The 72,089-nt window shown below is 37.5% G+C and overlaps 3 protein-coding genes across 3 annotated transcripts; 2 read left to right on the top strand and 1 right to left on the bottom strand.

Annotated features, from left to right (window-relative positions):
* The first annotated feature begins 16,931 nt into the window (after positions 1-16,931).
* Positions 16,932-26,859, top strand: eef1e1 (eukaryotic translation elongation factor 1 epsilon 1). Its single transcript, XM_038286770.1, has 4 exons — positions 16,932-17,077; positions 17,739-17,936; positions 22,614-22,709; positions 25,373-26,859. Exons 1-4 carry the CDS (start codon positions 16,994-16,996, stop codon positions 25,514-25,516), a joined length of 522 nt encoding a protein of 173 aa, XP_038142698.1. The 5' UTR covers positions 16,932-16,993; the 3' UTR covers positions 25,517-26,859.
* A 31,560-nt stretch (positions 26,860-58,419) lies between these two features.
* bloc1s5 (biogenesis of lysosomal organelles complex-1, subunit 5, muted) lies at positions 58,420-61,668 on the top strand. The gene is made up of 5 exons (XM_038286723.1): positions 58,420-58,525; positions 58,613-58,695; positions 59,662-59,791; positions 59,978-60,036; positions 60,148-61,668. Exons 1-5 carry the CDS (start codon positions 58,507-58,509, stop codon positions 60,316-60,318), a joined length of 462 nt encoding a protein of 153 aa, XP_038142651.1. The 5' UTR covers positions 58,420-58,506; the 3' UTR covers positions 60,319-61,668.
* Positions 61,669-62,081: 413 nt separating this feature from the next.
* LOC119784596 (B-cell receptor CD22-like) lies at positions 62,082-68,885 on the bottom strand. The gene is made up of 8 exons (XM_038286722.1): positions 68,812-68,885; positions 67,997-68,084; positions 67,411-67,794; positions 66,394-66,696; positions 66,060-66,317; positions 65,814-65,898; positions 63,194-63,233; positions 62,082-63,095 (listed from the first exon to the last, which is right to left on the bottom strand). Exons 2-8 carry the CDS (start codon positions 68,058-68,060, stop codon positions 62,997-62,999), a joined length of 1,233 nt encoding a protein of 410 aa, XP_038142650.1. The 5' UTR covers positions 68,061-68,084; positions 68,812-68,885; the 3' UTR covers positions 62,082-62,996.
* Positions 68,886-72,089: the final 3,204 nt, after the last annotated feature.

Genomic DNA, 72,089 nt, shown 5'->3' with positions numbered 1-72,089 from the left:
TCTTTCCGACTAAAATTAGTGTGTAATTGCAGGTGTCATCAGTGCGACAGAAATAAGCAAAGTAAACAATGGAAAGCAACATGTAAGGAAGCCAGGGCGTAGTAAGTGTGCTTTATTGTTTCACTCTTCTACCTGTCTGAATCCCACTTAGCAAAAAATAACATGTAAATAAATGTGTTCCTTGTAGTAAGCTAGTTTTGATCTTATAATTTTTAAGCTGAACTTATATTTTAAGACATTTGACTTAATCATCCATAATTTGTACAGGTGTTCCCCATAAGTGTGTTTCTTCTAGCCACTCTAAACAGAAAATATAATGTGCCATTTAACAGTGTATGAAACTAAAGCTCACTGCTAACTAATGACTTGAAACAATAGATTGTGTTTTTCTTCTCGAGATATTTGCCTGTTACCCGGTAAAATCTTCTGTCACCTTGAACCCCAGTAGGCCTCAGCAGATGGCCGCTCACGCAGAGCCTGGTTCTGCTGGAGGTTTTTTCCTGTTAAAAGGGAGTTTTTCCTCTCCACTGTCGCTACAAGCATGCTTAGTGTGAGGGATTGCCTTTGAGTCAATGAGTCGATGCAATTAACTGGTTTTCCTTTGGTAGAAAACTTTGAATCAATCTGACTGTATGATCTGGTGAACTGTAAAGTGCCTTGAGATGATATGTGTTGTGAATTGGTGCTATATAGATAAACTGAACTGAAATAAACAAAAACTTTTAAGCTAAGTGGTGATTGTGTTATTCTGTTGCTGGTTTACCATTTGTGTGTTGAGCACCTGTACGTGTTTTTGGTCACTGGTTCAAAACACAATGGCTGACACTGACCTTGATAGAGCCAAATGAATGCTGTTAGTACCGGGTCATTACACTGCTAAACTGGGATGTCTCACAGATGTCTATGGGAGGAATCAGATTGGTGGACATATTCTTCCCTATAACTACATCTATCAATATGTGTTGCCAATCTACTAAGACAAATTATAAGAATGCTTCAAATTCTTTCTACAGTCTAATTTCTTCATGATAAGCCTTATTTGTATTTAATGAAGCGGCAGCCTTAGGGCTCCTCTTTCGCCCTTTGTCTAAGTTCACAATGGGTTCTGTCCATTTAGAAAGTAATGTATACAAAAGACAGAACACAAAGGGCCTTGCGGTTGAGATGTTTTTATTATGGAAATTCCAGATGACCTGGTGAACATTCAAATTTGACCCTATTTGCATTGAAAAACGTCAAAGAAAATTTTGTTTACGGTAGTTGTTAGGTTAGCTCGTTGGGATTCAAGTAAACTAGAGAGATGTCCATAATAAATTCTAAATCATTTGTGACTACATCAGCTTGTAATGATATTATGGTAGTGCTGTCATTAATTTTCAATTTCAGAGAATGTAATCCTCAGTCATCTATGTTTCTGTCCTGAGCAACACCATTGTTAGAGGTATTTCAACGATTAACTTTGAGCAGTATATTCTCTTAATTTTTCTTCCTGATAAAATTTACTTTAGGCAATGTGCTTCTGTGTTTAGCTACTGTACGTCCTCAGGCTGAGTTATTTGCAGAGGTATTGCGGCATAATGTATTATATAATGTGTTAAGCTGTGTTCAATAAAGTTATGCAGAAAACTTTTGCCTTAATCCACTGATTATTTTTTCTTTAAATTATTCCCCTTTCAGTGCATTTGTATAAAGCAGTGTCCCTTTCCTGGAAATTGACGATAACAAAGCTACTATCTCTATCACTCTACCTGGGTGGTAAAAAGATGTAAGTAAATCATTAAGAAAGGGATGCACCAAAGGATGTGTTATGTAGCCTTCATTGCAGTTTTCTGATGTTATGAAAGAAAATGCAAACAACCAAAACAAAAATGTAAAAATGCATGGCTTTACCAAAATTGAAGTTTCATATATTTTTTTTTATATTGTTGTCACTGAGCAACCCATACGTATGTGCTTATAGAACTAATGTGCAATACTTTTGTCTCTATGAAAAAGCGTAATTTGACTGATTCCCTTTGGTAATTGACACCCTTAGTTCAGTTAAAAGGTTTCTATCTTTGACACAGTTTGGCAGTCCTTTTACCAAACCTATTCGGACTTCAAAATGGTCTGTTATCACTGTAAAAAGCCATACCTGGAATTAGCCGTCATGACTTATTTCTATGATTTACTTGCACTTAACATTTTCAGTTCTGAAATTTCAACATAAAGGTATAGAGGATGACCTTTTATTTCCAGGTGGATCATCTAAATAAGTGGTCCTCCTAATTGTCAATCATTCTGGTGGTAAGGTTACGTAAGGCCGTCCAACGTGCTTGTTTGCTATCTTTTTCTGTGCATGTGCACTTTCATTTTTATATGTGTGGTGAGTTACAGTTTCAGAAAGTCATTGAAGCTCACCTTTCTCACCGTAGTTCTATGAAAATGGCTGAGGGTTGAACAGAACAAGTGTCTGCGAAGTGCATGAGAAAAAAAAGAAAGGCCTCAGAGGAGGCAGATATATACGGGAATGCTTCACACAGAGAGCTCTCCTTGCAAAGCATTATGGGATTTGCTGTCATAGCAGCCCACTGTCACCATAGGCTGTCGCTACCCGACAGTGGTGACTAATAACAAAGATGGCGCAGGCACCGTGCGGTGGAGGAGGAGTGACGTGACCAAAGGGTAGCAAAAAACAGTGATCTGTCCAAATGTTAAGTTAACTGAGTTCGCTATAAAGTCCACTATAAAGTCCCCACTCTATATAGTGATTGAGGGATTTAACGGTTTGGGTGGACGTTCAGACACAGTAAGCTTGTATGAGCTATGAGAACAGCAACATTTCTCCTTGTGCATGGAGGGATGGGCTCGTGCAAGTTCTCACACACGTTTTATAGGCGTTCCCTATGTTGAGGGTTTTGCTTTTTTTTTGAAAAAGGAGAGGGCGGGTCTTTTAAAAAAAAAAATTGAAAATCCTCCACAACTTTGAGTTTGTGGCATTTCAACTCAAACTTGTAGGCTCTTTCAATGAAATGTAAAGGCATATCATCATAACCTAATATTTTGAGTTTTAAAGTAGAAAGCTGTTCTCTTAATCTAATAAGGGATTCAAATTAAGATAAGTTTTAGCCACACCTATGTAGGTGCTTCCCTCCCTTACAGCTGCTTATCAGCTCAAGAGGTTGACCACCTTAGCTTACTATGGATATGAAAAGTGAAGTGGCGGATGGATGGTTGCTTTTTTTCAGCAATATAAGGACCTTATGAATAGCCCCACAGTGTAGCATCTGGAGGAGGACTAAGAAGGACCTAAGGGGCAGGTTCACTACTTAGTGACTCCCAAAATTGTTTACATTGCAGGAGGGACAAACCAAAAACTAACTCCATAAAATTAGGTTTAAGTACCTTTACACATAGGTACTTAACCTTAACCTAAAAAAGTTAAAAGACTACGAAAAAGCTTCCTGGATGGGAAACGATACGTCTTTATACTTGGAAACAAAGTCCAGTAGATTGTCATTTCAACTCAATGAACTGATTTAAACAGTTGGTCAATAATTAAACAACCGTTGTAACATGTTTTTCTGGTGTAAAATGTGAATTTTCGCGAATGGATCATGTAGTACAGTTTGTCACTTCAACTCTCAACAACTCAGAAACTTTTTAAACGTACCTTGAATGAAGCCTCTCCTAACTTTGAGTTAACTCATGTTTTTAAGTTGAACCGACATGTCAATTATTACAGTGTAATACAAACTAATAAATTATATATACGGTATTTAAAAAAAAAAGTTAAATTCACATAGTTTTAGTGTTTGAAATGGCAACATTTCTAATGAATTACCTTTTGCAAGGAGCATGTTAGACCTTTAAAGCAGACAGATTCTAATGAGAACAGATTTTCTTCACTCCATCTAGTTATTTCTCTCCTCCTTTCAGTTCCCTTTATTGCTACGCTTAGTCTCCTCTGTGCGGTGGTTGTCCCTGTGAAGCCCTTAGCATGTTGGTGCATCAAAGGCATCCCAGAATAAATCAAGACCAGTCAAGATTAACGTTGGCACATTATTCATGAAGACAAGGTCTTCTGGCCAGGAATAGTGTAGTGTCCTGGGCATCATGTCACAAAGCATTGGTGTAAAAAAAAAAAAAAGAAAGAAAGAAGGAAAGAAAGAAAGAAAGAAAGAAAGAAAGAAAGAAAGAAAGAAAGAAAGAAAGAAAGAAAGAAAGAAAGAAAGAAAGAAAGAAAGAAAGAAAGAAAGAAAGAAAGAAAGAAAGAAAGAAAGAAAGAAAGAAAGAAAGAAAGAAAGAAATCAAAAACAAACACATCATTTGGAGGCTGCTGCTGTCACTCCGCAATGATCCCCCTTAAATTAAATAATTTGAATTTTCACTTGGTAGTTATTTTCAATAGCCAGAAGAAGAACTCAGAAAGAAAAAGAGCGATTCTCAACACATCTTGATTTAAAACATGTATTTCAACACGTTTCCTATAAATCATGAGCCTACCATACTTGTAACGTTGCTCTCCTGCTTATTAAGCTCATTGCTTTACTTTTAAGGTCATAAATTTTTATCACAGGTGTTACGGCTGCATTCTTCACTGCCCTCCCACTGCTCTCTGTGTTATACAAGCTCAGTTTACAGGGATGTCATATCATACAAATAGTCAGATAGTTAAAGCACCTAAACTATTTTTTTCTGTGGACGTTAATGGTGAACACCTAAATTGTTAAAGAAAATCCTGAACAATTAGATCAAGAAGACAGGGGGAAAGCGTTTATAATGTAAGTTGCAAGCGATGCACATACTGTAGGTGGTAATTTTATAACGCAGCTGCAAAATATGCAGAAAATCAGCAAAAGAAAAGGACAAAGGTAATACACTAATACATCTTTAACAGTATTGCATTTCTGCCTCCAATAATGTTAGAATGAAGTATTAATAATGTAAGAAGAAATGCCAACTTTGGTTAATAACGGCTCAGCAACACCAACCTATTCCTTTTGATTCAAACATGCTGCCACAGATTTCTTTTGGACATGTTGAAACATTGTGCTGTAGGAGTGAAGCAGCCTGTATATGCAAAGTACGGCGCACATGTGAGCCACCATTGTAGGATTTACAGAAAGTGCTGGTGCATAATGCATCAATTACACAAATCTTTTTTTTTTTTTACATAATCTTATCCAGCTCTGTGAAGACATGGTGTCTGCACTGGAAATCACCTAATTTAAAGGTATGGAGGACGATCCTTTATTTCCATCTGGATCATATAAATAGTTGGTCTCCCTAATTGACAATCACTTTGGTGATATGTTTACGTAACACCGTCCTACATGCTCTACCCATTAGCTATCTTTTTCTGTGCATTTCCACTTTCAGCCTTATATATGTAGTGACCTACGGTTTCAGACAGTCATTGAAGCTCACCTTTCTCATAGTGGTTCTTTGAAAATTGCCGAGGGTCATAAGAGCAAAAGTGTCAACGAAGTGTATGAGATGAAAAGAAAGGCCTCAGAAGAGGCAGATATATCTCGAAATGCTTTGAGTGGAGAGTTTCTTCCTGCTGGAGGTTTCTTCCTGTTAAAAGGGAGTCTTTCCTCTCCACTGTCGCTTCAAGCATGCTTTGTGTGAGGGATTGCATTTGAGTCAATAAGTCGATGCAGTCAACTGGTTTTCCTTAGATAGAAAACGTTGAATTAATTTGACTGGATGATCTGGTTGAACTGTAAAGTGCCTTAAGATGACATGTGTTGTGAATTGGCGCTATATAAATAAACTGAATTGAATTGAGAGCTCTCCTCGTAAGGCATCATGGGATTTGCTATCACAGCGGCCCGCTGTCACCATAGGCTGTCGCTACCCGACAACAGCAACTAATAACAAAAATGGCGCAGGCAATGCACGGTGGAGGAGGAGTTACGTGACCAACAGGGAGCAAAAAGTGATCATCTGTCCAAACGGTCAGTTTCCTGAGTTCGCTATGAAGTCACTATATATAGTTATATAGTGATTGAGGGATTTAGGGGTGAGGGCAGATGTTCGGGCACAGTAAGCGTGTATGAGCTATGAGAACAGAAACTTTTAAACAGAGCATGCATGAGGAGAAATGGGGTGGTGCATGCTCTCACACGTTTAGTTAATAGGAGTTCCCTCTCAGGAGCAGGTACAGGGTTGTGCATGTGCAAGTGGAGAGTGGGTGAGTCTTTTAAATAATTCGCGAAATTCCTCCACAATAACTTTAAAATACCAAATATTAACTGACAGTGAAACTTACTGCAGCCAGTGGCTAATAAATACTATATTTGACAACTTTGAGACACCTATATAGCATCAAAATGTTGTTCCCAGACATTTACATAGGTCTAAATATGGATATATTACACAAGAACTACTGAAATGGGACAACATATATCTTTGATGTTTCACAAACGCGCTTCGTTTTCCTACATTTAGACTGCATTTAATATGTTTTACACAAAACAATGAATTGCATGAAAAAGAGAAAACAACATCATAATAAAAGGTTCATATACTGTATGTTTTCATTACCTTTATAAAGTTTTTCATTCAAAGCCAAGTTTTTTCGGTGTGATAGATAAACAAGATCAACATTGAATACTGTGGTTCCTCAGCGGCCTAATTGTTGGTCGTCTGACTGACTGACTTCAGCTGAACAGCAGCTCCAATAATGCAGTCAAGTCAGCGGGAGCTCGGAGGGAGTATCCGTTTAGCAGTGACCAGCCTGTGCTGATTCCTCTGTAATAAGCTTTGGGCCCTGCTCCCGCCGGAGAGTTTGGTTGACAATCTGACAAAGTTATCTCAAGATAAATGGGTTACGGGTCGGAGGCGGCAGGAAAGGCGAGAGAGAGAGAGCAACTTGACTTGTCAGTGATGTTTTGATGGAAGATGCGAATAGCTGCAAGCGGTGGTGCTAGCAGGTCCCCTTAGGTAGATGGAAAGATTGTCTTTGGCTGCATAGGCAAAAAGAACACTGCTGGGTCTGCGCCTCATCTTTTGGCCTTTTGGTGAATCTGATATCTTCATTAAGAGGGCAATTTGCACGGACAGACTACCGCACACGTGAATTGCCACCAGCAACCTTTACAAAACCTGAGGAAAAGGTCACTAGTGTTGTCCATTCTAAGATGGACAACACTGATAAGCTTAAACAAGTGGAGCGCCTGTATAAACCATTAGCTCCGACCATTTAAGCAATAACCGGACTTGTCTTTCACTGAGAATCCTCACACTTGTAGAAACCCAAGTTCACACAACAACAAAAAAAAGGCAAAAGTTCTCCCTTTATACACTAACAAACACACACCAACACACACATGCATAAATGCAGGAGAGCACCTTTTACTAAGCCAGGCCTGTTTTTACCCTTTAATTCCCAAGATAAACAGACATTTCTCTGATCCTGTCAGTCTGCGTTATCTGCAGCGCCGCTCAGCCGGTCCGCTACTGTGGAGACAATTAGAGGCCTAAATGTCAAAATTGCTACACTTTATTAAATTAATTAGAGACTGAGTGTACATGGAGGCAGGGGGGGGGGGGGGGGGGGGGAGGGGGGGGGGGCAAGCACAGAGAGAAAGAACAGCAAACAAGGAGAACCTGCAAGAGAATATGCAACTCTTTGGACTGGATCTATCAAATCCGTCTATCTGTCTCTCAGTCTCTCTTTCTATTTTCTGATTTTACCATCAAATCGAGGACCTTTATTACCAAAGATATGCCATATTCCCTGTCAGAATGTCTGTGTGCGTGTGTACTTTGTGTGTATATATGTACTGTACATTTTATTTCCTCTTTTCCTCTGTATGTGTATTCATTTACATTGATCAACATGAAAATGGCGCTTGCATCAATGAAGCAAAGATGTTGAACGGGCATATACCAATGAAGTATCTGTTTTTGTATTCATATTTTTTTAATGGTCTCTTAAAAAAAGCACATTTCTCATCGATCAATAGAAAATCTTTTGTGCCATTACAGCTTTCAGGCCCTTTTTTGCAGTTGATGATAATCGTTTTATGTGTCCTCACTGGAACAAGTCTTGAATTACAAGGCAACATTCCAGAGCTTTTAACATTTTTAGATATAGCCTACCTGGAAAGTTATAAATATTATAATTGGGCTGTAACAATCGGATTAATTGCATTAATCGATTATTAAAATAATCGTCAACTAATTAAAAAACATGACTTTAGCTGGCAGATCAGCCCACTTAGAGCAGAAATTATATCAAAATTGTAGAAAAAAAATTGCATTTAAGTTTAAAAAAATTTTTTTTGTCTCTTAATATGCTGTATCCAGAACTCCTCAAGTAGGAAAGTTTTAGTTTCACCTGGTTTAATTTCATATCCGATTTTTGATTGATTATTCGAAAAAATTATCCACAGATTAATCGATTTGCAAAATAATTGTTAATGCATGCCTAACGTATATTTTATTTAACAAAGCAAACATTCACATAGACATGGATATACATAAACTTTACGTCAACTTTGTATACATAAAAAAAAACAGAAAGCTGGATATCTTTATGTGATCATCTGTGCAGTTACTGGATTTATTAAAGTCAATAGTAATATGAAAAGCCCACAAAGGGCAAGCTTTCACAAACAGTCTTCTATTAGTGAATAGGGTGTAAAAGAATATTTAATGTGTAAATCTTGAAACTCTGTTATAAAAAAATCTGTCCTTGTAGAAGAGTGAGAGTGCCTTGAAAAGTTTTTTTCATGTAAGCTTTACAAATTTTTATTTTTTCCATAAACCATATGTGGGCATGGCAACTTGTGGAGAAATGTACTTGTTTCAAATGTGACCAAATTACATTTTTCTGACCAAAAAGAACACATTCAATGTGTGAAAACATTAAGACTAAGATGGTTTTGGCAGCATAATTCTGTGGGGACACTTTTCTGAAGGAGTATCAAAAAGGCCCAGATATATACGGTATTGAATTAAGAATCTAAATTTCACATTTATGATTACTGTCTCTTCACACAAGTAGGACCTACTTTGTTATGCCTATACTGTAGAGACAAAATCTAAATGAAATACTGTTTGAGCTGGAAAAACTGTGTAAAGGTTCGAGAACTGAAATACTTTTCCATGCTTCCAGAGTTTGTAAAATATATGGAAAATAGGAAACCATTTTTTCCCCTAAATGGGGAGTCTTTCTTCCAAGACGTAATCACAGATCTTAGTTCTCTTCTCACAATGCTCCCGTTCAGCCCCCTTGAATCAAATTTCCTTCAAACCTTTCCACACTTTCAACACTTGAAAGCGAACCGCTGATCAATGCTTTACAGACTGTACCAATCGATTAGGAATTAACAGAGGGAGACGGCTCTAATGGCTGTTACTCACAGAATGGGCCCTCTCATATGAGAGCAATTGTTCATTACAGGGCTATTTCATGGTGTTCGTCACTTTCTCAGACTCTGTCTTTCATTCAGCAGCTCGTTGGATGGAGGAATTGGCCTCGGGACATATTGTCTGCTCAGCGCTTGAATGTTGTCATGCTAGTTCCCACTGATTTGCCTCGTGTGATTCAGGAACTTTGAAAAATGGGAAACGCGTCTCGAAGACTTGTGGAGAAAGGGCCACGTGTGATACCAGTATTACCCCGCCTGAGATGTTAAGAAGTGTCTGTTGCAGAATGGAGCTGTGTGTCAGTTCAAGCAGAATCTAAAAGCAATGTGTTAGTACTTATGGTGCCTTTAATGTTTTATTACAATCAGCTCAACATTCAGGTTTAAGAATGCTTTTTAATGTCACCCAGAAGTCAGGAAGAACAATGTTCTATTCATAGGGCTCAGACATTGCTTTATAGGATGCACTATCGATGCATAGTTATAAACTAAGCATGTTCACAGCAGTGTTATTCCAAGTAAGCCGAAAGCAATAAGTCATGGGCAGGCTCTTGACTGTTGCGCCTGGTTGAATTATTTACCCTACATTCCAACAATATGTAAAGTATCCAAAGCGTCTCAATCGAAACCTTCCTCCAACACAGCTCAGTGATTCTCCTCATATTAAACAGAGACCTCTGGGCATGACAGCAGCCATACATTATTTCCAACTCGCCCTGGTACATCTACACAGCTCACATAGCTCCACGTATAACCTCTGATGCATTATTTCTCCAGCTATCAGTGCGAGAGTCACAGGTGAGTCCTGGCTGCTTTCATCATAGTCTGCCTGTCCGGCTGGCTGCCTGGCTGGCTGGAGCCTCATCTGTCCCTGAGTTGAAATTGCCAATAAAGAGGACCTCATATAGATCGCCCCCAACGGGCGCTGGCGACCTGTCATGAAGACCATGATTCCTAGCTCTGGAAGAGAGGAAGAGGGACAAATAACCTTCTGAATCTCCCCATATCTATCTTTCAACCCCCTCCACCTCCACCCACGATGCTATGTCTTCTTTTTTTAACACACGCACACACCTTCTGCTCTTTCTACCTCTTTTCAGGGTGCCATAAAGTGCCACACAGAAGGGATATAGTGGACACAGTCATAGGAGAGACAAATGCTGGCCTGAGCTTTCACTTTCCTGCTCCAGAGGCAGTGAATCAAACTAATGGGTTAAAGACATGAAGACGGATGAGTGGAGCAGATTAGGAGCAGGGCTGAGGTTTCCCAAACGCGTCCTCAAGAGCCGGTGATTCTTTAATGTTTCCAACTTTGCAATGAAAAAGATTGAGTTTCTTTTTAGCCTTTTTCAAGTGGCAAGCAACAAACATGAATGCGCCTCTGCAAGCAGGTTGATTGCTTTGATGACGTTATTATGTAACAATAAAACCTAGATCTTGTCTGATGACAGCAAGTATCTTTACTAAGTTATTATGCAATTAGGTAAAGGGAAAAAATGTTTTTATTCAGTAATACACAGTCTTTTGATTGCCTGCATTATAATAAACAACAGGTTCATTTTTGGTTTCAGTGTTTTGTTCCACCTTTAGCAAACCATCAGGTTGCAGTCTCTTATAAAGGAAAATATTTATTTATTTCATTTTATTTATTTATTTGTCCTGGAGCTTGAATCTGAACACAAGCTGACTTTGGGATTTTTTGAAAGACCCACAGTGCTCCCTGCTGGTGAAGACCAGAAAAGCCGCTCTTCGGGCCAGTGTTCACCAAGTGTGTATGAGCTGCCTGATTTCCAACCTCTAACAACATGGGATACTACCCCATCAACCTCCCGGCCACAGCAGGAGCACCGGCACAACAGTTTCCTCCAAGATCTTGTCTGAATCATGGCTGAGAGACACAGGAAGAGAGAATGAGACATAGAGAGATGGAGAGAAACCTGCATGGCCAGTGGGCAACTTCAATAAAAGACATCTGATGTTTCAGAAGCTATAAAAATCAAGATCCTCCCACCGTGGCTGTTTGTCTGAGGGGGACACGGGATGGCTATGGAGGAAGAAATTTAGAGCAGTAATTAATACTCCTAAGTGACTGCTGCTGGATGCGAGGCAGGGATGGGGTTGGTGAGCCGGTGCCGTGTCCCCCAGCATGCTTCACCGTCTTGTGGGTTGGCATGTAAGCAGAGGAGCAGGAAATAGAGAAAGTGCTCCTATTACTTCTTGGTTTGTCTTCGGGGGCCCTGTTCCAGATGCCCTACATCAACTTACACTCACACAAACATTCATGGGTGTATTCTAATGTTAATCAAACACTAAAGAAAGACATGAAATGCCACCAAAATGTCATCTCTCCATCGGTGTCACCAGCTCATTCACTCCCTCCCTCTTTAGCACACAACATACACTCATTTGCATGTGTGTGCATGTGATGGCAGAGTGTGGGACAAGCTTGTTGTTTTTAGCCTTTGGGTGCCCGCTTCTGCAGGGAGCAGCAGGGTGGTTCCTATAATCCTATCACTGTTGTCGTCATGAAAGGCCCATAGGGTCCTGCCTGGAGGTGAGACATTTCTGGCATCCTCCAACTCTCCTTCAGTTTGGAGCCAGCAGCTCTGGAGCCAAAAGCCAGACTGCCATTAGTCATGTACTACACTGACTGAAAGTGACTTACTGTATAGTATCTGGCTGGAGAAAGAAGAGGAAATATGTCTTGGAGATGAAATTGAATCTTCCAAGATTAGGTTTCAAAATTGGGCTTCCAAAATCTATTCTCAGAGATATAAGACTTGAAACAAAAAGGGTTACTGTTTTTGATCATTTTCTTTTTCTAGAGTTGTTAGGAGTTATGAATTCCTTTCTTATTTAAAACACCGTAATAACAGGTTACTAAAATAAAAAATCTATGTAACAAATTGATTATACTTCGTTGGTTTAATTCCAAGCTCTGAGTGAACACTAAAACACTAGAATCTATTAGATGAATTTTGAAAACATCTTTTTAAATATAATTATTCAATTTGATAAGCTATCTTTAACAATATTTTTGACATATTGCAAAGCTGGATAGATTTTCAGTGTCAAGTGTGGGGAAAAGGGAACTGGTTTCTGATTAAAGTATAAAAGAAGGGTAATGGTAATATGTTTTCTGAATCTATTTAAAGAAGGTTTTTGTAAACCTTTTTACCAAAAACTGAACAAATATGTGCTTTAAATGCTGTTTGCCTCATCAAGCTTAGCTTGCGAGCTAGTTTGACATTAGCATTAGTGTTGCTAAATTAGTTTAAGCTGAATAAGTTTGTAAAACTGCAAAATCTTTCCCAACCAAATCTTATCAAATTTATAGCTTGATTTATTCATTCATACTGAAATTAATGCTGGTCACTGCACACCACAAAAATGAAAGTAAAAGTTAAATAATAGTACTTCTTCAGTTAAATTCTAATCAAAGTGATTAAATATGATACTTTACCAAAATAAAATCACTATAATTTAGTTTTTTTTTTTTATGGAGCTTTATATTTCCCAATAGGTTTATTGAAAATCTTAAATTTTTTTTGCTTATATTCAGTTCTGTACAAAGTTCCTTTTTATTGCTTCAGTCCATGTCACTCAAACTGCGATACAGAATCAGTGAGGGCACTTGCGTTTTTAGGTAAAATGTTGTGGTAAATAATTTCTGAGAAAAATACAGATAAATCCAACTTGATGGAAATGGATTACAGTTAGTATTTAGCTGTGATGCTGCTGTTGGTACAGCTCTTGTGGAGGATTTTGATTTAGAGAGAGGCACAAAAAACAAAATTAAGTATTTTAAATGTTTTTGCTCAAGTGCACATTAGCAAAACAATGTAATAGGCATGTATTGGATTTTGAAGTTGGACATTTTTTTGAGAAACTTCCAACTTTCCCAGCTAAAATGCACATTTTCTGGGAACCCGATCTCTATTAATGAATGCTAACTTCACATTCATAAACATATGTTTAGAGCTAAAATGGGGCACTCAATTATACTTTGAGGAGGTATTTTTTGTTTCCGTTTTACATTAAATAACACAAAAAAAATGAAAAAAATATTTAGCTGTTTTAGTGTTTTAAAATATGCCCTGATAATGGAAAATAATAGTATTTACACAGGTGTTTGAGAACCTTTTGCTCAACATTTAAGAAGACAAACATACTTAACAATATGCCTGTTTAGCTTTTAACAGTTAATAATCTAACAGTAGAAAAAAAATCGTACACATACATTTTTGTTTTGATATTAAAGAAAAATGTTATTTAACATTTACTTTGCTCACTTACACACATTTTTGCAATTTTTCCCATAGCAAAACCCTTTTTTTTACAATAATTTTTCCAACTTTTCCCAAATATCAGTACAGGTATCAGAGAAAGCTGGGTAAAATTTCTTGTTGTTCTAATACAACATTTTTCTACATTAGTTCTGTCATTCATTAAATGAAGTAAACTTAAAAAAAAAAACTGACATCAAATGAAGGTTCAGGCATAGAGCTGCTGACCCCCATACATCTGTCTGTCTTCATCTCCCAGCTCTCAGCCTTTTCCTGAACTGTCACACAGCCGCCTGCCGCCTGTCCCCATGTTCACCCTCTGTTGAGGATCTGATCCAGCACCAATATGCAATTTTACCAATCTGTACTGACAGCACTCATGTCGACTGCTCACAACCGTTCCCCGGCATCTTTTCCCCTTCAGCTTCCCTGTGCGGTTAGAACTGCATATTCCGTCAAAGAGCTTTCACAGGTTATAAAAGGTAAGAGAGGAGACAGGCGGAACTACAGGCCTTGCATCCCGGCTAGACAAATCAACGTAACAGCATATTGTAATCTACCATGTTTCAACCAGGGCTGAGGCTGTGTTTATGGCTATGCCTGCATTGGGAAGCCCCACGGGGCTATCATTGACCCCCTCCCACTGAAGATTTCCTTACTAATTTGACCCCAGATTCAGTATCACAATCGGCATAAGAGAACTCCCAAAGGCTACAGTTAGTCCCAGGCAGTAGGGATCGTTGTCCTCAGCCCGCCTGAGCACAGACAGGATGTGGCAGCTCGGAGGCATTCAGTTAAAGAAGATGCACTTTAATGCTGCAGGCATGCATTTAAGGAAGCCTTACAAGAGTAAAAGTGTGACGTGCTACAGTCTATAAACAGACATGAAAAAAGACTTGGATGAGAGAGAAAAAAAAGAGAATTAGCCTCACCTTTTTTTTTTTCGCAGCATCTAATCTTTTATGATGGTATGTGTACTTATTTCTATAATTACTTTGTTTTCTGGGGCAGCATTTTCTCAACAAATTGGGTTTAAAAATATCATCTGTTGTGCTGCATTAAAAAGATGAGACAAAAAAAAACCAACATGGATGAAATGTTAAACCTCAGTTCATATCTCTGAGATGTAAATTTTAGTTGATGTAGTTTGCATGAGCATCTGCTATCAAAGGGTTTTTGTGCTAAAGAATCCAAAAATTATTTTTTATACTCTACCCAAGGTGTTTAATATCATAAACGTCTGTAGTGAGTATTAGTTTTACAGGTGGAATTCAAAGTGAAAACAAATAACTACCGACTCACTGCAAAGAAGTGGCAAGCAGATTTGCTGTCAAATATGATACTAAACAATTGTCACAAACAAACACAACAGGATTTCCATTATTTTCTAAATTCCCTTAAGCCTTTTTCTTTTTTTTTTTTTTTTCTTTTTTTTTTTACATTTGTTGTGTTACAACTTCAAACTGAAATGTAAATGGGTTTAGTAGGCACTTAATTTCAGATACATACATTCTGTCAACTAGTCTGAAATCTGCAAAGAATCCATCATTGTAATAGATTAGGAACATTATTAGTTGGCATGCAAATAAAATTGACTGCCTAAGCTGTGAGTCTGCTCCATTTTCCCAGGATTAACAAAGACCCAATAAATGCATCTCTGATTTATACCCTTATTGCCCAGGCTATACATTTATTGGGGTTGCATATCTCTCATACTATACTGTCATGGGAAAAAAATGTGACTACACTTTTTTCTTCTTTGTTTATTATATTATATGGGTAATTTACCTTTAATTGCAGAAAACAAATGGTATGCTACTTTTTTCATTACTGCAAATGATTAAACAATACTTAATAACACATACATGGGTTGTTTTTTCAAAACCTAACCCAGCTTTTAACCTTTCCGGAACATTATCTCTCATTAGTAAATTGCTCTCTTTGGTATTCATGCAGCTGTTTATTTTCTTAATTAAGCTATATATTTGTATTGATATTAATTTAGAAGCAAATTTACTTTATTCTCATATTTAGCTATTATATGAGATATTACCTACTATTTAGTAATTGTTTAATTACTGAAAGCCAACGGTTTGGATTGTAATTAATTTACCAATCACATTAAAGATGATATACCAATATACCAATATACAAATACGAATGCACACTGCACTCTTATTTGGGTAAAAGTGAAATAAAAAAAACATAACCTTTCATCTCACAGTAATGCATCACTTTGTGTTTGTCTGTCATATAAAGCCTAATAAATGCACATGAATATCTGGTAGAACAATATAAGTATAAAAACGTTTAAGAGGAATTGATACTTTTACAGAGTACTCAATAGATTATTCTCAAGACTTTTGTATATGAAGTTATTTTAATAATAATTGTCTTTTTTCTTATTGTATGTGTTATTACAAAAGCACAAAAGAGCATAAATAACCTATCTGCCAGTCTGATTACATGATCTAAAGTATTGTTATTTAAGTAAGCTCTACAGAAAATATTTGTTCAGAGTTAAAGACAAAAAGTCTGCTATGAAAGTTGAGCTCAACCATCACTCAAAAAGACATAGGTGCATGTGCACATGTCCACCTGGATGTTCCAGTTAGAAAACTGGGTTTTGACTGACAGGTGACATTTCATTATGGGGAAATCACACAAATATTGCAAAGATCCAAACAGACATGGCACACATAGCGTCAAAAGATCCAAAACAGAACCAGACAGCCCTCAGAACAGGGAAAATGTGCAGCAGCAAAGGGTAATGAAACTTCCCTTCAAACCCTCAACTGTCAATCTGTGCACATCAGCTGCTGTTTACAATGATGCCATGACCTGGAAGCACAGTTTTGAGTGTTAAAAGGTTACATGCATTGCAGATGATGCATAGAGAATAATATATAAACTTCAGAATAAGCCCATGCAATCCAATAACTGCAGCTGCAGATACACTATAAAACTGTTTAAAAAATGTTTTCCAAGGGTGTTTTATATCTTCTAGTGTTACAGGTGTGCAATAAAGTCTTAAGTTTGCAATGTTTAAGGTTTTTCTATGTATTTGTTATCAAATTATTAATATATTTTCTCTAGATTAGTAAGCAAAAATCCAAACAGAAGGTTTTTTTTTAAAAACGAGCACATATTTGTAGACGGAAAATAATGTTTATTCTATCTTAATTACCATGTCCACTGATGCAATAAAGTGAAAGAGAAGCGCAAGGATTTAGGACGTTTTGATTGGCTCAATGTCTAGTCAGACAAACGTTAGGGAGGCGGGACTTGCGATTTTTATCCAATCACATCGCTCGCTCTCTCTGCGGCTTCCCCACATTGAGAAACATGGCGCTACGGGAGTTAGCATCGCTGGAGAAATATTTAGGCTTAAAAAAGCCGAACAAATATAGCACACAGGGAGATAAAAAGGTAATATCTGGGTCATTCGTTTTCTTATCCGTTCATGTTGGCGAGTTGACATTAATTTGAATGAGCGCTTGTAAACCGCTGTAAAAGCTACATGTTGCCTATAAAGAAATGCTAACTAGCTAACCATGTGAACTGAATTGAATATCGCTTTGGTTGTGTGTTTTCTCCCTGATAAAAATGGTTTGTATCTCTTTTCTTTTAATACCGAGTACTATTCTAAGGTTAGCATGTATAGACCGTTGTCTTTTTGTACAACATTGAGGCTCCATGAAAGCAGCAGCGTGCTCTTTATGTTAGGGGTGGAGTCAGCTGCACCACTGTTGAATGGATGGATTTTTACCACTGTAAAGTGGGTGTGCACTGCGGCCAGTAGTGTCAGAAACGTGTGATTATACGTTTAAAAATACAAGCATGAATAGTACTTTTATTTTTACAATTTATTCCCTCTTTCATCAAAGGGATCTTTGATTCCATCCACAGATCCAGTCACTTTCTTTTAATCTCTAGATACAGCAGAATCTATAACGCATTATTTTGTATTTATTTATCTAAAACGGCCTAAATAGGACTGGAAACATGCCCAAAATTATTATTTTTTTAATAATGTGGGTTATTTTTACATAAAACTTGTCTCCTTCCCTTTTCATTGATTCCCATTTAGGTGCCTGTGCTACAGAATAATAATGCTCCCCCACTGGTAGGACTGGTGACCATCGCTTGCCACCTGGTGAAAGAGGCCAAGCGCTCAGAGCTGCTGGGTTGTGGTGCAGAGGCGCGCGCAGTGGTCCAGCAGTGGCTCGAATACAGGGTTACTAAACTCGACGGCCATGCAAAGGAAGACATCAAGACCATCCTAAAGGTAACGAGTGAAGACCAGTTTATGCTTCTGATGCATAGCCTCTGCAACCATCAAATCTGTCTCAAAAAAAATCCTGACAACGCGTTGGACGGTCAGAACTCACGCAGCAGTGCGCAGACAAAAAGCAGCTTGGATTGGTCCTTGGTATGCCTTTCTGGCTGTCTGTGTGGTCGTCCTTAATTCTGTGCCGGGGCGCGCCATTTTTAAAAACCGAGGAACAACTACAATGGACAACCGACACGTCCTCCTTTTTGCCAACTCTGTTAACAGAACCTGTTCCTCTTTGATGTCTAGCAACTCTAGATCCATCTCTGTGACAGTGATATGTTTTGGAAGATAAACAATCCCGCCGTGGAAGTTCTCGTGACCATCCGCCCAAGTTCTTGCGAGTTCTCGAATAGGCTCTCCCTTGAACTTTGGCAGGAAACTGCTGTGCATCCTTAGAAATTCCAGACAGACGTTGCTAAAGTATACCAGCAAAACTGGTTCGCGACCAGGCCCGAGCGACATTTGATGTGTGCGGTTTCAGAAGTATAATCTGCCCTTGAGAATGGAGATAAACTTAAAATATTTCTACTCTGTACTAGGGGTGTGGGAAATAATCATTTTGGCGATATATCGTGATATTCGGCTGCCCAATTTAATATCGATCTATCACTTATTAGTATCGATTTAAAAAAAAAAATGGTTACATAAAACATTGATGGGAAAATGGGCTACCTCTGCACCCCCACTCTGGCAGAAAGCGCTGTGGAGCCTTTTAACTGTGCGTGCAGCACCAAATCTGTATTTGAGGCAGTCACAGTGGAAGAAAACCCCAAACAACATGGATAATAATACCTAATCAATATTTTCTGATGAAAATATACAGCACTTGCTGTTTTATCTCATCATTTGATTTTGATAGCTGGGGAAAATATGGCAATATATTGTGATACTGCAATATCGTGATAATATCGTATCGTGACCCAAGTATCGCGACATGTATCGAATCGCAACACTCATGCCAATACTCACCTCTACTCTGTACGATCTGGGTGTTTTTGTTCTCTAGATCAGGCATCCCCAACCTCGTTCCTCGAGGCCCCCTGTCCTGCAGGTTTTAGAGGTTTCCTTGTTCCAGCACAGCTAATTTTAATAGAAAGATGATTAACAGGCTTTTGGTCTACTGCAATCATTAATATCAGCTGTGCTAAAGCAGGGAAATCTCTCAAACCTGCAGGACAGCGGGCCTCGAGGACCGAGGTTGGGGATGCCTGCTCTAGATAATAATTAATTTAATTGTGAATTGATTTTTTCCATTCCAGCATCTGTTAAAATTGCTGGCATCACATTTATCTAAAGCTAACAAATATTCAACCCTTCTGCCTTCCTTTTTATTGTGCAATATTTTTGCTCAATGCACCGTTATTTGTGTTTTTACCTTGTTAAAGTCATAGGAGTGAGGGCTGATGTATGGACCTGCGGTGACACGACAGAGAAAGCGGCTTTAATGTGTCTGATGCCAGTCAGCATGAAACAGATCGTCGGCCACTCTTGCTCTGGACGCTAGGCGCCTCTTGGCATCGTCCTGTCAGTGTGACGTCTCTGTGTTTGTGCGTGTGCGCTCTTCACAGCGTGACACACTGTTGTGGCATGGCTGAGGAGTCATGCTGTGTTGCAGCATGTTATCTGGACAGGCCTTTAAATATTTTAATGGCACCACTTACAGGAGGAAGTCGCCCTGAGCAGCTCGGCGCTGGTGCCTGTTGACCCCCCCCCTTCCCTGTCCTGCTGCTTCAGCTGCATCCTTAACTCTTTTCTTTCAAGCGCCTCAGTCGTCTCCCATTAAATTATTCAGAGACACAAAAGTGTCAGCAGCAGGATCTCTTATACTTCCACTCCCGGGGATGTAAATAAGAAATTCATACTTTCAGAGAACCTTGGCTAGTTTTTCTAAGCTGATATGTAACATCTGTTAGACCTTTTTAAAAACTCTGTTTTTGAAGATGGCTAAACATGAGCTAATCTAGGAACTTTAACTTAAACTATTTAGGTTTAACTGGTGATTTGCTTCTGCTGCAGACATACAGACTCCAGTTACGTTGCTCCGTAACCCAGGTGAGACTCTTGCAGCCCTTGTACAGAGTAGCTTGATGCCGTTAACCAACTCCAGCCTCCATAAATGCCTTTTGAAGCTCCTCCCAAATTCTTGAATGAATTATACATAATATTTCTCGCAAGGTATCTTTAAGTTGTGCACTTTTTCCTGTAATACTTTGTTTCCTTTGTTATGAATGTGCTTGTATACATCACTTGGTGAACAACCAGCTTCTTTTACAGTGTTGGCTTTTAGGTTAACCTCCTTGTGATGCTGCCAGTTACTGTTTCCAGGAAATCTGTTTAGTTAGCAGTCTATCCACAGGATTGTGTAACTACTGACCCAGATTGAGACCTTTTTGGCACCGGGAGTTTCTAATGCTCAGTGTTTCTTTTACAATTTTCTTATTGTCTGAGGCACTGAATTGTATGATTTTCTTCTGACCTTACAATTCCTGATGGGGAGGTGGTCGTGAGAGGCTAATCGCCCTTCCTTACCCACTGTATACTACACGATGAAACTAAGCCCGAATCAAAAAAATTCTCGCACAACTGGAGAATCGACCCGAAAAGGGCAAAGTATTCCCTCAATCTATACATGAGTTATAATTTCTGAAATGAATGACCAAAAAAAACTGTGTTGATTATATAGCGCACTATTCCATGATCGGGTTTTTTTTGTTTTACCTTTATAAAAACAATTTTGTCAGATATATTATATCGCGAAATATATTTACGCATAACTGCCTCCCGTTGTTGGTAAAGCCGTATGTTTGAAAAAGAAGTTTTGAGACGGAGGAAAAGCTAGAGAATGTGGTTTAAAAAATAAATCTGCATAGTTCACTACTAAAGATCCAGAGCAAAGGGTGACAAACATTTTAGGAGAAGCGGTCTCGTCATTAGAGCTGTTTATGTCGCGTCACATTTATAACAAAACCTCAGAGCAAAATAAACATCTCGCAAGTATATTAAACTACTTTCTTGCATGAGTTCATCAACCATTGCGCAAAAAAAATCCCACAGGAGCTGCAGCTTTGGAAGGAAGAAAGGTTCCTTTAAGGTTGTTTGTGGTGTTATTTTTATGTACAAAATACTCAAAAAATTTAAAACAAACAATAGTAAATCATATGCAAACAACCCTTGTATTTATTATCGATACCATGCCAAATTATTGTATCAGGATACAGCATTTGACTATCGATACTTTTCGGAGTAATGATACTCCTGACAACCGTATATAGAAAACAATGTGTGGTCTCATGAAGAAAGGGGCATTATAAAAAGGTTTATTTCTCTGTCCAAATTAAAGACTGGATTTTAATAAAGTTGCAGATGTATAAGAGTATTCTACTTTAAATAAAAAATAATATTTCTATGTTTTGAGGTCTGCATAAGGTACATGTTTGCATGAAAGTTGTGGCACCTGGAAAAACTTGCAGTAACCCCAAAGGTTCCTGTCAAAAATTATTATTTGAGAGAGCATTATTTGAGAAGTATTTTGGCAACAGATGTTTCTCCCTCAGGAATACATTTATTGAAACTTGTGGATTAAATTGCATATTAGGTTTGCTGATAAGATTCAACTCTTGTTAGGTATAATACCACATATCTGAACCTAGAAAACTAAACCTATACAAAAACATTTTGTTTTATGAAATCCTGATTGTTTAGGATGAGGATTTTCTATACCTGTGCTGTAGAACTATGGTCTAAATGGGGTGGTTGATTCGGTAAAATTAAAGGCCAGGTAGAAGAGGACTCAGGTTGGAGCTCCATGTGTTGTGGGGGTGACTACTGTAGAAGATCCTCCCCTCCTCTGATGCACGACTGGGCTTTAGCTCCATGGCTGTAGGCAAAGAAAAGCAAGGATCTGATTTTGAAAGGGGAGTCTGCAGTCTTCATGCCTTGTTTGGCATCACCCACTCTTCCCGCACAATAACTCCATTTGCCCCCAAGATGCTTCTGTAAGTGTGTGTGGAAAGTCTTCCCTATGTGCCATGTACAAGCGCTAAAGATGGCCCACTTCCCCTGGGACCCGCACTCCCATGCGTGACTTTGCACGAACAGGTGACGGTCGCCCAGTCCTGAAACGGCTTCATTAGATTTAGTCATTTTGTTGCTGTGGAGCAAAGAAAAAGTCTTTGGTTTGGGCATCTGTGTTAAGTCTCCAGCCATGATGAGAGATGACTTACCCCCTCAGGTTAAAAAATGATTTCTATTCATCACAGACACGCAGATGGGAGTAAGCTACAGTCCTGTATACTTTATGTACCCACAGATATGTAGCTTAATGAACCTGCTGTTCGGCACCTTTTACATGTTTAAAGGAGTTCAATTTAATACAAAGTATGTTGACAGCTCTGCATGTCGTAAACAATATCAGATTACATGTAATGATTATTTGGAACAGAATTTTGGAAGAAGATGAAACTAAAAGTGGAATAAGGGCAGCTTCATTAGAGATTCATAGAATGTTTTCATCTGTCATGCGAAGACAAGTGTGTTTACACAGAAATATTTACCATAATGCATAAATTAACATATTTTGAGACTCATTTGCATATCTTATGTTGTATTTAAAAACCTTGCCTCTTTCAGGACCTCAACCTCTACCTGCAAGATAAAGTCTACCTGGCAGGGAACCAGTTAACCTTAGCCGATGTTCTCATGTACTACGGAATACACTCAATCATCGTAAGTTATTTCTTTCCTCCCACTTTTTCACATTTATAGCATTAAATGTACCCCTTAAACCTTTTTATGTTCTGATAATTTCCAACCACAAAATGTCTGGGGTAATAGCTTTGCTGCAAGGTGAACTTCCATATTATTTTTGCTCCCAAGAGCTTTTTTTTTTCCCAGGATATGTCTCCCTTTTTGGCAAAATCAGATTGCTTGTATTCGGTATCTGGCTGGATATAATATTTTAGGTGTTAGGCTTTAAAACTCTTTATATCAGTAATAATTGTAGGCCGGATGGATGGACTCTTAACTGCTTTTATCGCCCAGAAAATGAGGCTGTTATTGCCTGAAATTAATAAACCTATAGAGTAGTCGGGCTGCTATTAACCGATTACAGTGGAAAGTGTCGCTTTGCCTATTTTCAAACACAACACCACAATAGTTGTCCTGATATTGTATGACCCTGATCCCCATAGCATCATTGTGTCTTCACCATTAGACTACTTGCTAATGATTTATTTATACGCATGGGTTTTGCAAAATTGCACCTAATTCTATTTAAAGCAATGGGAACTGAATTATAATTCAAAAATTTTTTTTTTTTCTTTTTGAAAAAAAATATATTTCTCCTTCTACTTTACAGTTTCTCTTTTCTTGGTCTAGTAGACAAAATTATTTCAAAATAATTTTAAATTTGTGTGGTAATGTGACGGAATGTAAAGAAGTTGTAGATGTATAAATAAATAAATACTCATGCAAGGGTACTTTGATTTGGTTCTTAGCTGTAATTGTCCAGCTGAATCTGTCCTTCTGCAGATGTGGGTGTATTTTAGATACATCTATTTGCAGTACCACTAAACTTCTATTCCAAAACTTCTATACTCTTTAGTTTTTTATATATATATACATTATGAGATTTGAATAGGTCGTCTTGAGAAGTTATGGATATATACTGAGAATTAAGGAGTCTAAACCTTTTCGCTTCCATTTTAGTTTATATCATCCCTCATTTTTGTCAAACCATAACTCTAATTATCAATTTGTCATCGTATATAACATACAATTAAACCAGTCATTTGGCCAAAGGGCATCGAGGACAAGCTGGCAATGAACACACGGATTCTAAACACATTTTCAGTTCTCTTCAAACAGATAAAGCGATGTGGCATAAAGTGACGGCTTTAGCCTCAGACCAGAGACAAGTAAGTTTGTTCCGCCTCGCAGCAGGATAAAAGGAAAGGGAGTTTAGAAACGAGGAACGGCGGAATGAGACTCGGGGAGGGGATGGATCACATGTTGAGGGATGTCAGCGGTTGTGGCGGAGATGGAAGTTTGGCCCTCGCCACCAGGCAGATGAGCGTCACTTTGATTCGCTGTCAGTGGTTTTTAAAATTGGGGACAGCGGGTCAGCTGGATCAACCCCTGACCTCAGCTTGTGCCGATGTTCAATTCAGGAAAAACAAGTTTCCACAAGGGTCCAGTCTGACTAGTGCTGAAAAGGTTGCAGGCTTGATCTTGGTGTATGTGTGCATTTTGCTTGTTTTATCTACTAACTTAATGAAAAACAAACATTGGCCTGATAAGATTTGTGCAGCAATAAAGTATGATGTCAGTGGTTCTCTCAGGTGAAAGTAAGATGCTTGTGTAGAAACTGACACATTTTTATTTGATTCACTAAAAGCTGATCTTTATTAGTAACTTATCTTTATGCACTTTCCTTTCTTTCCCTACAATCCTTTAGTTGAAGTTTCAGGCATAACAGTAAAACTTCACATGAGAGGAAATTGGGTTAGTATGGATTACCAGCTAGAAGGTCCCAAATATTCGTAAATAATTATAAAAAAAAAAATAATAATTATAAATACTGTTTCAACTGAGTAAGACCAAAAGTTTTCTCACATTAATTCTTTTTATTGATTCTGGAAAATCCCTCCCAAATTAGGTTAATCCAACCCATGAAGACGGGGGGAAAACATTTTCCATTTCATTTAATAAAAAAATAAATAAATAAAAATCTAAGAGGAGAAATTTTAATGGTTTTGGTTTTTGTAGTTTAATGTCTTTGCAGTGACAGGGATGGAAATAAATCTAAATGATCTTTTTCTAATAAATTAGTCTTATTGATATGGAATGCTAAATTTTATTTTTTACTTTTTTTGTGTTTGTATTTGCTGTTTCATTTTTTTAATAAACATTAGCAGAAATTGATTGATGCTGACGTATAAAAATATTTTACATGCAGCTTTGCTTAACGATTACATCACTGCTTTGGCCGTTTTAAATTAGAATCCAAGTGCCCCAAATATTGGAAACTTTTCTTTTCTTTTTCTTTTTTCTTTCGTTGCAGCATATTTTGTTTATGAAACTTGCCTTTAATGTTGATTTTCAGACAGTAACTTGCTTACATAAATGGTAAAAAAAAAATGTAGGTTTATTCTAGTGCATTAGTAACTGTTTTTGGAAAGAAAAAGTAAGAAGCACATTTTATTCTGGCTCTCTTTCAGACTAAAACAAAAAAGTATTACATTTCCAAAGCAACGAAATATGTCAAAAATGAAATAATAATCAAAAGCATCTACAGTTAATAAATATTTACTAGCCTTCCCATGATGTCTCAAACTGTTTTTAGAAGGTTTTCCTATAAAAAGTAAATCCTTCCTCCTATTTTTTCCCAGCTGGACTTGGCTGTCCAGGAGAAGGAGCAGTACATGAATGTGACGCGGTGGTTCGACCACATCCAGCACCACCCTGGGGTCCGACACCACCTCCCTCCAGTAGCTGTGCTCAGGAACAGACTGTACACCAGCAGACACCACTGAGACCAGACATCGTCATCGTCCAGCCTTCCTCACTACAACGGACGCCACATCCCCTAAAATACAACATTTAACAATTTCAGGATCTTTCCACAGAGCCATATCAATATTTAAGTCATCTTTCTGTGTTGATAATATTTCTGAACTGATTTGTTGAGCTTTAAAAAAAACACTAGCTCAAAAATGTTTAATAACCAATTGATAACTGTCTTACAAACACTTAAAAAATCCTTGTGTCTTTACTGACAGAGTAGTGATGTCATTCAGTCCCATCCATGTCATTTTGTTGCTGAGCAGCATTTTTTTGTTGTTTTTAAAGGGAAACTGTTTGCCATGTAATGCAGAGCTGCTAGCGCTGCTGTTTCTAAATGTTGCTGCTTTGTTTTAATCTGAGCCTTAGATATGCTACTGCTGGTACTCTGGGTAAAAGGACTTAACTGGCCGCACATTATGTCCCAAGCTATTGCTTGATGTGGCTTCAACCCATGCTGTTCTAACTCCGGTATTTTATCATTAAATTTCTTAGCATATTAGTGTTTTGTTCTTGTAGTTTCCTTGTGCATGCGTTTTGTATGTGTGTCTGTTTTCAATCTCCGCTCTCCGTTCCACTTCCTCGCCACCAGTTGTGTGGGCAGTAGCGAGCAGTTAAACGTCAGCCCTAGAGTCGGAGATCAGAGTGAGCGTCCAATCAGTCCCACTACCACCACTGTTGATGCTGCGGGCCACTGAGAGAGCAGTGGGCTCACCAGCTGCCACACAGACACAGCCAGCCAAGGCCAGAACCCCAGCCCCCCTTGGGCGACAGTCAGCCACTGTGTGTCATTTCACCCTCACGCTCCCACAGGGGCTACTGGAGAGAGGAGGACGAAGAGAGGCGGTGAGCGAGCGAGCGAGCAGAGTGTGCGACGAAAAGGATGGAGGCCACACAACAAAAGAGCACCCAGAGGCCGAGGGATCTATTTCGTGACAAGTGAACAATGATCTTTGCCTCCTAAAGCCTGACTGCTGATGGCTGGATGCTGCTATTAGCACCATTAACAGGTTCGACCATGCTAGCGGTGGAGAACTGGCTTACATTATGAAGGTAATGAGAGATAGAAAAGCAGAATATAGAAAAAAAGGTACTTCTACAGGTTGGTCTTTGTGACCTTTTTAAGATTGAAAACTTTTATTTTTCTTTTTTTCATTCATTGTTTAGGATGTTTTTCTTTTTTCAGGCTCTGCATATGAAATGTATTGCTTTAAGCATGTTTTTTTTCTTTTTCTGATGTCAGCAGAATTTTCATCCTGTGCCAATAAATCAGAAATACATGGAGCCCCTGACCTTTGACTTCTCCACCCCTCTTCTCGGTGTGCACTTGTGGTTTTCTTTAAAAATATATATATTTTTAAAAACCAGCCAGAAGCCAGAGCCCTTGTTCATTGAAGTTGTGTTGGAGGCCTTGCTGTGTGTTTGTTGCAAAGTAGATATGAAGGATAAAAACAGCTTGAAGTTGTTTGGGTGAGCCTTGTGACTTTTTGGGGCCGTTAGTGTCATGGTCCAAAGAATTAAAGAAAGCCTTGTCCTCCCGGTTATTTAAACATATTTTTTGGTTTTAATCTTTCCAGTGAGCACATTAGGCAGCACTGATTACTACCAGGGTGTCTATGATATTTTACCTATGACACTAAAATGATGGCAGTCAGTTTAAGGTTATTTTACATGTGATGCATAGCTACAAGCTCTGCAGGGTAAATGTAAACACAATGCTTAGATTCAGCAGATATGAGCATCATAGATATGTAATTCTGACACCAAATATTGTGTAAAAAGTCTAAATTTCTCAAAAATGCATATAAATATATATATATATATATATATTTTTTTTTTTTTTTAATGTTCACAGTTTATTAGGAACACAATAGGTGCAGAAAAATGTCTTCACTTTTTATAAACAAAATTAACTGAAACATTCGTATTGGCCCCAACTTTTCATGTTTGTTTTAAACAAAATTCTGTACAACCCCACAATTTAACCCTTTGACACCCATTTTTGCAATTATGCAACAATCCCTTTGTATTGCGTCCACAGCCCACATAGCATTTCCTCAGTACCCAGTATTACACATCTAGTGTGAACCTAAGAACCATTGTAGTTTCTTTGTGGTAATAGATTCAACCTTAAACCTCTATTCAATAGTTAAAGTGTGAGGAGAATCAAGACTCCCCTGTTTTGTCTTGGTTTGTTTTTACATAGGAAATAATCAAAATATGTCCTTTTTTGCATTTTTATGCTGTTAAGTTTTTTTTCACAGGTGTAGAATCTATAGCAGGTGTTTCTACGGGGGGGCGGTCATTAAGTGGGCCAGATATTCTGGTCCACTGTATGGGGATGATAGCGGAAAGGAATCAACTCTATTGATAGAGTGAGTCCTTCGTTTTTGGTCCACTCTATAAAGCCTTGAACTCAACGCTATTTTTGATTTTTTTAATAAAAAAAAGCTTCCTGGATGGGAAGCGAAACGTCCAATGTTTTTTTTTTTTTTTTTTTTACTTCTTTAGAATACATCAGGTCTTCTTTAAAAATTACATCTTCAAAATTACTCTGAAAGTTAGGCATAAATAGACTGATATTAGAAAAAATTAAATGTTCCTTTGAATACTTTGAAAGTGAGTATTTCAGTACTTTAACCTGAGTAGATGTTTGACCATGTAACTTTTACTTGTTGAGTAAGATTTGACTAAAAGTATTAAGACTTAATACTTGTACTACTGTTGAGTACTTTGTCCATCCCTGACATTTATAAATGTTACAAATTGGAAATATACCTACATTTCTATTTTTGTATTAAAACATTTACAGATTTCAACTATTATTTTCAATAAATTACATATTTATATATGTATATAAACCTGGGCTTTAAGGGGTTAAGAGTTGCCTGTGTTATTAGAGAAAACATCTGTAAAATGTATAAATCAAGCTGTTTTCAAACACTGAGAAATAATTACACACAGACTTTTAGGCATTTAATAAATGATTATATAATAATTATGTGTTTGTCTTTTTATCTATTTAATAGCATCTCTACAAGAAGCATATTCTTTACAATGTAGTGGATTACTTTTGTCAATTCTGATTTCAGTGTCTTAGAATCTAAGACCATAACCATCTATTCGACTTAAACAGCTTAAAACTTTCCACATTTCTTTTTGGCTCTTCCTGTTCATCCTGTTGGCACAGTCCCAGAGCCTTTGTGGTACAATCGCACAGTCGGGTTCCTCGCTGATGAAACCTGACTGAAGTCAAAGCCAGACAAAGTCATGAGGCCACAGCAGGAAACCAGCACAGAAGCACGAATAAAAGGCGACCTTCGCACCAACATCTGAAGGCAAAAAGGGAAAAGCGCTCTGCAGGGGCGGCTTCTCTGCAGAAGCTCTGGGTCAGCAACCACTATGGCAACTGGTTCTTAGTCAAGCCAACAGCAGAATAAAGGGCAGTTTAGCTTGTTGCATGGTGAGTGGTCATCAAAATACCTGATGTTTAACAATAGAGCTGTTGCAATAAATATTGTAACAAGTTGAACTTGGGCTAAAGGTTTTTTTTATGCTTGAAATAAAAATGAGAAAAAAAGATTAAAAAAAGAATCTTAGAGAAGCAGGATGTATTTTGCCAGAGTAAAAAAAATAGTTGGCTGTTTGAGCTAAGAACAAAAAGTATTCAACTGCTGTTGCAAGACCGCTGTTAGGTTCACTCTTTGCAAAAATTATCCTGTGCAAAAGAATATAGTCAGTATTTTACTTTTGTTCCCTTCACCAATAACATGAGCTAAGTATTAAAATAAATTAACCTTTCTGTGCATATAACTGCTTTTTTACATGCGTTTTTAAAATCTATTTTATATTATCTAAAGCACATATGTAATTTTGATTTAAATACAATGTAGAATCTGTACTTTTTAAATTTTTCTTAAAACGAGACTTCAATATTTTACCTTTTTGTCAGCTATCTTTATTTACATAAGTAAAGCATGTGATTACTCTTTACACCTGTTTCTGATACGGTACATCTAAGGAAAAATCTAGGAATTTTTAATAGTAGAAGGAGATTGAACAATTTGTCATGATTTTTATTTTGGGTTGTTTAAGATGAGATTATCTATCATTGCTAGTTCATAATGGACTCCGTGTGCCTGTGCACCATTTATAATTTTTCTGCTCTGTTTTTCAGTGTTCTTCAGATAGGTGGCGCTGGTATTCTCAATTACTAATCTTAAAGGTATAGTGGAGGATGTTCTTTTTCCAGGTGGATCATCAAAATAAGTGGTCCTCCTAATTGTCAGTCATTCTGGTGATATGTTTACATTAGGCCGTCCTACGTGCTCGTTCCCATTTTCACTTACCGGTGGTGAGTCTGACATAGTGGAAAAATTGCAAATGAGCTTGTGCATGCTCTAGCATGATTTTAATAAGCGTTCCTCTCGGGAGCCGGTACAGGGTTGTGCATGTTCTTTTTTTTTTTTTTTTTAAGTGGAGGGGGCAGGTCTTTTTTTTTTTAAATGCAAAAATCCCCCATTATAGCTTTAAGATAAACACAAAATGGCAAAAGAACCAAATATTCAGCTAAACCATGCTGCTGATATAACCATCAAATTAAATTTTTGGATTCAAAAGACACAGAAGACACCAAATGTAATGAATTGCAATTTGAAGTGATTTATATTACTCAAGGGCAAATTAAATGCAATTAGTGGGTGATTTTAAATAACTTCGGTTGTCATGATGTCATAGATTTAAATCAATACACTATTATCTTGCCAACAAAACTTTTCAATTGGAACTTCCTCCAGTTTCATCTCTCATCACTTCCAGCTGTATCATTTGCCAGCTGACAGGTAAAGGAATGAACCAAGTGCTAAACTTTCCTTCCTGAAGCTCACAGCTGTCATCAGTAGTAAAAACAAAATACCAAATAATCAGGAGAATGCAATGCTTTCTTTCTCCTCTGCAAACAACTTTCATTTCCGTGTTCTGCCTCTTCGTCCTTATCAAGAATGTGATTTAAACTAATAAAATTGACTGAGGTGAATTTGATAATTTTTTATAGCCATGTACTTACAGTAGATTTGGCAAATTAGTTCCAATTATTATATTTTAAATTTTATTCATATTTTAAATATGAGAACAATCATAGACAAGAGGGTTCCAGAAGAAGTGAGGCTACAACTTTGCACCCATGCTTGTCTCCTCTGCAGCCCTTGGGACAGCAGAGATTATTAGGGACCAAAGAATTAAGTTCATTTTGGTAGGTTTAAAGTGAAAATAGTTATAGTCAACCTAAAAGTAATGGTGGAGGTTTCCTTTATCTAAACAAACAATATGGATATGTTCACAGCAGTCTCATCTGCACACAGCCACACAAGCATGGATATACAGCAGTCATCAAGCTCTTATTTTAAGGTAAATATTGAATATGTTGTGCATAGGTTAGTGTTATTAAATAACAGTATCACATTCAAAATTAACCACACTCACAAACATGTTTGTGCATAATAAGAAAAACTGATCAAGGCTTGTATTCAGTGACGTGCGGTGAGGTTCATAGCTGGTGAGGCACTGACGTCATCAGAATCAGATTTGCAAATAGATGCATAGATTGACAGCAGTTTACAGGTTATGTTTCACTTCTGCATCCTTACACATACAAACTGTAGCTCACAAAACACACATTTCCTTAAAAAACAAAACAAAATAAATGTTATTACTGTCTTACCTTTACTTATAAATGAATAGAAGTCCTCCTTATCTTCCTTCAGTTTTAAAAGTCTCTCTGTCTCAATGGAGATCACTGCCAGGGAAGAAAGCCTTCCTTGATCCGTCCTGTTCCTGCCTTATGTTTTCAGTCTCTTGAGCACCCCCTGCCATGAGGCAAGAGAACTGCCTGCCTCACCTCGAACTTGTTCTCTGCCGTTTATAATCGCTCATTACACGAAACACGTTACACAAACACAGTTGGTGACAAAAAGCTCTGTACATTATATACATAAGCCAAATTATTAGAAATAAGTTCACATATTACATTTGTTTAAACCATTTTATTGACGCCGTACAGCAACATGCTCTCTCCGCTTTGCAGCCAGCGCAGAGCCAGGGGTTGCGCAATCCAAGGTGAGGCAGAGCTCGCTGCTGCCTCACCAGCATCGCTTCCAAGCATTTGAATGGGAAAATAAGAAAATTCAGCGATTTTGAACAAATAAAAATCGAAATTGGTGAAGCTACATGAAAAATGAATATTTTTTAGTACAAACCACCGGATGAATATAACAATTTAAATTACTTTATGATTATATATTTTCTTTCTTTCCATGATGGCTGGTGAGGCACTGCCTCACCTGCCTCCCCTGACCGCACGTCACTGCTTGTATTGTAGATAAAGCAGTTTTTTACTTTTCTGTACTCATGTCCTTTACTGGACGACAAGAACACCAGCTAAAGCATCATGAAAACCATCTTTAGCTATGATGATCTGCCACCTTAAAACACACTATTGTTGCTCTTAGCATTTAACTAAATGGAAATGATTTCATCCACTTCAATTTATAAAAAAGAGTTGGAATGCGCAATGTGCTGCTGACAGGGGGCTAAAGAAATATGGATTCTTCCTGGTGTCATTTAGCCTTCACCTCTTCATCAGCTCACAACACCTTTGTCTGAATAAGTTTACTAACAATATTAGATGAACCACCCCCACCCATCCTCCGCAGCAACAAACACTCAGCCGCCACCATCCTTCCTAATTCTTATTAACAACTTAAGGCCGGGGGAAAAGCATCAGCCACGACATCTGCTAGGAACAGAGCCTGCCGTTTCTCACTGACTGATTCAGAGGAACAATCAACACCGCTTGGTGGTGAGGGGAGCGTTAACATGTCATAAGCTTTTTTGACAGTATTTATCGACCATGCTTCATCGTGCTTTTACACGTTGTGACAGTTGTACCATGTGCCCATAAAGATGGCATCTGATTGTCTACTGCAATTATAATGGTGCTTGAGCAATGGTGCTGCAGTGAAGGGCACAAAGGGACAGGAAGGCATAATGCTTTCAAACTACAACTATTTTTATAATCTAAACCAAACAGATTTTGAATATTTCAGGACAGATTCAACTATTGCAGAAAAAATTATAGTTGGCTTAAGCTTGAGCCATGTTTGCCTTGTCAAAGATGTAATTTATAGCACATTTTGGTAAGATGTCTTTCATTTTAGCTGTGGAGCAGTTGACCAGTGGACTAATTTTTAAATTTCAATAATTGCTAAAGAGAATTATGGCTCTTTGGTTTTTTATCCTGCTTTTTGTATCTGGAAAATGCTTAAGATGGAGTGTTTCAAGGTGTTTTAGGTAAAGGGGTTGGATGGATGGATGGATGGATGGATGGATGGATGGATGGATGGATGGATGGATGGATGGATGGATGGATGGATGGATGGATGGATGGATGGATGGAGATGAACAGACGGAAGAACTGACGGATGGAAAAATATCCTATATAAGAAATTAAGTGAAACTCTTTTTTAAAGAAAAACTAAAAGATGAAAGATTTGAAAAATCAATAAACAAATCTGTTCAGCTATAGACATTATCAAAACAATCTTTAAAGTTATCACATAACAATTGTAACATATATCCCTGTGTCAGACACCTTCTCATCTCAGCCAGTAAATCTAAAACTTTTTAGGATTTAATCCAAGCTTTGCCCCTTTTTACGGAAATTTAAATAAAAAATAGAATAAAATAAAATATGGCATCTCAGACAAAATATAAAAGGTTTTACAAGTCCTAATTGAAAAGATGATTTTCCAGACATTTCTCGACTATAAATTATAATGATGCCTTTCTTTCCTGTCCCTAACAATAAAGTCGGTAAACAAAAAGTGTTATATTATTTTGTAGAGAGTGAATGGGCCTGACCTGATTATATGTTGCTTAGCACAGAGTCTATATGCTAGAGTTTAAATAAAGTAGTTCTCAGAGGGAATATTAATATCTGTGTATATACAGGCCTGAGTTTTACGACAGAAAGTTTAGGCCAAGTTGAATCTTTATTGCTCCTTAGATATATACAGCATCCAAAATAAGATTAGTCTCCATACATAAACTATACCCTTCTTGGAAAAAGCTGTAATTTTTATTTTAAAAATTGAATTAAACCAAATTGACCCTGTGCATTACCTTCTGTTTGTGGGAGCGAGTTAGTGTGGTGACGTCCATGAGGAAAAAATGTCCTGGAATCATTTAGACTTAGGTATAAATCTACAATAAAAAGCTACTATAGGAAAGTAGTTATACAGTAGCAGAGAAGAATCAGAAAATAAATGATCCATTTTTCATTCGTTGTCTTCTAGTTATACCAAACAGTATGAGAGTATAACAGCAGGATCAACCCAAGATATCTCACACACACACATATATACCAATAGGCAGATCAGTTGGCCACTTTGGGTTAAGTGTGTCACCCATGACACAGCTTAAGCTCAAGATAAACCAATCATGTTCATATTAATAGACGGCTGCTCTATCCACCTAATGTTTACCCCATTCTTCTAAGATTTGGTCCAAGAATAAAATAATAATGATAAGCAAACAATACATATATATTGTAAAATCAAGAACAATTTTAAGTCTCCATGTCTGAAAAAAATTCCAATTTCCAGAATGCATTTAGAATTGCTAAAGCTGCACAACACTGGAGAGGTTTTGAAAAACATTGCTCTTTATTCAAAGCAATAAAAACGACTAGAATATGAATGACCCTGTGAATTTGGTCTCAGTTGTGGATACATGTTCAGTCTCTATTTTATTGTCAGCTTTTTTGCTGTAGTAATTACTGGAAAAGGCGTATTCTGTGTCGTTGAATCTAATTCCCATTTCCAAAGCTTTTCTTCATATGATTTTTGTGCAGGTTTCTAATTTCATGACTTTTGACATAGTCTATCATGCAGGAATAACTGAATAATGTAGTAGTGAGACATTTGTTAAAATGAGAGAAACTTCTTTGTTAAAACATTATGAAGACAAGTAGGAAACCACCAACTAACAGCTAAAACCTCTCTGCCTTTCAGCCAGGAAAGCCAAAACTTGTAACAATAGATACGCTGGAATCAAACTCACTCCTTCCCATTGACCAAGCAAGCAAAAATAACCATAACAAGTTAAATTGCTTTTCATGTCACAATGGGAATGAAGCAGCGTTAACACTGTATTTGACTGAATTAATGCTTAAGACAGCCAAAATAAACCTATGTTGGTCCAAAGCAAACATCTAACGTCAGAAATGACATACTGAAATAAGATTTATCTTCTCTATCTCACAGCTCTCACATTCTTTATCCTTGGTCCCATTTTAATTGTTGTCAGTGAATCATATTGTTCTTGGATATCTATTCTCTTATATTTATAATGTTCTGGCTCCTTGGTTCTTTGCAATGTCTGATGTTTATGCAACAAAAGGTATAATCTCTGCTTCATGCATTAGGATTTACTGTACCTAAACTATAATTTTAATAGCTTAATTAGCCCCAGCTGAGATAAAACTGAGTTACAGACTTCCATTCATTCCTATCTGATGGATCATAATGAAATAACTGATTTGACATCTGTCTATTGCTTGTCTTTTCTGCATGCTTTATCACTTTTGGTTAATTCTTTGCAAAAACAAATTTTTGCGCATTAGATCATGCAAAAAAGCTACTGTAAATTCTTTCATTCTCCTCTAATGTTTATCTCTACTGAGGAAAAAATAACAAACTTAGTCTGGATTGCATAAGGATCCCAGGTGTACCGAGTTTTAAAAGATGCAACCACTCTCCTCATCAATCAGAGAGATGGGTGGCTGACTTGGCACATAGGTGCAAAACTACATATGTGTGACTCGAGGCCAAGAGATTGCATAAGACTGCACCTAAGGACCCTCTCCGTGTTTCTTTTTTCTCACACACACACCCAGATGATTCTTTGTGAATTAGCCGCCTGAATCACTCCTTGCTTTTTTCTGCAGCCCTACCTCAGCTGCAGCTTATTCTACTTTTCTCTGTCAGTCTGTGTGGTCATGCAGCCATTCATGGGGTTATGGATTTGGCCCCGGAGGGGTAAGAGGTGAATGAAGGGTGAAAAACGAAGGACGGGATCAACCTGCTCAGCTGAATGAATTCAGCAAAGCAGCCTGTAGCGGCAATGGGAAATATTCACACACAAACACACGGTCATAGCGGTCTGAGGTGTTTCAGCCAGCGAAGTGAAACATTTATGTTATTATGATAACATAGAAAGCCCTCACTGCCAAAGAAAGACAAAAAAATCCAGTCCTCATCCTCTTATTGAAATGTTCTACAAATTAGCCCTATATTTACACCCCCCTGCTCACTCCATCCACCCCACAGGTCACGCCACTTAACTTTAACCAGCACCCCTGCTGTAATAGGTTCTGATAGGAAGGCTCCAGGGAAGTTGACTTCTCACTGGGAAGTGATACTAAAAGTAATTGCAGCTGAAACCCAGTGACAGGGGAGTGTGCTTTGGAAAAGATCTGGGGAAAATGGAGAGTGCAACACAGGGAGGATGGCATTTGAAATCAGCACAGAGGATGGCAGTGAGGTGGGGGTAGAAGCTCGGTGCCCTCGGCCTTTTCCTGTAATTTGACCTCCATGGGAAAAATACCAGCACCAGCTTCTCAATTTGCATATTTCTTCTGCTAATCTGCATACGTCGCCATCTTTCTTTATTATAACAGCTTGGTTTTTAATTTGAGCTGACAAATTTAGACCTGGAATTAATGCAAAGTCCTTTCTCCTTGTAATGCATCTCATTTCCTCAATGATTAAAAACATTTCATAGGACATAAACAAGGCTTCATATCATTAACTTTGAATATGAGTGGTTACCCTTAATGACCCCCCTCTTCCGTTTATTATTCCTGTGAGCAAACCAGCTAGTTATTTATAATGAGCACATGGATGCGGTGCAGGGAGGAATGACCTGGCACGATGCTCCCGCCGTAAAAACAAAAGATTTGATTCCAAACAGAAAGGATAAGACCATCTGTGGATCATTTAGGAGTGGATTGTAGTTCCAGTAATCTAAATGTAAACTCTCCCTCCAGAATCACCGCTTTTCCTCAGAGCAGGGATTAATTCAAGATGGAAACTTATTTCTTCTAAACCGTTGCAAACTTCTCAGTTTCCACTTTACAAATCAAGCTAATCACCAGTAATTGCATGAACTCTTCTCTAACTTTACACCTCGAGCTTTTCTTAATTGCAGCACATGCTAAAACATAAAATATATCTTACCTGACCTGCACACTGGAATAAAAAAAGTGTTTTTCTTTCCAACCTTGCAGGATCCCTGGACATTTCTTTGTAGATATATTGAGTCATACGGTATATTTATAAATCTATATTTCTATATAACAAGCACCATATCTTTGGTATAGCACAATAAAGGGACTCTAATCCTTAACCTTAGTTTAATGTTGAAGTTATGGGAGAAATTGTGAACAAATGTTGTTTTAACTCCATGTGATAATATAGAAACTTACAGAAGAAAAGAGAAATCACAGAAAAACATCTCATCAGGGCCTTAGGTGATTCGGTTCAGCTTTACGTAAACTGACTGGCTTTCAAGGTGTTGTTTTTTAAAGCTGAGGGTTTAACAAAAATAGCCCGAAGCCTTCACCTTGAACTGATATTTTATTTTCATATGGGCATTAAAAAATAATGATACAATCACATCTCCTCCAAAGATGCTGTCATGTTCTTTATGCCAAATACAGTACATATAAAATCAATGTAAAGCTTGGGGGTAAATCCTCTCTCTGTACCTTCCTTGTGCTGAAGACTTTAACTGCCAAAAGCTTCAAGATAATTATCTTTAAGGACAAAACCCTTTATCTTTATATATATTTTGTTTTCATTGATTTCTTATCTGATAAAAAAAAATACTTATGCTTGTTAGAGTTATCCTGATCCGATCACTAATCTAGGCTTTTTGTTTTGTGAATTTTTTGTTAGCAGCGTCCCCAAAGAGCAACCTAAAAAAACAACTATCTCAGTTCTCCATATCTTTTGCTCGTATCATACGACTTAAACTTTATCATTGTCAAAGTGCAGCAGCTGAAACAGTACTTTTCCGCCAGTTTCATTCACACATAATTAACTAGAAACATGTTTTGTAAAAATACAAACATTTATTTAGCACTTAAGCAGAGGGCTCTGGATTAGAAAAGAAGCATGTAAACAGGAGCAATAGTTTAATGACAGATTTATATCTAGAAACAAATGATGAATCTGATGATGCCAGCATAATTGCGCTTCCTTAACCCTCTCAGGCTCAAATTAAGTTTTAGTTGCAGGAAAAATCTGATATTTGGAGAAAATGATCATATGGGGTAGCAATATACAATTCAGAATTTTTTTTTGAGATAGAGACCTTGACATGCAATAAATTTTGGGATGTTGCAGATTCGCAACAGTGGCCCGGAGTGGTAAATTAACACTGAAGACTGAATCTGATATGAAACTTTATTTGAATGTCACAAACAAAAAATTAACAAAACAAATTCGGAAAAAAATAATTCTCTCACAAAATTAGAGATAACTTTATCTCAAACTTTTTCTCAACCGACATCTCAAAACCTCTTGAGAAGGCAATTTCTGTTAAACTGTCGCTAGACAAACTAGTAGTTAAGCATGTAGCATTCATTGGTACCTGTTTGGGCACACGTTGCGAATCCACAACATTGAAATCGAGATACCTCTGGTGAAAAACCCAGAGGAGATAAAATCTATTAATTGGGATGTGTCATATCTATACACATTCATGATTCATCTTATGTAGTATTGATTTCAAAATAAAGGAAATTGGTAGTGATACTTACATGAAATTGGTGCTTAGAAAATCTGTTTCAGGGACACCAAGGACTCAGCCATGTTGAAAGTCAGTCAGCAATATCATCTGGTGAGCTGGAAAGAAACTGTTTGTTGCAAATGCACAACTAAGTCCTTCTGTTGTACTTCTGAGTAACAAAAGCTCTTAAAATATGGATGTGGAGTGATTAGCTAAGTGGCATTTAGCTGTTGGAAATCTGTAACATCTGCCTGGAGAGGGTTAAAGGTATAGTAGAGGATTTTTGTGACTTTTTGAAAAGACTCACCATCTCCACTTAAAAAAAAAACTTGCACAACCCTGTACCCGCTCCGGAGAGGGAATGCTTATCAAACCCGTGTGAGAGAGCGCACAAGGCCATTTCTCCTCGTGCACGCTCTGTTTAAAAGTTGCATTTTGCATCCCTTATACAAGCTTACTTTCCAAATGAAGATTTGCAATTTTTCCTCCATGTCAAACTCACCACCAGTAAATGAAAATGGGGATGATCATATAGGACGGCCTTACGTAAACATATCACAGAATGATTGACAATTAGGAGGACCACTTATTTTGATGATCCACCTGGTAGAAGAACGTCCTTCACTATACCTTTAAGTTACCCTTCTTTAAACTGCTTATTGAAGCTTTTCTACAAAAACTGTGGTTGAAACAGAAAATGTGTTTGGTCTGGAAACCAGATTTAAAAGATTTAGGTGTCATGAGAATCATTACTGGGACAAGTATTAATATGAGTCATATAATACTGATGTAATGCGGTTAGTTTACTGTATATAGTCAATAGTGAATGTAATTATGTTTCAGTATGGGAACCAAGATCATCCAAAGCCTGTTTCAAATTTAAGTTGATTGTTTTTGGGTGCTAAAATAAAAAATAAAAATCTCTCATTCTTCCTAAACTCTGCCCCACTGAAACAATAATTTCCCAAACACAAACTGAACACAAAAGTGTAGCACCGCCTGGTCTGTTCTAGTGGTATGACTGCATACAGTAGTGTTGCACATTATCCGTAAATGTTATTATATCTGTGCATGTTAACAAGGAGGCTTTACTGATGCCTGTTTATATAGTGGACTTAGGGCATGATACCACAGTTTGGCAAAGGCTGTTTCTCTTTAACACATAGAAGCTGTACACGTGGCCTCCCACAGAGAAATATAACAAGATGTGGTGAAAATAAAAGCAAAGTTGTTTTTGTATTTAAAAAGCCTGTTTGTGGGATTAAAACAGAAATTGGTTGAGTACGCTTTTAAAGTATTTATCCCCAAAATCACTTGCATTTGCAAGCATTTCCATGTAATTCCAGTTATACTGGAAACATCTTTAACCCACATGTTGCATTTGTATTTCTTGAAATGTAATAAAAGCCATCAGGAAGAAAAAGGAAAAGGCAGAGAAGAAAAATGGTGACTTGTGAGGAATGTAATCAAATGCCAAATGTGTTGGTTAAACACCAGTTCTCACTGTATCAAGCAGGAGTGAAGTGAGGAAACAGACTATACTATTTATTTAGGAAATAACCTCAGTCACTCATTTTCGGCATCCGCTCAGTTTTGCTCAGGGCCATGGGCTGTCTGGGAGCCTGTCCCAGCAGGCGTGTGTGTGTGTGTGTACCGTATGTATGTGAACAGTGAAATGGAAATATTTGATATATGATGTAACTTTTTTAGTATAAAATAGTAAAACAAAAGTTATTTTTACTGATGCTAAAATACAATTTTGTTGTTTATTAGTTGTTGGTTTTTTTTATCTCTCTTTGTCGGGTCACCTGTTAAAGTGTCCTGGTTCCTGAGGTTCCTCCGTCTCTATTAGTTCAGAATATTTGTTTAACGAAATATATCCGTCCAACATTCTCATTCGCTACTTTGATCCTTGACCACCACACATTGTGACACCTTTTTTTCGTTGCTTCTTCACTGAACCTTTTTCCTGCTTACGTTCTGACAACCAGCGATTTCTGACAGTAAGTTCTCCTCATGTCTTAATTTAAGAACTCGTTTTACCAGTTACACCCAAACATCTGGTTCCGTCACAAACCAAACCATGATAGTACCTTGCTTACTGAAGCTTTGAAGCAGCATTATAAAAGTAATTAATACATTTCTTTGATTTCCGCATTCAGTTCATGTTGTTGATTTGATAAGTTTCCAAACAGTCTTACTCCAGTCAGCTACTGACAAATAGTCTAAAGCAACAGGTGGGGGAAGGAAAGTGAGCAGATGTAATTAAAAAACCCTTTAAATACTTATGAAGTATTTAAGTATTTATTTGAAGCAGGAATATCCAAAGTCGGTCTTTAAGGGCCACTGTCTGCAGGTTTTCAATGTTTCTCAGCTTCAGCACACCTGATTCAGGTGACTTTAGTTCAGCAAAAACTCCTTAATCAGCTATATATGGCAATCAGCTGTGCTTAAGGAGGGAAACTTCCAAAACCTGCAGGACAGCTGTCCTCGAGGACAGACTTTGGACATTTAAAGCGATGGACACAAAAAAATAACAGCAAATTTGGAGAAAAGTAGCTAAGTTGAAGTTGCCTGAAGGTAATTAAATAATAATAAACATGAATAATTCAAGGAAAAAATAATGAAAATATATAACGAAATGGTTGATACAATGAAAGGAACTTGGACTCTAAACTTTAATAATCTTTCAAGAGCGCTTTAACTAACTAGCTTGATAAGTTCTATATGTATGTTTTTAAAGTCAAAGATAGTTCAGAAATCCTTCCTTTTCCAAAGGTGAAACATTTATTTTGATTTTTAAGTCTTACGTAGTTCTATTACATAACGAATTCCCTATGCATTTTTTTTTTGAAAATTTTTAAACAAAGCTATAAAAAAAAACTTATATTATGCATGTTCATTAACTTAATATAATGTATTTATTTATTTGAAATACATAACTGTCATAAGAATACATAACTGGTTTATTTATTCAGAATTACTAAAATATACTTACTCAAAATGAATAGTAATGAGTGCATTTTATTTTATTGCACAATAATCAGGGTTACCTCTTTGCAATTCAAGCAATAAACTTTATGTATTTTAAATACATACTTTCATTAGTATTGATTTTGAGGAAGTATACTTTATTAATACTAAATACATAAACATGATGATTTCAAATATATAAGCATTATTATTAAATATTAATATGGATAATGTAAAGCAAATTTTAATAGTTTTTTCTTAAAGTTATCTGATAAAAGGGAATGGAAATGTGTTTTATAATTAACTTACATTAATCTTAAAAATTGGGAGAAATATTTGTATGTATTTAAGTGGATAGCGGTCAAACTGCGATTTGAGCCTCTTTTCTCTGGCCTGAGAGCAACATCTCCACCTAAGGAACTAAGAAAGAGGAAAAAAGCAGTTGTAGTGTTATTTTAAGGATGGATTTAGAGCTCCAAAACTTACATTCAGGCTTTGATGAACCAGCAGATGAAAAATATTGAGGGAGGATCAACAATTTTCAGCATTCAGATTTGAGCATTCAGCCTTGACAGGCATGGATAAACAGAAAACAAACAGATCACTAAAAGGTTAAAGGCGAACTATTCCCCCAATTTGCAGAGCATGCTGCTAAGTAGGGCTTTTATCTCCTCAGAGTGCCTCCCATGAAATGAATTAAAGACTGGTTGTACAGCACAATAGCCAGTGGGCCTAGTTGTTAAAAAGTGAAAGGCCAGAGGGGACCTAAACCTACCTCCTCTGAAATCAGTAGCATCTCTAAAGTAGATAGCAGCTGCAAAATAAGAAATTATCAGTTGAAATGATGACCTTTGATCAGGTTCAAAAGTCATGGCAAGAATGTGCTCTTCTGAAAAAAAAAAAGAAAAAAAAAAAACCTTGTCTGAAAGTGACCTAGAGGGACAGCTGATGATTTGTGTGTTTGAGCCCCGTGCCTTAGTGCGGTGTTAATAACATTTGATCTCCATGAGAGACCCAAAAACACTCCCACTCCAGGCTAAATTTAACAGCACATGACACACAGCTGATCACTGGCTTCTTTGAAAAGAACCCACAAAGCGAGGGTGGCATGAAATCGACATTTGGGCAAGAAAACACAGAGTCATCTCTGTATCTCCTGATCCCCCAGTGCTGCGCCATTGAGGTTAAAACACGCAGGAATACACTAGGCCTATCTTTCCATCTTAAGTGCGCCTCAGCATTTCACAAACTTTGACCCATCTGATACCAGCAGTCTTTGAAGTGAGTTCCTGAGGATACAAACGCACCGTCTCACACACGTACACACGGTGCCTTCGGGGGGGGAAGGGGGGGCGAAGGTGGGAGCGGGTGCTCGCAATGAAAGATGTTGTTGAGGAAAACAAGGATCTCAAGCTCTGATGGAGTGCTGATAGTCTCAACAATAGATCCCATTGTGCAGCTTTTGGCTTCCGGACAGGCCACAAACAGAGACAGAAACCAACACGTAACCTTATATACAAATATATAAAATATGGCCTTCTTTCAAACACACACACTTAAACTATTATATGTCCTAAAAGAAAAACCCAGATACACAGAGATAGATACATGCTTTCAGGTCATACCCCAAGGGAGGGAAACTTTGCCTTCTTCACAGCACTGGTGGACTCCCCTTGTGACTTTCACAGCTGTCATCCTCCTCTGTACAGCTTTCATTCATCCACTAACCTAAGGGACAGGAGCATGTGATTATGCCTTGCACACAAACCAACAAACACACACACACAAACAAGTATTCAAAGACCTACACTAACATGCACGCAAACCCAAAGTTGCAATCGCACAATCGACCAAAAATAAGCCAATTTCGGCCAAACGTCCACATATTGTTTATGCTGTGTGCTATTTGTCTTAACAATGTTTCACGCTCTGATTTGCATCACAAATGATATGGAAAATAACTTATCAAACATCATAAAAAATGTCCAAAACTTTTTCTGCCTGCTGTGATTTCTGTAATGGAAATTAGATCATCTTCATCTGTGGGAAATCCTTTTGCGCCTGATTCTTTTTTAGTAAATAAAGCCACATCAAAGAAGAGACGGACCTCTTAAGTTCTTTAAACTATCGCTTTATTCGGTATGACACAAAAATATGATAATGTCACCTTTCCACAAGGCTTTTTCTTTGGGAAAACTTCCCCTGTTCAGCCAGGCTGACACCACAGTCTTCAGCGCTTCAGCTGGAGAGCGTGACACACACAGAACACGGAAATGAAAATGTCCCCTCCAACCGCAGTCTCTCTATAAAGCAGATGAGCGTCTTTTTTTTTTTTTTCTCCATCGCTGTAGCCAGAAGTGCCACGCACCCCGCCAGTTGGCTTTTGTGCTTTTTTTAAGTGACACAGTGTGATAGACCCTGCCCGCAAACCCTCCATTACAATCATATTGGTATCCTCTCAACTTTGTTCCTGTGGGCGACGGTGCTGTCAAGACCGGCTGAAGTTTAGTCAAAGACATTAAGAGAGCACCTCCAGGGACACGCAGCAGCACAGAGGGGAGAAAAGAAGAGATGGAAGATGAAGGCCATTCAGATGCATGTTAGATTCTTAATCCATATCTTTTATGTTCTTCAAAGGTGACCTGACCATCTGCTCTCCCTCCTATTAACATGACATTGTTCTCCATCACCAAAAATGTTTGGATAAATCTTTGCATGACAAGGATTTAAATGCCTTAAACTTTGTAATAGCTTTTGAGGTTCATTTAAGTTTTTAGGTGAGATTATTCGTGGAAAACAGCAACTACACGGGATACAATATGTCTTGAAGAAAAAGGCTCGTGCATGTATGGAGAATTGGGATAGTGAGTAGTCGAACCTCTACTTTTTAACGGAGAGATTGAACATGGCGGGACCTGTTACTATTTTTATTACTGTTGATTCTTTTTTTTTTAACTGCAACATGAAATTTCTCTTTATTCTCACATGTAAAGTATAGTAAACTATTAATTGTTTTGTTAATTACTGCTTTTTGAGAGGCACATGGACTGGAGTTTGTATTTTTTTTATCTTTATTTTCAAGTAAACAAAAGTACAATCAAAACATGAAATTAAACAGCCTATAGGACAAGGTGACTTGAGTCTAGAAAAAGTAAGAGCTGAATATGTAAGAGCATATGTAGGGGGATTATGTGTACATTGACTAGACAAAAAAGAAAGGGAAATAAAATAAAGAATTAATATTTATTATAAATATATTTTAAAAATTAATATTGAGTTAAGTTAAAATCTTAACCAAAAGTCTGGAAAGGTGCTTCTCTCCTCTCATAACCTGTAATAAAGTCGTCTGTTCTGGGTTTTATTAGACATAAGGCTGCATCTGTGCACAATTACAGTGTAAAAAATAACTAGCTCTAAACATCAGGTTTGATTCTAGTGGGCTGCTCAGTTGGGCGCACTGCTACCTTGCAGCATGAAGGTTGCGGGTTCGATTCCCGGTCCGGGGTCTCTCTGCATGGAGTTTGCATGTTCTCCCTGAGTATGCATGGGTTTTCTCCGGGTACTCCGGCTTCATCCCACAGTTCAAAAACATGTGATGGACTGGCAGGCTGTACCCCGCCTCTTACCTGTAGACAGCTGGAGATAGGCACCAGCACCCCTCGCAACCCCGCTTGGGATAAAGCGTGTCAAAAAATGGGTGGATACTATGACATTGAGACATATACTACTATCGTGTAGTTTTGTATATATTAGTATATTACCTCCTAGAAAAGTTATTTTTGAAATAATAAAAAAGAAATTTGAAAAAAAATATTTGATTCCTTTACCATTTGAATAAATATATTTCCAATTAAAAGAACAAAATTAGCCAAGTCCTGAATATATTTTCCCAGAATGTAGATGTGCCAGTTATGAATTTTGAGTAATAACCTATCATGTAAATAAGACCAGAAATAAGATAAATAGGTGATCAAAATTCATGTGCATTTAGTTCAAAGTTTAATTTCTTTATTTAGAATACAATAATAGAGTATATTTACGGTAGTATAACACTTCAAATGAAATTTCTCAAGCCTTTAGAGAAATAGACCATTTAGTAAGTATAAAGTGGGTCTTAAATGTGGGGTTTCAATACCAAGATCCTCACTGATAAATAGTAATTGAATAGAATGGTTTTTAGCAACTGATTTATTAAAAAAAATAAAAAAAATTATCAAGCATATGTTCTAATTATTTGTTATGAATTATGTTTTGGACAAAAGTGAGGAGTTTAAAAGTAACAATGTTAACATCAGCTTAAAGGGCTGATGTATGGCTTGTCATATGTTATTATTATTGCATGTTTAATGTTTCTTTTTTAGGCTGGTTGAATGTTAAAGACATTGTAATTAACACCTAATAAAATATTTAAATAACCGTATTACCTTAATTTACCAATCCTTACTGAAAATTTACTTTTTGTTGTAAATTATCACCCAGTTGTTCTATTATATAGAAGCATGAGGAAAATAATTATAGGTAAAAATATTGAAGAACACAGGAACCTGTTTTTGAGAGAAGATTATTAAAATGTTTTGTGTTCTTTTGTTTAAATTACCAGAAAACCAAGTCAGACTGGACTGGATGTGAAAAGCATTTCCAGCTTTTGCCACAAATTTATAGGTGAGCTTTGATCTAAACCACTCTAAATAGTAATTACAGAAACACACAGCATGATGCTGCCAACTCCATGTCAACAATGGGGATTTTGTTCAGTGTTTTCATTCTTTGACTCATCTGACTAGATGACCCCAAAATGGCTTGTGAAAATGTTCCCATGGCTGCTTTCTTTCAATTTTGGCTGGCTGCCACTCTTTTTGAAAAGTCAGATTTATGTAGTTCATGACTTAATGATATAAAAAAAACAAACAGAGCGTTTAGCCTCAGGGATCCTCATGGCATGGTGTCCTGCCACCCTAAGAAGTGTTTCAGAGTGTTGGTATTTAATCTATTACGTTTAGAGCAGTTTGACATTTCTATCAGGCTCCTTTCCTGTGGATCCAACTACCAGTTTTAACCTGTGTGGCAGACACACCGTCTACATTGAAGGCAAAGCTTAAAACTTTACTTTTTGATAAAGCTTATAGGTAAAAACAGAATTATGTGTGCTTAGTCGTTGTGTGAATAGAGAGGTAGGTGGAGGTAGAGCGTTAACAGCCCTATCCAGTTGGAGATAATTTCAGCTGGGATTGAAGTTTCTCCTTGGCTCTATCTTAAATTTGTTTTTACATATATTTTTGCTATATTTTAAATTGCACCCTAACCGATGTCGAGCGGTTGAACAGCGAGCACAGCATTAATTTGTTTCCCCATGTTTTTCACATCAGCTGTGAGATGGGCAGGCATGGAGTAACATATTAACAGCGATGGTGATGATGAGTGGGAAAAAAACACCTGGTCTCCTTACATTCAGTCACTCTTTCATCATCTCCTCAATGAGGTGGTCTCAAAAGTCGCAGTTACAACACACATAGGGCGCACCGCATCAAAGGGCGCACCGCACATTTTGAGGGGAAAAAAAGATGTTTAAGTGCGCCTTATAGTCGTGAAAATACGGTAATAGGAAACCTGAACACAGTAAGAGCTTTATCCACTAGCTAGCACTAGTGTTTATGTCTGATTACCCTTGATGACTTACAGTGGACTTGGGCAAACATTTCAGAATGAAGATATAATACTGGAAGCAATACTGTCTTTTAGAAAACCATCAGATAGGTTTATCTTATAGGCTGTTTAGGCTATAAGGATTGTCGCTTCACTCTGTGTACTCAGACGTCGAGAATCAAGAATCCACCTTTCGTATTCCATTTTCAGAGTTTTTTAAAGTGTTTAACAGAGACGTTAGCACCTCGACGTCGGAGTACACAGAGTGAAGCGAAAAGACTACAACTGTGTAAACAGGCCCCATTTCCGTTTCCGGTGGCAGGGGAATATTGACTATTCCAACAGAACTCAATGGGATTTACAAAATGCTAAATAAAACACTACAGGAACGTTTTTTCTTCACGAACCTTTTTTTGGAACGTCATTGAACAGCGCTGACGACCCGGTGAGTAGCATATTTAAAAAAAAAGAACGTTTAAGGTTGTTTTAAGGACATTATCGGACATGCACAATGGAAGGCATTCTGAAGCAGCCAGGGGGGGATTCTGCATGAGCCAAAAAGCAGAGACAGGACCAATTGTCAAAATTTTGGTGTCGATCATTCGATTTCATCCTGGACACTACAGAAAATGGGCTAAAAGTGTTAAAAAACGGAATTCTCCTTTAACAGACGCTGTTCTTCTGGAGTTGGCGCACGGCCATCAGACGAAAATGTAACAATGAGCAGTTCAGCCAAAAAAAGGAAAATAATGTGTGCTGGGCTTGTTTTTGTATGGTGCGAGGGTTTAGGGGTGCAATAATAAGGAATGTTGTTTTTCATTGTTCAGTATTCCTCTGTGTTCTTTAAAGTTTATTTGTAATGTTTAGGTCTGCTGCCTGACATTGACATATTTCTACAAAGTGTACTAAAGTACCAATATTTGAAAATGTGTTGTAAGTTTTATAATGAAAATGGTTAAAGTCGATATGTAAATGTTTATACATTCTGAGATAGTACAAGTTGTTATATTATTTGTAATGTACTATAATTTGGACATGTTTCAAATACATTAAAGTATATTTTTTCATCTGCACGGAAGTATATCCACAAGTCTTTCAGCATTTAGTATACTGTTAATACATTTGCAAGAATGTGCAAGGTAGAAAGTAGTATAGCAATGTAATGATAAAGTATATTTACTATTAACTGCAAAGTATGCTTTTTTAGTAATTGGAATAAGCCAACAGTATAATTAAGCATATTATTACCACAGTAAGAGTATATTAAAAGTATAAAGCTTATATATTTTTAAGACACTAACAAATCATTTTTAATGTAGTTATAATACAACCATAGTGCACTTTAATTTGACTAATTAAGCATATATTAGTACATATAAACTCATATACTTAAAGTATACAAAATATACTTTAAGTTGTTCCACTTTAGCACATCAAAGTACACTAAATACACTTCAAGTTGAGCTTGTCCACAATTTAATTACAATTTAAATATATTTAGTACAAAATTAGTTGTTCCAAAATAGCATCCTTCAAGTTAACTAATCATAAACACACTTAAAGTATAGTAATGATTAGTGTGCCTTCAAGTACACAAAAGTATACTAGATTTTAGTACACTTAGCACATTTATTTTTCAGCAGGGTAGGTTTAGACTGCTAGAGGACATAGGGACCCCTTCTCATCATTCGGCTTTATTTTATCTCTATTCTCCTATTCTGCACCATTTGTTAGTTCGACCTCTAACATTATGCTCGCTCGGCTTTTTCTCATCATAGTGGCTTCATCTGGTCTGTTCGTGTTTGGCTGTGACACCATCCTGGAGAGAAATATCAGCTGTGCTGCTGCCATCAACGCCTGTTTTTTTTGTTATAGATGTTAGAAAAATAGAAAAGAAAAAATTTGAAATTGTACATTATTTATCTCACAATGGAGAAATTAACCCTCTGCATTTAACCAATCCCCTTTGGGGAGCAGTGGGCTGCCCCAGTGCAGTGCCTAGGGAGCAGTGTGGGGTTAGGGATCTTTCTCAGAGAGCCAGGGTGCAGGCTGTAGGGATCGAAATGGGTATTTGCAGCCTTCTCAGAGCACAAGCACACTGCTCTAACCACTAGGCCACCCCCTACCCTTGGACGTAAGAGGAAGAGGTAAGATGAGGAACCCAGATGTGTACAGAATCAGTTAAATAAGTATTCATGTACAGCTCCTGCTTCTATATACTGTTTTAATCATCAAACTATGAATAGTTTCAGTTGTTGAAATAATTCTGACATTAAGGAAAACGTTGTTTATTCAAAATTCATTTTAATCTAAATATTCTGACAGATTGGTTAGTAAAAGCATGACCTTAAATCCACAACAAGTTCCTTTTAAAACAAACAAACAAACAGACAAAAAAAAAAACTTTGGAAGCTTGAAAAGTTCTTGCAGACCAGATCATGCTCCCAGCAACACGCCAACCTCAAAAAGGGACAACTTCCCCCTAGAGGTGGGGCGCTACCATTTCTCGCTGTTGGTGGTCATCAGCGCTAAACTCCTGTCAGCTTCCATCTAACACCATAAAACAGACGATCACACACTGTGCTGTCTTAAGGCAGGACAGACTCTCCCTTGAGTTGTTGCACTCAACAGGAGACTGCTCTGTTATTGGCTTTTCTACCTCTTTACCATTTACCACCATCCATGTCACCTCATATGCAGATAAGCTGCTGTGGTTTTCAGTGTGTCATCATTGCAGGGTAAGATCCAAACCTGATAACTTTCCACACTTTGTTACATTGCGACTACAAATGTGTATTCATTATTTTAAAATCTTTGTAATAATAAAATAAAAATAAGATTTATTTGTGAAGTTTGAAGAAACATTGGAGAGTTTTGAAAAATTCCTACAATTTGAAATCTTACAATAGTGAAGAACATTTGCATTTAATTCATTTTATTTAATAGCCTTAAAAACCAGTGTAACCAATAGCTTTCAGTAATCTCCTGACAAGAAGACAGAGATCAACTGTCAGCATTTTAATGTCAACATAAATGGAGCAGTTGTGTTTTAATATCTGTTAGAATCTCAGAGGTTTGCTTAGAACGTTTGTGACGAGCTACGAACACAGCAGAAAGCTCCTATATAAGGTTATAGAGAAGTTTAAAGTAGAGTTAGGTCATAGCCTACGGGTTATCTCTGAAATTCACATCTCAGGTCAAGAAATTGCTGATAACGTAATTATTATTATTAGTGAACTCCACATATATGGCTTTTGTGGAAGAAGGAAAACAAGGTCTGGTGCCTATCTCCAGTGGTTACACCCTGAGCAGATTGCCAGTCTATGGCAGGATAACAAAAAGTCAACAGGACAAGACAAATATCCTTGCTCATCACTCATACCTAAAGGCAATTTAGAGAAACCAATTAACCTAACCAACAGTTCAGGCAGCACAGTGCCCACTGAGACTTAACACACATCCTCAACAATAAAGCAGCATTATTTTGTGGGGATGCTGCAGCTGGCCGGTGTTGTATGGAAGATGCATGAAGATAAATACAAGGCTACCCTGGAAAAAAAGCAACAATAAAAAAGTACTTTAAGTCTACAGAGGACTGCCTCTCATTATCAACTTTCTTTTTACCTTTTGTTGCATCTGTGCTGCTTGGTTTGTATTATAGAAATTAAGCTTAAACAGATCCCTCTCTGCAACGTTTTAATCAGACAAGCTTTATTTTAAAACATTCAACAGTTGTTCCAGGTTTTCCTTCATAATGCCCCACAACATTAATTTTTCAGAGGAAACGTTTATGGTGTTCTTTAACTTCAACTTTGATCGTGTGGCTGACGTCCACAGCTGTCTAACAACTGGGACAAGAAGCGACAGGGGGAAAATAAAAAAAGTCTTGGTGGAAATGCTTTTTCCCTCCAACATGGTACATCTCTCCCAGGTGACTGCTTAGCACTGGCAGTAATTGAAATCTCGCCCCTGGCTCTGTGTATATGAAGTTGCATGAGTGTGTATAAATGAAGGTTCAGGGTGCACGGGTGTGTGTGTTTATTAGGCATGTGCATATACACCCATGTTCTTTTTTCCGTATTGAAGTATGTACATTTTCTTTTGCATCTGTCTTTGCTGAGGCTCGAACAATGTCAGAGTTTTGTCACTCGCAGGTTCCCAGTATCAGCTTCACCTTTTTTTCTGTGCTTTTTGGAAGTTTAACCATTTTTTCCTCAACAAGAGGAGGAATTAACAACATATTTTTAACGCACCCTTCCCCCCCTCTTTTTGCTCTACCACGACGAGGGGCCAAATCTCTTCAGCATTTCCAGCCCTGTGAGCTAATTTGACAGCTCACGGGGGTGACGCTGATTCCACTTCGCAGAGACAGGTACCCTAGGGCTAGCCAGCTGGATCGCAGTGGATGCTTACAGATTTGGCTTTAGCTTCATGCTGGGTGTCATCTGTCTCTTTGGTCTGGCGCGGGATAATTTTTGTGTGCACGCGCGTTTGTGTGTGTGTGTATATGCATGTCCGCCCTGACATCATGTGCCTGAGCAGTTTGTGCCTGGCAGGCCTTGTCTGTCCAGGTTGGCCATCAAACACAGCCAGCATGGCCCTAATCTGACGAGGCACTGCTCCAAACATGCCACAGCAGCTAGGGGAGCGTGTGTGTGTGCATGTGAGCGTGACCCCCAGGGCAGAGCCTCTTTTTCCTACTCCTTGCCTTTCTCCTCTGTTCTGTCCCGCACACACAAACTGGAGAAAAACTTCAACAACCATCATGTGGCACTCAGTCAATTCTCCTCCTTAACCTCTCACTCTCAACTTCACTTCTAGACAGGTTGAACTGCGTCAGCACATGTTTCTGTGTGATTCCTGCCCCTCAAGTTCTTTGAAAAAATCACAGCTTGGAGAAGTTATTGTGTTTAACAGCTACAAAAGCAAGACGTCCGTCTCAGCTGCTGCTGTGTAACTCCATCTGCTGCTATGATTGTGGCCATTTTGCAGGGCATTGTTCTTCAACAGGTCCAACAACGTCATCCTGCCTGTTGCGTTACACATCACTATAACTTAAAGAATAGGGCGGTTGTTCACTAGAAGAGAGCAGAATGGAGAAACAAGCCTCCACTGCAGGTAAAACAGTCTAGTTGCCATTAATCTATGGAGAAAGGCAAAGAAATTGCAGCATTTGCTCTCAGCAAATATTAATTGTAGACATACAGGGTAGCAGCGGTCTCATCCCAGAGGGACACATTTTTCTAGATCTCTAAGGTAGCATGACTATTTGCCTTCAGTGGGAAGGAGAAAGGACAGTAGTAAGAAGACATCACTTGCATATTTTTCTGAAAAATTATGCTATGTATTCCCTGAAAAGGGTTCAATATTGGTGGCAAACATTTTTCAGAGAAGGTAAGATGCTTTATTTTTCATTATACATACAGGATACATACAATACAATTTCAAAGATCCGATGAAAGTTTAGCTTAAAGTGCTGCGCCTCAGCACACCACCCTAATGGCTGACCTGACCAGCATGTCTTTAGTGGTAGAGGAAACCGGAGCGTCCACAGTAAACCTTCGCAGACATGGGGAGAAGATGCAAACTCCACACCTAAAGGCCCCTGCTGAGCCCAGGACCTTCTTTCTGTCAAGCAAGATTGCTAATCACTTTCTCACCGTGCTGCCAAAAATTTCAAATTGTAATTCATGTGTCTTTAATCGAGATTAAAGCAGCAGGCGGAGTCTGGATTACTACCCTAAACAACAATAGTCTTACAGCCCTCTGGTCTTTGTTGTTCCCTCATAGATTTTCTTCTTTTGCTCTTTCATATCCTATTCCTCACTTTGAAGTGTTCCTAGTCATCGTTCAGCCTTCAGGCAGGTGTTCATGAGTATGGTCCCTCTCAGATGAGTGAGTATTTTCCATGGTCTGAAAGGCTGAAATGTGAAATCCAACAAGAAACTAGAGAATGAATGAGAGAGAGACAGAGAAAGAGAGAAACAGCAAAAGCAGGTAGGTGGGCTGCTGGGCAGCAGGTCATCTCCTACTGCCCCATCTTCCCTCAAGCCTAAAGGCTGAGTTCCTCCCTCATCACTGCCCCCAACCTGTTCAGAGCCTCTGTACAGTCAGTGGTGCTCAGCGTGTAGCGAACACAAAGCAGAGGGCCCTACGGCCCACTTTCTGGACCTCAGAGTCAAGAGCCAAGCTGAGAAAGAAAGAGAGAGAGAAACAGAGAGAGAGCAAACATGAAGAGGAAGGGGAGTAGCTAAATACAGAATAATTATACCCGGTGGGTAATAAGAGCCCTGTTCTTAGAGGGGCACTGTGGTCTGGACTGAGGAGGAGAGACACACGGAGGTATCAGCGTCACCGGGGCAAGCTTGCAGGGCCAGTGGGCATGTTAGTAAACCATACTCAGAGACGTCCTGCTGCACTACTGAAGCACCGTTGGTGGGAGAGCTGCAGGAGGTCATGTGGATACTGTAGAGCGTGTGGGGCAAAGCGCAGCTAGTTTTGGTCTTATATAGACTTGAATGTCAATTAAAAGCTTAACAATTTGAATTAACTAAACAATTAAAAAATAATAGTCATAAATTTCTCTTTTATTATTGTTATTTTATATTATAAAATGTATATACGTATATAACTTTATTAGAAAGTGCTTAGGGTTTATATCAAATGTAATAAACACAACAAAAAAGGTAAAAGGAAAGAGTGAAAGACTGAAAAGAGGTTTAAAGTAAAAGGAAGTGACAGAAGTACAGGAGAAAAAGAAGCATAGAGATAACACAAAGGAAAAGAGAAAACAAATGAGAAACAACAATTACACTTATGAATATATAATAATAACAATTATAAAATAAATGTAAAGTACATCATAAAAGGCACTACCAGCAGTGTTTAGTGAAAACTGCAAACCAACTGAGAGTGTGTCTGGCAAACACCTGAAACTGAATGAGTGTGTTTATGGTCACAAGGTTTCTCCGTAAGAATGTTTAATAGAGGGTGTGGGAGCTGACAGACTCACCCGGCCAAGATATGAGGATGACACAAGGAAGACAGGAGCCACGGTCGCCCATTAACCCCATCTCACACCCTCCCACCACACCAAGCACGAAGCCCCGGGATGCTCAGGAACTAAGGGGGCCACACAGCCAGCCAACCAGAGAGGGGTCCCATGGTAGGAGCACCATGTTGTTAGGATGTATTAGGCGAGAGACAGAAAAGCATGGTGAGATTTGGTTGATATTTCATCAAATATTCAGTCCCTTATTGAGAATTGCTCCTATAGTTATTTCGTATCCTATTATTTCATAATTGTCTATGGAACAATAAAATGTAGCTATTGAACAGTAAACGTCTTGCATGGACTAGTAAACATCTGGTCCATGCAAAGCACCTCATGAATGTAAATGTAGCAACTGCAGCTAAAAGAAGGGAAATCATATGATTATACATCCAGGCAGTGTTGCGTGTTTCACTGACTGTGATGTCACAGCCTCATAGATAAATTCACAAGATAATTTTATTACAACAATTGGGTTAAGGCAGTGAGTCAAATAATTGTTGATTATGTTTAACACAAATTCACACTTAGAAGAGCCAACAGGAAACAAAGAGGGGTTAACTGGTGCAATTAACTAAACCAGTAAAAAAAAAAAAAAGATACTCTGGCGAAGCAGCACACCTCTATAAGGTTAAATATGGACAAGAATGGTCGTGTTTGAGGTTACAGCTTAATTTCTGTAGATGATTTCTGTCTGGATCTTTAATAAACAGGATGAAGTCTCATTAATATATTTGGGGCCATATTCAACATCTAAATTAATATTATCAGATAGATAGATAGATAGATAGATAGATAGATAGATAGATAGATAGATAGATAGATAGATAGATAGATAGATAGATAGATAGATAGATAGATAGATAGATAGATAGATAGATAGATAGATAGATAGATAGATAGATAGATAGATAGATAGATAGATAGATAGATAGATAGATAGATAGATAGATAGATAGATAGATAGATAGATAGATAGATAGATAGATAGATAGATAGATAGATAGATAGATAGATAGATAGATAGATAGATAGATAGATAGATAGAGAGATAGATAGATAGGGGAAAACAGGGCACTACCTCCAATCTTGTGTTAAATCTGTGGCTAAAGATAATCAATGCTGTGTTCAACATGCCCCACTAAAACTTTAAGGTGTTAGCTTAATGTTTTAATATTGCCCTACAGGTTCGTGAATAAACTAAATCAGAGATTGATGCACATTCCTGTCAGTAGGGCCTCTGCTGGTTCTGACATGTTTTCTTGTCAGAAATCTTCTCAAGCTTTTCACACAAACCTGAGGCTGCAGCGAAGTTCCTTGCCTTTGTCCTTCGGCTACTGATCAATCACATAATCTCTTTAATAGGCCCCCATCAAATCTAATGGTGCATGTAATAAGTGTTTAACTAGCAAATGTGGACAGTAAAGAGGGAAACTTAAGTGGAATCTTAATGATTTTCTCCTAACTGAGCATGACAGTTCAAATAATTTTGGAGCTTACAAACTAACTTTTGACAACAAATATGCAACATTGCCTCCAACTAGGCCTTTTCTTAATATGACTGAATGAGTTTGTTCACGCTCAGAGTGATCTGCTTAGAAATACATTTATTCCAATATATTTGCAAGTCATAAAGCACAGTAAAAGTGTTTGCTAAGCCAAGATAAAGCAACCAGGTTTTTTTTACACCACTAGTTTTTTTTTAAACAGCTGGATTTAGCGCCATCTTGTGGGGAATAAAATCAAGCCAATTTTACAGATTTAGCTGTAATCGTAAAGTTGTTCCCCAAATTAAATATCAACCTTATTTATACTAATTAATTACGTAGACATGTTATCTTGAGTGTTTTGAATTGATTAAAGTGGTATATGATATCAGTATAAATAACAGTAAAGGAAAAATGCAGAAACAGATTTGAAGGCATACAAGAATTATTGTTAGAGAAACATTTTTTTTTACAATAACAGAAAAAGAAATAAAGGTAGAATTGACCAAATTAACAAAAACCAAAATCCTTAAAACATACTATCTGAATATTGTTCCTAAAATATATAAAAAGCTATTTCAAAACAGCATTGTTGTCATAAAAGTGTTGGGTGGATGGGTTTCCCTCAATTTTCATACCATCAATGTCTGTTGATTTAAAAATGATTAGTTCATATAGTCTGTAAATATTTTTCTTATAATCCATATTCAAAGAACCCTTATCTTGCTTCATAGCAGTTTACCCTTAATTAATAAACATTGAATGCCAACTAGTCATAGAGAATAACAGTTTACAGTTATAGAACATTTCTGCTATTTATCCCTTAGAGCAAAATTAAGGGCTCATTAAAAACTAATAACTGAATAATGTTGAATACTTCCTGTTGTAATACTGCATTTCAGCAGGGAAGTAATGTGACAGCATGTCTTTATAAAATAAAAACTACTCAGACTATTTTTAAGTAAAGAGTAACACTGACCTCTACTGTCAGCCATGAAAACACTCACACACATTAAAATAACCTTACAGTGAAAGTGTTTAATACAAAGTTAAAATGAAAGAGTACACTAAATGCAACGTTGACAAGATTTAAAAAATTAAACCACACTGAAAATATATTCTCTTTCTGGTTTTTTTTAAACATTTTCTATTAATCCTGAATAATTCCCTGAAAAGCAAGCAGATCTATTAGGAAATGGAAAAAATGCTATAGTCAGGCTTCAGGATTTGAAACTCCCTAAAAACTAGAACTTTGTTTAACCACTTATTTAATTAAATTCATTATTCATTATATGGTTGGAGTGTGTCTGATCACAACATCTTGATTGTTCTAGTATTTACCCAATCTAAATTGCATTAAATCAAATTTACATCTAGGCTCTGAAAAAGTTCTTTAAAATAAATTATTTCTGGAGTGTTCAATATTTTTGTTTATCTGTATATTTGCTAGAAATACACAGTGACACTGAAAGAAATGATCCCACTTAGTCTCTCACCCTAACATTCAATAAATCTCACTGATACCTGGAGCGATTTATTTAGGACACCTTAACCCGATCCTTGTTTCAACAGTGATCTCAGAGCATAATTCTGCCCTGATGTTTCATTATGGGTATAGTGTCTTTCAGTGTTCCTCCTTATGACCTCTTGGCAGGATTGTCTTTTCATTATGGAGAAATGTTTATTTCTCATAAATGGGATCACTAAATGCTCTCTTCATCCTCTGACAAGGGGGCTGGGTTGAGCCTCGTCTGCCTGGCTGTGTGTTCCCTGGATGTGGCCGCCTGTGGAGCTGGTTGACAGTTGCTTTTTGTATCTTTGCTTCTTTCTGTATGTCTGCTTCTGTCTCCTTGAACCCCAGTCAGACTCGGCAGATGGCCGCTCACACTAAGCCTGATTCTGCTGGAGGTTTCTTCCTGTTAAAAGAAGGATAGAAAACTTTGAATCAATTTGACTGTATGATCTGGTTGAACTGTAAAGTCCTTGAGATGACATGTGTTGTGAATTTTCTGCTATATAAATAAATTGAATTTAATATATATATATATTTTTTTTACTAATAAAGTAACCCAGACGGTTACTCTGGGTGCCTGGGAAATACCTTTACAAGCTGCTCGTTGCTCACTAAGAGATGGGGTAAAATGCAGTTGATGCATGTTGTTGCAGTGTGTAGTTGCAAAAGCAAATACAGCATGTATGACATTTCTGGTCCACCACACTATGTGGACAGTGTATTTATATTTGTGTCAAAAAGCCTGGATAACCAACATTGTAAAACTGTTTAACAACGGTAGCAAATATTGAAATTTAGATGATGAATTACTTAGGATTGACCTAAATAGATTAAATCAGCTAGTTACACAATTCTGGTTTTAGTATTGTATTTTTTTATTAAGTTTGTAAACATACGACTCATGTCGTTTTACTCAGTTGCGGAGCAACACTGACATCTAGCGTCTGTCTTTGGCAACTGACATCAAACACACTTCTGCGCATGTAAAAAATAAAAAGAAAAAAGCAATCATATAGAATTTACGTGCAACTCAAAGTATTGAATATATATATATATTTATATAAGAAGACCGATAAAAAATATTAAGCCACAAAAGAAAGGACAGGAAAAAGCGACCCCCCCCCCATATTCAACATATTGGTTCCGTCCATAACCCGGAAGTAGTGTGACTGTTTACAATCAGCTGACTCCCCTCCACCTGACTGTAGCACATAAGACTTACAGACCCTCACATCTTGTAATAGATTACTGCAGCTGCATATTACGATACATCGGTTGTTTCAATGAATTACTTTTAATCTGCGCCTAGTAGCTGTCTTTTCACTTTACTTTTGATCCTCATATTAGCATAGCAGCTACATTAGCAGTTTGTTGTGCTAGCAAAGGCCTTAGAGACAGATAAGAGAGTTTTTACATCTAAAGCATCATTCTGGATATTTTCTATTGATGGAAAAGATTGCTAAAGGTAAGTTACTGATGTTAAGATAATGTTTATTTCGTTAATTATGCGTTCTGTAAAGCTGTATTTATGTAAGCTCTGTTGATCCTGTAGATGTTGGTGATATCCAGTCCAGACTGTTGGACCACAGACCTGTTATCAGTGCAGAAATCCGCTTCTTTGTCAGAGAGTTTGAGGTAAGTAACATTATGACCCAATATGCACACCTAATACAGCAATCAGCATGCACGATAAAAGTTGATATAGGAGCCTTAACTTTTCAATACGTTCTTTCAAATCTAAATGGGACCTAAATGCAGCTATGTGCTTCTGTAAATAAAATGTGAGTTTTTTTCACTAATAAACATTAAGCAGAGCTTTGTTATGGAACAAATCTGTTTGGTTTGATGTAGGGATGCAGCTTTAGGATTATTTTTGCAAATCGATTCAGCTTTCAGTTGTTTTTTTCGATTAATTGATTAATAATAAGATTACTAAAGATTCCTTCAAGAAGTTTTTTTTTTCTAAATTAAACCAGGTGAAACAAAAAAGATTTCCACTCAAGAAGTTCTGAACTGAACATATTGACAGACAAAAATGTTTTTTTTTTTTTTTATCTTAAACGCAAAATGTTTACATATTTTTTTTTTACAATTTTTATATAATTATTCATTTAAGTGGATTGTTCTTTCAGCTAAAGACATGTTTTTACAATCTCTATACTCTATACTTATAATTATTACTAGATAAGTTGAATATTATTTCAATAACCCATTAATAACTATTAATCTCATTGTTTCAGCCCTAATGCGATGTATGATCTGTGATTCTGTGTGCATGTATCTTTCCTAAAAGTACAGAAATCATTCTTTGAACTACCAATATTTTAAATTCTTTGAAACATCCAGAGTATTTATATAAATGACCTGTAGATAAGAGATGGAGCTCTAAGGAGAATCAACGGTGATTGTTTTCCAACAAAAGAAAACGAAATTGTAACAACGATGGATTCTTTTAAGTTTTCAATGTGCTTAATGTGTAAACAGTGCTTAATGTGCTTGATTATGCGGCTGAAATAAATATCTATTTCCAGGATTTAGCATTTTTTTATGCTTTATATATTATATTTAGTTTTCCATTTTATTCTCTCTGCTTTTCTTCAGGAGAAACGAGGCTTGAGGGAGAGTCGGCTGCTGGAGAACCTGAACAAAACGGTGCAGGAAGCAAACAAGCAAATGTTGCCCACTAATTTAGAGGAGATAAGCCAGAAGCTATCCGACATCAGTAAGCGCTGTAAGTGGCTTCCCCTTTTTATCATTTATGACTTCCAACATTTTATTTTTATTTTAACAGCCCTGCTGTTTGCAATTACTGTTCATTAAAACAATTCTTGATAAAGAGAAACAGGACTTGTTGTGGCCACTTGGCAATAAGCATCATGATATTGAGCTGATTTTGTTCTGTTTTTTTCCTCTTCAGTGGAGGCTGCTAATCACATGGCAAAGAGAGTCCAGCAGAGGGAGGTAGAGGCACAGCAGGTAGTAATAATAATATTAGGGAGACGGTCTGACTTTGTATTTTATTTGGTACACTTTTATTAAAACAAGACAGGATATACACCAAATTTGAGCATCTTCATGTCGTTCCAGAACACCCAGATGGAGGCAAACATGGACAAACTAAAAGAAGACTGGGCGGAGTTTCTTAAGGAGCAGCAGAGGTTGAAGGAAGAGGTGGATGAGGAGCACGCTAAGGCTGTTGGAGAGCTCAGCATTCGCTTTAATGAAAAGAAGAAGGACTTGGCACAATTTTCTGTCTAATCACTTTTCAATTCTAAGAATACTTTGTTTTAAAGAATTCATTTTGCTGGTCTATCCCATTTAGTGCTGGCAGAAAGCGAGCCCAAACGTCAGTGTTGATGAATAGATCAGATTTATTGATGATATTTCTGTAACCTGTGAAGCCCCACCAATGTCTGTAAGACTTGGTGATCAATTAAGCTCAGGTTGAAAGAAAATCTAAATTTAGATCCAAAGCATGACTTTCCATAATTAATTTATTCTAAGCTAAACTAATTGTAGAACTTGTTACTATGACTCTGACTTCCTGTGTGAGAGATAACTGTCCTTAATAGAAATCCTTCTTATTTTACAGTAACAATTTTGTTTTTGCTTCTTGATCCCCTTTTTTGTGTATATTAAATATCATTTGTCTCATGTCCAGTAATATATTTTTTTTTATTTTTACCTTTTGCAGCATAATAAATTCAAACTGACATAAAATGTTTCATAGCCACCTGAAGTTTGAAAAAAAAAAAAAAAGCTATTGTGAATAAATACATGCAGAACAAAATTACTTAAATTATGCCACAGAAAATGTTTGCAATCATTTGTGCAAAAACCTTTTTCAACATTTGGTCAGCAACTGGTCAAGCTACATGGGCAACATCAGAACCTAACAGCCTTTTAAAAAAACATAATGGATCATCTGACATCCAGTTTTTATAGTCTGCAAAAGTGACAATTATTCTGTAGAAAACGCATATCTTGAGTACCCTTTGCGTATATGAGAATAATTTCTATTTAAAGTCAATTCAGTTAACTAAAATAATTTCCCTTTGTTACAAAAAGAATTCAAGATTATTTGTAAAGGCTTTTTTCAATATCAGAAGTTAACATAAACTTGAAGCAAATTGTTAAATCCAAATACAAATGTAGCTTTATAAGGTTCAGATAGTTAAATCAAAGGCCTTGGTGTATTTAAAGCTCTAACATGATGCTTCTTTTTGTAAAAGCATTGCATGAGGCAATCCAAAGACCAGTGGTTCATGTTTAAGTCAACTCAATAATTTATTAATCCCTAAGAAAAATTCATTAAAGGGATTTTTAGTGTGTCTGTGCACAAAAAACATGCAGCGCAATGTTTAATGCAAAAAAATCAGGATATTTAAAAATAAACTTTGCATTAAAGTGCGCAGCAATCCATCCAAACCGTACTTTTTAAATCAAAAATGAAAAGTTAAATGCAACACAATAACATGAAATAACAGTGTTCTGTTCATTTAAAATGGAGTGATGGAACCTGATGTGTTTTCATTAGTTGGACTTGATATGATTTAAACTTTAATGATGAAACTTTATCAAATTTATTCTCATACAACACCAAAAAAACAGAGATGTTGAAAACAGTCTAAATTGAATGCAAACTAGGTTTTTATCTGTTATGGAAATGCACATCGGTCTGTGAGCAGATGAGCATAAACCCAAATTTATTTCCAAAGGGACCCTTTCATTCCAACTAAAAAATTATGGTGAATAAGCAGATTAATTGTAACAAGTCAGATGTGTTGATAAATCAGGTTGACAAGGAAAAAATTGAATATGTCCATAACTATCTGCAGCCTACACTGCTTGGAGGACCTGCCGACTCACACTTGACTTGTTGAGAAATTTGCTGATTAGTCACCTTCTTTCAGTTAAAATTAAACTCCCCTTCTGAGAATAAGTGTGGGTTTTACGCTCCTTTTTTAGAGACAGATTCAGACTTCCATAACTTAAACAGATCAGAATAACGATGTGTGAAAGTAACGATGTGCGAGACTGGAGTAGCTGCAACGGCTACTGGGTAATAGTGATATTTGTGTTGCAGGTGAAACTGTTAAACTTGTCACCATGGGAAGAATGTTCCAACTGTTGCATATAAAGAAAAAGCATTTCTTTGTTTTTGTTTTAAAATGGAGAAATAAGACTTCATCTAGACAGTGGTTTTATTGTGATTATCTTACCTGCCAGCAAATATGCTACAACATTTACAGTTTACGTTTGATTGAGATTGTTCCCTACCTCTCAATCCTTGGTGTTGAATGAAAAGAAATGTAATTTGGCAACATTGCATAAGTTGAATTTAATGAAAGCTTAAACTTATAGTAAAACATCAGGTTTGATGCTCCTTTATTGCACCTGTGATATTGTAAATTTAAAAAGTGTGCCACAAATTCTCACGGAGGATCGAAAGTTTGCGTGGATTTCCACATGTTTTTGTGCAAAGACTCACTTTATACATTAGGACCTGGTGAATCTGATCAGAGGTTCTCATTATTAACATTAAAACTAATGCAGTTACAACACAAGATCTAAAAAATACCTTGATATTACTGACATAAGCTGTTATTAAACTACTCTGGGTTTTAAGGCATGCTTTAATGTCAAAGCATAGAACGTAAGCGCTTCCGGAAGCACCATCTATCATGGTGTGAAATGCACAGAATGCCATCCAAAGAAATCCTTTTGTAATCTGTAAATGTCATAGTGGAAGAAGGCATAACATGGCTGTGATCAATTTACAAATACAGCAAAAACAAATGAAATGGAGAATGGGGAAGTTAAGCAATTAACTTTAGAGAATTCATTTTTTCTTCACTTGAATAGATGTCCTATGGTCTGCCAACACAGACTTTGGCCTGAGCGTCCTCTGTCTCCAGCTCTCCACTCTTCTGCAATTAGAGCGATGATGCTTCAGGTAGGGAGTTCAGTCCTCCATGATGGACTTCTTCCTCTGAATTATTGGTTGCCATTTCAACCCCCACACCGGTTTGATTCTGTGGAAAAAAGAAAATGAAGTTCATGCAGACAAAGCAACAAACCAACGGATGAAGCTCATGGTAATGTCTCAGATAGAAGTTGAGCAGTTATCTACCTGAACCTGTTGTGGAGTTGGATGTTTAAATTTAATCCACCTGGAAGACATTAGAGAGGTGTCAGAATATTTCAGTCGTGTTTTAGGATTGTTTGGATTATTCTTATAATCTGTTAATACCTGCCAATAACATCTAAGAACTAATGTTTTCCAAAGTAGTTTATCTAATTAGGAGAGTTCCTCTGTCAGGATAAAAAGACATCTTCATTATGTTCGTAACAAAGATTTTGGAATGGAATGAGAGCGGTGTACTGGATCCAAGAACAAAGTGTTATATTTTGATAAGGCTGGAGCCATGAATTTCTCCTCATCTGCAAAGGAGGATGATGTAATGATGTGATGATGTGGCAGGCTGGAGTTGTATAAAATACTCTTTGTCATTTGTTAGCCTGCAATACCCTATACCTGTCAATGTCTCTGAAAGGGGGGGGGGGGTCGTTAGAGGGAATTGTTGGCCTGGCTGAACATTTGAGCAACCTCGCCTGTTCAGCCAGGCCAGCAATTCCTTCCAATGACCCCCCTTTCAGAGACATAGACAGGTATAGGGTATTGCAGGCTAACAAAGAACCCAACATGCCCATTCTTAAGGGGCGGACCCATTTCTCCCGGCTTAATTTGCATGTTTTCTAAACCAAAACAAGACTTTGTTTTTGGTCCACTCCATGAAGCCTCAAACTCAATCTTATTTCTGACATTTTTAGTTGTAAAAAGATTCCTGGATGGGAAGCTAAACATCTTCAAACTTGGAAACAAAGTCCAGTAGATTTTTTTTTTTTTTAACTTTTTTGGAATGACTATGACCTGGATGATTGAGAATCTTCACCAGCAAACTGGGGGCGAGCACGTAGGACGGCATTATGTAAACTTATCACCAGAATGATTGACAATTAGGAGGACCACTTATTTAGATGATCAAACCGGAAATAAAGGATCATCCTCTATACCTTTAGGGTCTAGAAAAGAGAAAGCAAGGCTGCATACAGGAAAAGAATGAAAAACAAGATCCAGCAGAACAAAATCAGAAATGCGTGGTTATGGATGACAAAGATCACAGGCTTCAAGCAGAAGGATGATCAGGTGCAGAGCCAATCAACCTAATTGTATTCTTCAACAGGTTCAATTTAGGAAAAAGTTCAGCATCCTACCCCGATGCCCACAGTCACGTGGAAATCCTGTCCTCCTCTAACATCTTCTCTCCTGCTTCTATTAGTTTGTTATCATCCAAACCATAACATGATGCTGCCACCTCCACGTTTCACCTGCCTGTCTCCAGAAGTCATGTGAAGAGGCAACTGGAGAGTCTGAATTGTAGTAAGTCACCAAGCCCTGATGGTGACAGCTCAAGAGTCCTGAAGGCCTATGCAGAGGAGCTCTATGGGATTCTACAGCACCTCTTCGCCTTTTGCCTGACCAAGGAGACAGTTCCAATGATGTGGAAGACCTCCTTTCTTTGTTCCAGTGCCAAAGAAGACTCAGCCAACAGTCCTCAGTGACTACAGATCTGTTGCACACATCATGACAGTCCTTGAGAGACTTCTGTTGGTTCTCCTCAGCAAGCAAACAAGCAGCTATCCGGACCCCCTGCAGTTTGTTTATCGTGTGGAGTTGGTGAAGCAATCATATACCTGCTTCAACAAACCCCCTGTCATTTAGACATGGCAGCATCATGTTCTTTGATTTCTCCAGAGCATTTAACACAATGCAGCCTGACTTACTTTGTGAGAAACTCCTGAAGACTCAGGTCCAGGGATTAAGAAATCACCTGGATCAAAGACTATCTGACAAACAGACCACTGTTGATTAGACTAAAGGGCCAACTGTCTAATCAAGTAGTCAGCAGAACAGTTACACAACAAGTGAGGGTATTCTCAAGTTGAGAAGGTGAAGAAGTGGAGGGGCATAAATACCTAGACAACAAACAAGAGTGGAGGCACAACTGTGAAGCCGAGGGACGGAGCAGACTTTACTTTCAAAGGAAGCTTAGGTTCTTCAGTTTTTGCAACAAGATGCTACATATCTTCTATAAATCTGTTGTGAAGACTGTGATCACTTTTGCCATCATCTGCTGGGGTAACAGCAGAGGATGGTTTTAGGAGCAAAAGACCTAAAAAGCTCAACAAGCTACTAAAGAAGGCCAGCTCTGTTCCATGAACTCCTCTAGAAGCTCTGGAGATTATTTCAAGAAGGAAAATTGTACATAAAGTCAAGAACAATACGGACAACAGTGAGCATCCTCTTCAGAAGATTTTTAAACAATAACAGATTGTCTTTTAGTAAGAGGCTTCTCCAGATCCAGCGCAAGACAGACTGCTATAGAAAATCCCTCCTACGTATAGCTATTATCACCAGGTAAAAACAAGATACAACATCTGAATTACTTTAACATTTAATTTCCCTGGGGGATTATTATAGTATTTTTGAATTGAGTTGAATATTTTTTGTTTAACTAGCTATAAAAATTTGCATGAGGCAGAAATGTACAGAGTATTTTGTGAGGACCGCAGAATAATTTGGATTATCTTAATGGTCTGTGTCCTCATGCATTCCAAAACCACTTGATCTGAGACGTCATCCATTATCATATAAATATTAATAGAAAGCATTGGTTTATAATGCTTACCAAAAAGAGATCACCAAGCAGATCACCACAATGACAGATATCACTGCAAAGATCACTGCAGGAGGTTGAATCCATTGTGAAATTGCTGTTTTTAGAAAATAATATTTTGGTTTATAAAAACTTAGTTTATAAAAACAATAAAAGTAGTAAAATAAGAGAATCAAATATATTACAGTGTTAAAAGAAAGGTTTTTAGAATATGAAAATATGATGTCTTCAAAGTTATGAAAACTATTAAATAGTTACCTTCAACATTAAGAAGGAGCACTGATGATCTCTGATTCCCCAGATCATTTGTAGCCTCACAGTGATATTCTCCTCCCTCAGTAACAGTGAAGCTGTAAACCTGCCCCACAGATACATTAATGGCTCCATGTTTGCTGTTCCTGAACCAGGTGAAGCTGGCAGGAGGCTTGGCTCTGCTGGAGCAGCTCAGCTCCACCCAGCTACCTGCTGACACCAAACCTGATGAACTGATGGATGCTGAGGTGTCTTTAGGAGCATCTGAGGAAAATGGGACACACATTAACTTTATTGATCAGAAACAGCTGAACCATGACGTGCTGACAGGATCACTAACATGAAACACTGAGAGTCACATCTGTCTCTGCTGTCTTGCTTCCTTCATTCACAGGATATCTGGCAGAACAGCTGATGTTGTATCCATCATGTGTGTCTGACAGAGTGATGGTCTCCTGGATTTTAGTTGTAAAGATTCCATCTGGGTTTTTCTCTGTTTGTCTGTCAGAGTCTTGATGGAGATTCCAGGTGAGTTCAGGAGGTGAGTGTGGACAGGGAGTCACAGCTGAGCAGCTTATAGTGACAGACTGATGCTCCTTCAGATCACCAACAGGGATATTAATGCTGGGACTCCAAGGAGAATCTGGGAGTTCACATCAGATGTAAAGTTAACTTTAAAATTATTATTTTTTTCCATCAGCAATCAAACATGAAACCAAAGTGTATGATTACAATTTTAGATTATTTGAAAATGAATGTGTGTTCTGCCTTCAAGTGTTCATTTTATAATCTTTACTGAGGTCTATGAGTAATCGAACAACATAGTGATGATCATTTTACAAGGTATATTCCTTCAGTTAAAAATGTATCTCTTGTAACTGTTTCAAAGGTGCTAAAAATGTGAATCAAATGAAAAAAATTCAACAAACAGATTAATAAACAAAGCTGTTACTGAAGCAGAAACAAACTAGAGATAGTTGCTTTAATTAAGGGAAACTGTTCCAATTAAAACATAACAGATATTTATTTAATCGCAGTGTGTGAGTGTGTGCGTGAATGGGTGAATGAATGTAGTGTAATGCGCTTTGGTCAAGTCTCCTAACTTGAATAAAGGCGCTACAGTATATAAGTACATGCCATTTACCATTTAACCATTACATGGTTACATTTACTGTACAGCCAATTCAAATTAGTGTTTTAAACTAGGATTTAAATCTTAACCCATCAGAAATACCAATATTGTAATACAATACATAAAATATAAAAAACAGAGATGTTTGAAACTAATGTATTTCTCTAAATTTGTAGAGTTTGTTGAGTTGTGTAGAGATTAAATAATTATTCGTAAAATTCTTACCTTTGACTTTTATCTGAAGAGCTTGAGAACAAGCTGTTGCCGTGTAGTTTCCATTCTCTATTCTGAAGTAGTATTCACCTGCTTGACTTGTCTTTATATCAAAGAACAAAGTGGTGCAGTTTTTCCTACTCAGGTCTCCAGTTATTTTTATCCGATTGCTATGAACTCCATGACTCATGTTGAAGACTTGCTTATCACGTATAATCCATGCTCCAGAGGTGTTTCGTTCACTGTTAAATTCATTGTTAAATGCATTGTTTCCTTTTTCAGCTCTGAAGCTACATGGCACATGCAAGCAAGATCCATTCAGTGCTTCAGCAGGCTTTGGTGTTGTAATGAAGAGAAAAGCTGTCTGTCCACTGTTACATTTATAAGCATAAATACCTGTAAAACAGAATAATAATGAAGCAATGTTAAACAGAATCTGCCTTTACTGGAACTTCATGAACTCTATTTCAGCTGCAGCATGTCACATGAGGAGCTTTTAAACAATGTTATCACCTATTATTTCAGACCAGAGAGGATAATTTATAGACATCAAAGAGGATGACGTCTCTAAAGGAAATGCAGTAAACAAAGATCTCACCTGGAAGAATGAAGACACTCAGTAACATGTTGACTGCCATCATGTTTTCAAACAGAGCTGCCATCAGTCTCTCTTTGTCCTTTTTGGTCTAGAAACATTAAAAGAAACTGTCAGCTCAATAAAACTAAGCTGCTAGGTTATATACTTGTCCTGACAATTGAAATATAAACGTAAGATAAATAGAGTTTACTTCAATCGGCAGACCAATTTATCATCTGTATTCAAAACCCAGTCTTGACTAGATTGTCACAATTCCTTCTTCTATAAAAGAGGAAGTCAGAGTATATTCTGCCCAATGTGTTACTGATTTCTTGCCAAGATAATCATACAGTTTTTCCTCAACTGTCAACTTAAATGCTCCCAGTAGTGCAGTTTGTATGTAACTAAAACATTCCCATTTGCTCGAGAAACAATATAAGGATAAAGAAAAGCTCTGACCCACGGATACTTTGGTAAAATTCTACATCAGGATCATCAGAATACATTATGACTTAATTAGCTGCACAAATTCATTTTATAGTTGATTGTTTGTTATTACCTGCGATAGACTGGCGACCTGTGGACCCCGCCTCTCGCCCATTGACTGCTGAAGATAGGCAACAGCACCCCTCGCAACCCCAATTGGGACAAGATAATGGATGGATGGATGTTTGGTTTTACATTATCTGAGGTATATTTCCATACCATGAGGTATATTCCCGAAAATAATTCTCTTTTCGTTAATCCTGTTGTATTATTGCAATGCACCATACACATTTCACCACAAAACCTACCTATAACATTTGTTCAGAGTAAAAGTTGTTCAGGATGCTTACACGCTGCTTAAGACAAAATAATCCAAGTTTTCACAGGTGACTCCTATAGCAATACAGCTACACTGGATTCTGGTTTACTTCAGGGCATTTAATACTCCATCAGCCAGTAGATCTCTCTAGTTTATATCAGAGGACTTCTTAATCCACCTGCCTGGTCACTGACTTCCTGTAGGGACCAATGATTATTCCAGTTACTGTTCAAACATAGTGAGGTAGAGCCTTCCAATCAATGTGATTCCTCAAACAGATTCTGGAACTTTCTCTAGGGAGAGCCGACTGCTGATGAATTTGAGTAAATAGTTGCAGCTTTCGCAACAAGCAAATGCTGCCAACTAACTACAGGAAATAAGCCAGAAACTTACAGCAGTAAGCCATTTAAGGTAACTTCCCTTTTATAATTTTTAACCTCTTACATTTGATTTTAATAATCTAATTAACTATTCACAATGATTAGATCACAATCTATTAAAAATAACAACGGGTAAAGAGAAACAGGACCTGCTGTGGCAGTTTTGACATGACCACATGGCCATCGCCATCATGATATTGAGCTCATTCCATCCATCCATCCATCCATCCATCCATCCATCCATCCATCCATCCATCCATCCGTCCATCCATCCATCCATCCTCTTCTGCTTATTCTATCAGGGTCGCGGTGGTGCCGGTGACCATCTCCGACAGTCTATAGGTGAGAGGCAGGTTATGTTTAGACTGGTGGAGGAAGTTTGAGTACCTAGAAAGAAGCCATGCATGGACTGGGAGAACATGCAAACTTTATGCAGCAAGGGCAGAGAATCCAACACAACAGTGCTACCCACTGTCCACCGTGCAGCCTTGAGGGAGGAAGTCTGACCTTAATTTTTTTCTTTCTGATAAAAGCAAGATCAGGTCTTTCTGAATAGTTTATCAGTTTATTATCATCTCAATTGTGTTCCAGAAGACTCAGCTGCAGTCGAACATGGATAAACTAAAAGAAGACAGCAGCATTTCTAAAGAGCAGGAAAGGTTAAAGGAAGATGTGGATGAGAAGCACACCAAGGCTGTTCAAGAGCGCAGCATTGAAAAGATGAAGGACTCTACACAATGTTCTCTCTTATAAATGTTCTACCTTAAAATACTTGTCTAAAAATTCGAAGGTGCAATGGTTCAGTGTGTGACACATGTTCAGAGGCTGTGGTCCTCGATGCAGCCATAACAGGTTCAAGTCTTGGCTTGGTGACCTTTGCTAGATGTTCTTACCTCCTCTCTCGCTACATTTTCTGTCTGTCTACTGTCAAAAAGTGACAAAAAAAAATAAAGGCCACTAGAACCTAAATATAATCTTTAAAAAACAATGATTTGTTTAGCAAACCTGGTGTTTTTAGTGCTGGCAGATCAAGATTCAAATGTCAGTGCTAATTAATCGAAGATTCCATTTTAACAAGGATCCATTGAGGACATTTCTGCAATGTGTAAAACTCACCATTCTCTGTAAGACATGGTGATAAGTTGAGCTCAGGTTGGAAGGAAATCTAATTTCAGACCCAAAGCACCACTTTATAAAAAACTGCTGCATTGTTCGATAGTTAAATGATCTTGGAACTAAATTTCTTATAGATATTGTTACGGCTGCAGTGGGTTTCTGCACTTTTCTTTGCAGGGTTCTGGATGCAGGCCTTCTGCAGGTGTTCTGTTTTGCCCTAATTGGTGCTCGTCTGCTTTAAAAGCTGTCATGCAGGCAGCAGACAGGAAGCTTCTCCCTCTTACCTCCTCAGAACCCTGTTTGGTTTGGTTTGTATTCTATGGTTGGGTTTGGTTAGGTTTGTTTGCATTTGCTTATTTTTCTGTTTAGTTATTGGTTTTGCATTAAGCCATCTTCTATTCCCCATTTTATTTATCCATTATTCAGGTATTGTTTCTTTAGTATCATCTAATAAATAAAATTTTCACTTTAATGAAAATCCTTGTGTGGAGCCTGGTGGACCTAACAATATTGTCACAATGACTCCTTGTGAGAGAGTTAACTGTCCTTCAAAAATATGTTTTCTATTTCACAGTAACAAGTCTTGTTTAGATTTTTATAATGGCACTGTTTTATTTTGTGCCAAAAATTAAGTTTCTATTTCCACCATATGCAGCATAATCCATTTAAGCTGATGAGATAGTCTTTGTCAAAAGCCTTTATGACAAAAAAATGAAGAATAAAATCACATAGTTTATGCCACAAAAAATATATTCACAAATGTAATGCTTGTGATGGAGACAAAAGAGGAATAGAAGCTACAGCAGTCTAAAAGCTCCAACAAACATATAAAAGAACATGTGACATCTAGTTTATGTTGGTTCCTTCCATCCATCCATCCATCCTTGGAGAGGTTGCTTGCCAGCACAGATGTAAGTTACAATAATTGATTATTCCGAAAAATAAGCAACAACAAAAAAAAAAAAAACACTGTAGGGGAGAGTGAGGTAAAGTGAGACGTCTTTTAAATTTGCTCCCCTCCAACTGAGCTAAAATTATATATCAGTTAAATTTACACATTTCCCATTAATTCAGGATGTTTCCTTTCTATTGTAATTATCAGAATGTGTTCAGGATGAAGGGCAGTGAAAATATGTTTTTAAAAAAAGTGGTCTTGTGGCTCACTTTACCCCAGCCAACGGGGTAAAGTGAACCAACTAGGGGTAAACTGATCCACTTACTTTTTCCACTCTGAAACTACCATAACAACATATGTTGTAACAGGTTAGAATCCTGACAGCTGGCCTGACAACGTCACATCCCAGAACAAATGTCAGACTATTTAGCACATTTTTTCCTACAACACTTGAAAGTGTTTCTAAACAAAATCAAATACAACATAATGTAATTCAAAATGTTTTATTAACATTTAAATGAGAGGTATGAATCACCTTGCTGCAACTCAACTCCTACACTACAAAATATCCTTTTTTTCATATGTATATACAAGTCTTAATATAAAAACACAGACTTGGGGTCAGAACACAGGACCTTTAGAGCAAGCTAGAACAGCCTGGGACTCAACAGGACTAAATACACAATCAGAGCATCAGTCATTCTGTGCAAATACAGTAGGCCTCTACAACTACTCCACATTCCAGCCCTGAAGATTGCAGGGAAAGATGAAGAGTTGTTCTCTACGTGTGGTCCCTCCACGCCTCTTAGGTTGAGGCAGCTTCTTCACCACATCTGCTTTGGGAACATGTGCCACATCTTTTTCTTTAATAGCAAATGTGGGTCTCTCCCACACTTTTGTGTTTCCCTGAATTTTTCT

The sequence above is a fragment of the Cyprinodon tularosa genome, unplaced genomic scaffold, assembly GCF_016077235.1.
Source record: "Cyprinodon tularosa strain WSP-4 unplaced genomic scaffold, ASM1607723v1 ctg23, whole genome shotgun sequence".
Lineage (NCBI taxonomy): Eukaryota > Metazoa > Chordata > Actinopteri > Cyprinodontiformes > Cyprinodontidae > Cyprinodon > Cyprinodon tularosa.
This window is presented reverse-complemented; position numbering and strand designations above follow the sequence as displayed.

What these genes read in the sequence shown, in the direction of transcription:
- eef1e1 (XM_038286770.1), top strand. Translation starts at nt 16,994, where the DNA reads ATGGCGCTACGGGAGTTAGCATCGCTGGAGAAATATTTAGGCTTAAAA. An exon ending in ACATCAAGACCATCCTAAAG is followed by an intron (nt 17,937 to 22,613) that starts GTAACGAGTGAA and finishes TGCCTCTTTCAG; the next exon opens with GACCTCAACCTCTACCTGCA. An exon ending in ACGGAATACACTCAATCATC is followed by an intron (nt 22,710 to 25,372) that starts GTAAGTTATTTC and finishes ATTTTTTCCCAG; the next exon opens with CTGGACTTGGCTGTCCAGGA.
- LOC119784596 (XM_038286722.1), bottom strand. Translation starts at nt 68,060, where the DNA reads ATGGCAGCTCTGTTTGAAAACATGATGGCAGTCAACATGTTACTGAGT. An exon ending in TCTTCAGATAAAAGTCAAAG is followed by an intron (nt 66,697 to 67,410) that starts GTAAGAATTTTA and finishes GTGAACTCCCAG; the next exon opens with ATTCTCCTTGGAGTCCCAGC. An exon ending in GCTCCTTCTTAATGTTGAAG is followed by an intron (nt 65,899 to 66,059) that starts GTAACTATTTAA and finishes TTCTAAAAACAG; the next exon opens with CAATTTCACAATGGATTCAA.
- bloc1s5 (XM_038286723.1), top strand. An exon ending in TCTTTGTCAGAGAGTTTGAG is followed by an intron (nt 58,696 to 59,661) that starts GTAAGTAACATT and finishes GCTTTTCTTCAG; the next exon opens with GAGAAACGAGGCTTGAGGGA. An exon ending in ATCCGACATCAGTAAGCGCT is followed by an intron (nt 59,792 to 59,977) that starts GTAAGTGGCTTC and finishes TTTCCTCTTCAG; the next exon opens with TGGAGGCTGCTAATCACATG.